This window comes from Miniopterus natalensis, chromosome 19 (assembly GCF_054644295.1).
Source record: "Miniopterus natalensis isolate mMinNat1 chromosome 19, mMinNat1.hap1, whole genome shotgun sequence".
Taxonomy (NCBI): Eukaryota; Metazoa; Chordata; class Mammalia; order Chiroptera; family Miniopteridae; genus Miniopterus; species Miniopterus natalensis.
The window spans coordinates 34044345-34116433 of record NC_142099.1 but is presented as its reverse complement, the minus strand read 5'-3'; the positions used below and the strand labels follow the sequence as shown (position 1 = coordinate 34116433).

Sequence of the window (72089 nt, the reverse complement as noted above, 5' to 3'; positions counted from 1 at the left end):
AGAAACTCTGTCCTCCAAAATTCAGTAGCCTTTACATAACGGACATTATTACTGCCTCACAAGGAGGAACCTGCCATTACTCAGAGTGTTGTGTGTTCATACTTGATGAGTTTGCTAATGTATCACATTTATTAAATCACATGAGGACACAAGTGAACACCCTGAGTGATCCGATGCCTGATTAAGGCCTAATGAACTTAAATCAGTGGTTCAGATTGTGAGGCTTTTGGTAGGAAAAAAAAATTACTTATTTGGGAATCATTGTCTTAATCTGCTTTTCCTTGCAGGCACCTATATTGTTCCTGTGGTATCTGCCTTTAGTGTAGCCAGATAGCAACCAAACCAGACACCTTCATGCACGTGAAATCTCTTGCTAATACCTCAAAGCTTGTTGTGGAAGAGGGGGGCATGTAAGATTGTAAGAGCCAGTCATAAGGGGTGGAGTATTGGAGGAGGTCATTGAGAGAACCCATGAGCCAAACCTGGGCAACTGGAGGCTACTCATTTCCTCTCCTGTCCTTGGGATGTGTGCTCTGCTTACCATTCCCACAACAGGAGCTGTTCCAAGGACACAGACATGAGAAGTAAGCTGTTGTTGAGACACTCTGGCCAGTAAAGATAACTGAACCCAGTTAAGACCTCTAAACTTTTAAAATTCTGGTGGGTGGTGTGGAGATCCACTTGTCTTGCAGCCACCCAAGACAAGCCTCACACGTAGGTTGCTTATTAAACCTGCCACCTACCAACCTGGAGTGGTCTGCCTCTTTCTTTGGTCTCTCCTTGCCCTCGGTGTCCAGAAGCCAGATAGTGAACCAGCTGGCCCCAGACCATTTGTCATTCTCTTAAACTAGAATGTTCCTGTCTAGTAACCAAGCCAACTCTCCTTTCTCTGGCCTCAGGAATCTCTGAGGCTTGAAAAATAATTTCTCCAAGTTTTCTACCACCCCTTCTTGTCTTCACTCCAATTGCCTCCTCCTTTAAAAAAAACACACCCTGTCTCTCGGTTTCTATAGGCTGCAAGATTTCACCCAGCTGGCCTCAGCACCTACCTGATGTAATGCCTCCCTCCTAGGTGAATGCTGAGAACTGAAAATATTCTCGAGGACTGCAGAGGTCCCACCAAGGGGTAGAAACTCACCACCTGGCTTCCTATCTTCGTCTTTCAAGCACAAACTCTTTTTATGAGCTATCAGGAGTCAGATTTAGATGACAAATATACATAAATATAAAGAAGAATGATTTTTACTCCTTAATCTCGTCTTTCACCTGCTGTGACTGCCCCATCTCCTATAACTTCCAGTTTCCTATTTTTACCTGAGGAAGCCTGTTAGACAAAGAACACGTTAGACAAAGAAACAGGCCGCATGCTTCATGAGGGTATAGCCTCTTTGACATTTACTCTCTGCGTTTCCAGGTCTTGGGACAATGCGAAAACATGAAGGACTGGCATCTCATCAGAAAACCGAAATCATGTGCTCTGCAGGTCAGCCACAGTTTTGAAATGGAAGCTGGGGGAGGGGGGTGAGGTCCTCCCTTTCTTGACCATGTTGGTTTAAAATAGAACCTGCAGTGGAAGTCAACTGAGCAGGTCTGATGCTTGGTGGAAATCAGAAGTGCCTGCTCATGACTCAACCACGCGGAGTTTATCACTGCAAAACAAGTCGGTGGTTTTAACCGTTATATCATTTTCCCCTTAGTCATACATTTTTTCATTTATAACTGCAAGTCATTGGTTAAAGTTTGGACCATAATGAACCTTCATGTTGAAATATAGCACGTTAATGAGGAGCGAAAAATCGATCACTCAGAATTCACCTGAAGATTATCTGGGACAGACTGAAGAATCTCAGAGGGAAGGTGGAGGGGGGGTGGGGAGGGATTAACCTAAGAACTTTTAAGCATTTCCCACGGACACACACAATAGTGTGGTGAAGGCCTGGGGGGTGGAGGAGGGGGTCATTGGGGGGGAAAAAGGGAGCATCTGTAATGCTTTCAACAATAAAGATAAATTTTAAATTGTGAAAATTTTAAATTTACAAACGAGTAGAGAAAAGTTATAAAACTATGTATCAGTTGCCATGCATTTACCATGCGGGTTTGTCCTAATTGTCTCGCATCTCTGTTTTTAAAATAGTAACATGTACGATACAGGCAGAAGCTCACACCCATGCTTTCCCTTTCCTCACTTTCTTCTTCCTCAGAGGTCAACACTCTGTGGACAACCTGTGCATTATTTCTTTACATGTTTACACATGAATACATGTGCCTGTATTTATGAATGTAGGGCATTATTTTGAATTTGCATGTTCTCTATGTTTAAATTTTATTGATATCGACTGCCCAAGAGATCCCAATCTCATAAATATTCTACAGCACGTCGAGATATCTTCAACACTTAATTAAACTCTGAAAAGTAAATTACTTGGAAACTAAGCATGAGTATTATCTATAAAACAGGTTTGTGGGGGGGTGGATAGGCTCTAAATATCAGAAACATATTCAAGTCATCAAATATATTTTTGTGTATTTCTGAGGTAACAAAATTTTTTAAATTTCAATGTTTATTTAAATGCATATATATTTAGCTCCAAGTGAAATGTGGTTTTTAAAATGCCATTTGAATCGGTCCCTAAATCATATTCTTTCATAGTTTTTTAAAATTCAATAATATGGAGCACTTACTAAATGTGGATAAGTCTTTTTTAGACATGTATTGTGTATATTCTTAGACTTTAATAAAATTAACTTACAGTGTAATCTTTAGCTATAGTGTATTAATCTAAGGTAAGATATTTTATGAAAAGTAACTTAATTATTTTATATTATGCAAAATACATTGTGAAAAATAATTTAAAATATTTCTTAGTAAAATTTTGATGTTATAAGTTACAATAAATAGAGTTTAAGATTGATTTAGACCAATTTAAAATTATACAAGCAAGACAAAGATCATAAAATGTTTTAATTCCCATCTCCCCATTTCTGACTCATATTATATTATTGTCCAAAAGCTAACTGACTTGCTGTTAATCACCCTCTGAAACAAAAAGAACCACTAAGCCCAAATCTCCAACCCACAGACTCATGAACTAAATAAGTGTTTACTGTTTTAAAGCTGAGTTTTGAGGTGGTTTATTGCATAGCATAGTTAAGTAGAAATAGACTACTACAACTAACTACAATGGCTTTTGTTGTTTGCAAGTGGGAGACTTAACTCACACAACTTTTTAAGTTCCTTTCATCAACCTGGAAAAACCCAGGTTAATTCATTCCATAAGTAGTTTTAGGGCTCATACTATAAATTAATCACAATGATAGATGCTGGAGAGAAAGCCGTGGTGGGGGCGGAATATGCATGAAGCCAATGTTCTTGAATTTTTTAAAGTCTTCTAATGTGTAATAAATAAAAATGGAAAAACTGATATAGCAACTTACAAAAAGTTTTTATTGGAGACAAAAAAACAAATACCAAAATAAAATGTTTATAAGTAGTCAAGTTTGTAAGTCATAAATTTAGCTGATAACAAAGCTAGCTTGTTCCCAGCATCCAAACACTTTTCCATGCCCTCTTGAGATGGGCTCAACTATCCATCTTCACAGACATTCGCTGAGTTCTTAATTTCCTAGCCAATGTCCTGTTTCCAGATGGAGGGCTTCATCTTAACCCAACATCCAGAAGCTCCTTTATAGACAACTTTGCAACTTTGTCCTCAAGATCACGAGAGCTAGATAGATCTCCATTTTGCCTTGAGCCACAGAGTCTTTGTCTCACACTATTTTGAAGTCCACAACCACCTGGATCAGTGCATATGCTTAGTGCACTGGAGATACCCCAACCCCTAACCATAAGGATAAATGGTTCCTCTAGCAGCCAGCTCTACAAAATGTGCTCATCTTACAGAACTAACAATCAACTGCCGCCGTTTGCTTATACACCAGGTAATAAATGGCCAAGGCATGGAAACAACTGAAGTGTCCTTTGGTAGAGCATTGGATAAAGAAGATGAAGTACATGTGATGAAATAATACTCGGCCATAAGAAAAGATAAAATATTTCCATTTGAGACAACATAGATAGACCTTGATAGTATCACGCTAAGCAAAATATCAGACAGAAAAAGCTAAGAACCATATCATTTCACAAACATGGCTACATTAAACTGAAAGCAACAAATGAGCAAACAAACAAAAAATAGTCACAGACGCGGACAGCAGTGTGGTGGTTACCAGAGAAAAGGGACGGGGTGGGAGGGTGGTAAAGGAAGAAGGGGGTCAAATATATGGTGACGGAAGATGGTTTGACTTTGGGTGGTGGGCACACAATGCAAAATTCAGATCATGTATCAGAGAAATGTGCACTTGAAACCTATATAATCTTATTAACCAATGTCACCCCAATAAATTTAATAAAAATAAATACATAAAAATAATTAAAAATTTTAAATGTCCTGTTTTGAGGACACAGAGCCCCTTTCCTTGGGGGTGGGGGACATGAACAGGACAGCTCAGCAAGAAATAGAGCAGTTAAAAGTGAAAGAAAAGACCCTACAACTGAAACAGTAGACCAAAAAGTAAACAAATTTGTTTCAAAACCATGTGATGGTTCAATTAATGTTTACCTTTTGTCTTCTGTTGCTGGAACAAAGGTTGTGCCCCTAAAAGCACAATGTAAGACACCAAACAGCAAGCATCTCTCTATTGCTATGACTGCAGCTATTCTACCCACTCCTCCTGGGAGTCAGAAATCAGGGAGGAGCTTAGCTGAACAATTCTGAGTCCAGGTCTCATTCAAAGGCTCAAGTCAGGGAAGATCTGCTTCTAAGCTCACTCACACAGTAATTGTCAGGATTCCATTCTTTGTAAGCTGTTGGGTTGAGGGCCTCAGTTTCCCAGGGGCTATTGGCCAGAAGCTCCCCTTAGATCTTTGCCATGTGGGCCTTTCTATAGAACAGGCCACAACCTGGCAGCCGGCTTCTACACCAGTGAGTGACCCAACATAGGGAGAGAAAGGGCCCAGCAGAAAAGTCCCATCTTTTCGTAATCTAATCTTAGAAACCACATACCTCAGTTCTGCTGCATTCGATTAACTAGAAGTGATTATCCCACAAGCAAGGAGAAAAGAATTATTTTTGGACATGTTTTTAAAAACCACCATAGAGCCCAGCCGGGCGTGGCTCAGCGGTTGAGTGTCGACCTAGGATCCAGGCGATCAGGGTTCGATTCCCGGTCAGGGCACGTGCCTGGTTGTGGGCTCGATCAATGACTCTCTCATCATTGATGTTTCTATCTCTCTCTCCCTCTCCTTTCCTCTCTCTGAAATCAATAAAAATATATTTAAAATAAAAAAATAAAAACCACCATAGATGTTGATGAGTAAGGAAATGCCTGGCTTAAGGAAGCCTTAGTGCTAGAGAAAGGGATCTGGTTTTGTGTACTACCTGAGAGTACCATCACCTTTCACCTGAGACAAAAAGAAGGGATGTGCAGCTTTTATTAGAAAAAGAGGTTATTACAGAGGCTGGCTGTTCACTCTCAGATCCTTTTCAATCTTTTAGTTTGGGTCCCATGGGGGGAAATATGAAACCCCAAAAGAATCTTGGGCTTTAAATCAGAGAACCAGTTTCTTCCAAACAAACTGAATTACCTTTGTGAAGTTGGTGAACTCTGATCCTCAGTTTCTTCATCTATGAAATGGGATACAAATTACATAAATCTTGCAAAAGTTGTTATGAAGATTGAGTGAGATTGGTTAAAGGCAACATATACTTTGTGATGTCTAAATGTTATAGAAAGTTAGTTTTTATTAGCAGTAAAATGTTCTAATATTCTGGCACCCTTTGTTTTTGTTCTTATTTTCATTATATCCACAAAGCACAACATCGTCCTCTTGAGTTTGTGACACTCACTTCTCCGTCATATTACAATCAGTAATAAGTTATTCAAAACACTACTCTCTGGACAGCCATGCTGTTTTACTCCAGGTTTGTATACTGACAAGGTCACAACTCACACACAGGGAAATAATTAGATCACAGGGTATAAAGTTATGTTTTACTTTCCCATTCTCCTAATACCTGTTGTACTGGCTGAAATTCTCTCTCTCAGGAAATAGGAATTTATGCTGTTGTTTTTTTTTGTTTCCTACTATAAAGCAAAACTAACTCAATTCAGGACTTCATGGTACTTCCAGGCTATATCGCCCCTGATTCAGTTAGTCATTATTCTCTGATTTATTTCCACATATTGATATTTGCTAAATTTACTTTCTAAATCAAGAAAAGCACAGTTGATTTTATAATGATTAAACCCTCTTCTCTTGTGGATCTCAAAAGGAAATAAATTAATGATAAGTAATTCCATGATTCTTATGTTGTAGCCGTTGGTCCTGACCTGGCACACAGAGCTGCACAAAGGGAGTGGGGACAAGTGAGGACACTGCAAAGGGCGACGTGGTTTGCACAATAGAATAGTGCCCTCTGAGCATTGGTCCAGGACAGCCAAGCCATGGTTTAAGAAGAGCCATTGTAATTATATCTAACCCCAGCCACAAGTGTCCCATGGGAGACATCTCAGAATATCATCAGTAGTGGGAGAATATGAGGCATTAAATGCTTTCTATATTATACTCAATGAGTCAGCTGTGTTTCATTTTATATTATTGGTGTTTGCTGTTCTATATGGATCAAATCTGCAAAGAAGATGAGGGTGGGGTTTGATACAGGACATATTCAATTCCTCTTTCTATCGCTAACACTTTTCTTATATACTCACTGAGATAAATGCACTTATACATAACCTGTAAGCTCCAGCATGCTGTGCATACTCTGTCAGGAGGCAGCCTATGGGTCCATAGCAAGAGCAAATCAAACAAGAGAATTGACAGAGTTTTTGTCACATTTTCTTCTCTCCATGGACTTGAGAATGGTGTTTCTCCCCCCCCCCCCCCCCTAAAGAATTAGCTACAGTCTTTGTGTTCCTGATCCCCAGGATGAAAAACCCTCTGAAGAACTTCATGCAATGCCTGAATGCCTTCACAGACCTCATCTGCCCTCACAGCCCCTTCCCTAGAGCACCAAGTCTAAAGACAATGAGCTGCTTTTCTTTGTCAACAAAGTATGAGAGTACACACTGAACATTGGTAATGCTATGGTCACTTTTGAGGCCTTTCCCCCACTCTCACTCTTTATGCCCCAATCCATGTCTATGTAAGCTGGCAGTCTGTTTCAGGATAGATGGAAGTCTCATGGAGAGGAAGGATGTGAGAAAGGGGTACTCTGTGGGGGTACAGGCAAAGATTATGCTGAGACAAAAGCAGGCTTCATGTGGGGGTCATTTTGATACAAAACTATCCCTTATTGGGGAGATATGGGATGTGTCCTTGTGGGGTCCGGTGCTCTCCCTAAAGCAGATGTGTGTGCCTCATGTTACAGTGGTGACCTCCTGGTAGGCTTTGACTTAGAAAGATAATGGCTCTGTGGAGACTAAGCCCAAGGTGTGTGCTTAAGCCTAATTCTCTTCAGGTAATCACTCACATCTCTTTGAAAGTAAATACATTATATAATTTTTTTTTCTGGTTCTGTTAAGATGGTGTAAACTATATGGAAAACAAAACAAGGGGATTCCAAGATGGTGACAGATTAAATGGAAGCCACACTGACATTCTACCAGGACCAAATTGGAATTAAAACTAAAATACAGAAAAATCATCCTGAATAAGCAACTAAAGAGTAGCTGGAGAGAACCCTTATAACCAGGGATGTAAAAAGGAGGCCACATTGAGATGGGTAGAAATTATGGAGGCATGAGATGGCTGGCCAGGCTCCCAAAGGCAGCAGCTGAAGTTATGGTGGGATATATCAGTTGGGGAGGGTGGGTTCCCACTAAGAAGTCTGGAGTTCAAACCCCAAGCTGGGCTCCTCAGCCCAGAGCACCAGAACTGGGAAAGGTGCCCAATAACATCTGATTGTGAAAAGCAGCAAGGTTTTTGTCCAACAGGACGAGAGGGCTGGAAATGCAGGCACCCTCATAAAGGGCCAATGCACAAATTTTCATGTGCAGCCACTCACCTTGGGCTCCAGAAGAGGGAGGGCAGAGTGGATTAGAGATACGTGAGGAGAATCCAGGGTTAATGGCTCTGAGGGTAGAGCTCAGAGGACAGCTGCCTGGATCCCTGTGCTGAGGCATTCTGCCATACTGCAGAGGACATCTTTCTCAGGCAGACTTTTACCATCCAGGCAGGGTGAGCCTGGGGGGGAAAACAATTGCTCCACCACTGAAACACCTTTTGCCCCATCCTTCGGAGTTTGCCGCCTTCTGTGGTCTACAGCCTGAGGCTCCTTAAGTGCCTGAAAATAACAATCAGCTTTTAGGCAGAGGCAAATCTCTAGGTGCTTTGAGTCTTTGCCTGATCTGCTTCTGGACCTGGTGCTAGGGAAAAAAGACCTTGGTACACATCTTGAGCCACAACCTGTGGATTGCTGGTAGCTCCAAAGAGGGTACTCAGGGCCACAACCAGTGTTTGACATTGGTCTGCACCAGAGACCCTTGGAAAACACTAGAAGTTGTAGCATATCTACCTATTATGTAAAAGCAAACCCAGATAGAAAACCAAAATGGGAAGACAAAGAAACAGGCCCCAAATTAAAGAACAGAGAAGTCTCCAGAAGAAGAGCAATATTAAATGAAGATAAGCAATTTAATCAGATATAAAATTCAGATAAATGATTGTAAGGATGCTCAACAGCATGAAAAAATATATAGAAACAGTGAAAAACAATGAGTCAGAAATGAAGAATGACACTGTAGAAATAAACACACACTGGAAGAAATAAACAGAAGATTGGAGGAAGCAAAGGGTAGAAATGGCGGATTAGAAGACAGGGTAGAAAAAAATCACTCTCTCAGAGAACCAAAAAGAAAAAAAATTAAAAAACAGGAGGACAGTTTAAGGGAGCTGTGGGACAACGTGAAATGTAACAATATACACATCATAGGATATACAGAAGGAGAAGAAAGTGAGCAAAGGATAAAGAACCTCTTTCAATAAATAATGGCAGAATACTTCCCTAACATGGTAAAGCGAAAAGTCACATAAGTTCAGGAAGCACAGAGAGTTCCAAGTAAGAAGAACCCAAAGAGGTCCATGCCCAGACACATCATAATTAAAATTCAAAAATTAAAGACAAAAAGAGAACCTACAAAAGACTACTGTAATAAGAAGGGACTATTGTAATAATAGAGAGAGAGAAAAATGTAGGCATAAAGAATTAAAATGGCAATAAATAAGTACCTATCAATAATAACCTTAAATGTAAAATGTTCCAATCAAAAGACATAAGGTAGCTAGATGGATAAGAAAACATGACCCATATATATGCTGCCTACAAGAGGCCTACCTAAGAACAAAAGACTCACACAAGATGAAAATGAAGGGATGGAAAAAAAAATTATGCAAATGGAAATGAAAAAAAAGCAGGGATAGCCATACTTACATCTGACAAAATGGACTTCAAAGCAAAGGCCATAGCAAGAGACAAAGAAGGTCACTAGATAATACTAAAAGGATCAATCCAACAAGAAGACATAACCCCGGTAAACATATGTCCACCCTCTATACGAGCACCTAAATATATTTAAAAAAACTTCTGGAGGACTTTTAGGGGGACATCAACAGCAATACAGTAATAGTAGGGAATTCAACACCCTACTGACTTCACTGAATAGATCTTCCATACAAAAAATCAACAAGGAAATATTGATCCTAAATGACATACCACATCAGATGTATTTAATTGACATTTACAGAACAATTTCACCCCAATGCTGCAGAATATACATTCCTCTCAAGTGCACATGAGTCATGCTCAAAGATAGACCACATGTTAGGAGACAAAACCAGTCTCTATAAGTTCAAGAAGATTGAAATTATATCAAGCATCTCAGATCACAAGGGCATGAAATTAGAAGTCAACTACAGTAAAAATACTCAAAAACATTCAAACACATGGAGGCTAAATAATATGTTATTAAACAATGAATGGGTTATCAATGACATCAAGGAAGAAATTAAAAACTTCCTGGAAACACACGAAAATGAACATACAACAACAAAGTCTTGAGGGGGAAGTCATAATACTACGGGCGTACCTCAAGAAACAAGAAAAATTTCTAATAAACTATCTAACCCTACAACTGAAAGAATTAGAAAGAAAATTCCAGAGAAAGTAGAAGGAGAGAAATAATTAAGATCAGAGTGGAAATAAATGACATAGAAACTAAAAAAAATAAATACAAAAAATCAATGAAATCAACAGCTGGTTCTGTGAAAAGATAAAAAAGATTGGTGAACATTTAGCCAGACTCCATCAAGAAACAAAGAGAGAGAAAACCCAAATAAGTAAAATCAGAAGCAAAAGAGGTGAAGTAACAATTGACACCACAGAAATACAGAGGAGTATAAGAAAATATTATGAACAACTACATGCCATGAAGCTGGACAATGTGGACAAAATGAGCAAATTCCTAGAAACATACAATCTGCAAAAACTCAATCAGAAAGAAGCAGAAACTCTGAACAGACAGATAACAACTGATGAAATTGAAGCAGTAATCAAAAAGCTCTCAGCAAACAAAAGTCCTGGACCAGAGCGCTTCATGGGAGAGTCTTATCAATCATTTATTGAAGAATTAACACCTATACTCCTCAAACTAATCCAAAAAATTCATGAGAAAGGGAGACTTCCAAGCTCTTCTTATGAGGCCAGCATTATCCTAATTCCAAAACCAGATAAGGACACTACAAAGAAAGAAAATCACAAGCCAATATTCTTGAGGCACATAGATGCCAAAATCCTCAACAAAATATTAGCAAATCAGATCCAGCAATATATTAAAAAAGATTATTCACCATGACCAAGTGGGTTTTTTTCCAGGGATACAATATTTGCAAATCAATAAATATGATGCATCACATAAAGAAAATGAAAGATAAAAATCATGTGATCATATCAATAGATGCAGAAAAAAATCATCCCACAAAATCCATTACCCATTTTAGATAAAAACTATCAGCAAAGTGGGAATAGAGGAATCTTACCTCAACATAATAAAGGCCACATATGATAAACCTACAGCCAACATAAAAACTAAAAGCATTTCCCTTAAGAACAGGAACAAGACAGGGTTGTCCACTTTCACCACTCTTATTCAACATAGTCCTGGAAGTCCTAGCCACAGCCATCAGACAAGAAGAAAAAATAAATGGCATCCAAATTGGAAAGGAGGAAGTAAAACTGTCATTATTTGCAGATGACATCATATGGTACATAGAAAGCCCTAAAGATGCCACCAAAAGATTACTAGATTTAATAAATGAATTCAGCAAAGTAGCAGGATACAAATTAACATTCAGAAATTGATGGCATTTTTATACACCAATAATGAACTCTCAGAAAGAGAAACTAAAAAAAAAAAAAATCCCATTTACCATTGCAACAACAGCAACAAAAATAAGATACTTTGGAATAAACCAAGGAGGTAAAAAACCTGTATTTGGAAAACTACAGGACACTGAAATAAGAAATAGAGGAAGATATAAATAAGTGGAAGAATATACCATGTTCATGGATTGGAAGAATTAATGTCATTAAAATGTCCATACTATCCAAAGCAATCTATAAATTCAATGCAATCCCTCTCAAAATATTAATGGCATTTTTTTATAGATATAGAACAAATACTCCAAAAATTTATATGGAACCAAAGAGACCCCAAGTAGCCACAACAATCTTGAAAAAGGACATAGTAGAAGGGGTCACAATACCAGATATCAAATTATACTACAAAGCCACTGTAATCAAAACAGCCTGGTACTGGCCCAAGAACAGGAATATAGATCAAGGAAACAAAACAGAGAACCCAGAAATTGACCCACGCCATTATGCTTAATTAATATTTGACAAAGGAGGCAAGAGCATACAGTGGAGTAAAAACAGCCTCTTCAATAAATGGTGCTGGAAAATTGGACAGGCATATGCAAAAAAAAAGAAACTAGACCACCAACGTACACCATACACAAGAATAAACTCAAAACGGGTAAAAAACTTAAATGTAAGTTGTGAAACCATAAAAATCCTATAAAAAATCATAGGCAGCATAATCTCAGACATCTCTCACAGCAATATGTTTGCCGACACATCTTCTAGGGCAAGAGGAACAAAGGAAAAAATAAACAAAAAGGACTACATAAAAATAAAAAGCTTCTGCACAGCAAAAGAGACTATCAACAAAATGAAAAGAGAGCCCACTGTATGGGAGAATATTAGCCAAGGGTACATCTGATAAGGGGTTAATATCCAAAATATATAAAGAACTCATACAACTTAACAAAAAGATAAATAATCCAATTTAAAAATGGGTAAAAGACCTGAATAGACACTTCTCCAAAAAGCAATACAGATGGCTGAGACATATAAAAAAAATGCTCAAAGTCATGAATCATCAGAGAGATGCAAATTAAAACCACAATGAGGTATCATCTCACACCTGCCAGAATAGCTGCCATCAACAAATCAACAAACTACAAGTGCTGGCGACGATGTAAAGAAAAGGCAACCCTACTACACTGCTGGTAGAAATGCAGTGTGGTGCAGCCACTATGGAAAACAGTGTGGAGTTTCCTCAAAAAATTAAAAATGGAACTGCCATTTGACCCAGTGATCCCACTTCTAGGAATATATCCTAAGAAAGCAGAAATATCAATCAGAAAGAACATATGCACCTCTTTGTTCATAGCAGTGCAATTTACAATACCTAAGATCTGGAAACAGCCCAAGTGCCCATCAGTAGATGAGGGGATAAAAAAGCTGTGGTATATTTACATAGTGGAATAGTATGCAGTTGTAAAAAAGAAGGATCTAATGATCACAATAAACTGATGAATAAAATAGAAACAGAAGAATGGAAACATGGAATAGACTGAAGAATCTCAAAGGATAGAGAGAGGTGGGGCGGGAAGAGATTAACCAAAGAGCTTATATGCATATATGCATAACCCATGGACAGATAATAGTTTGGTGAAAGCCTGGGAAGGGGACAAGAGCAGGGTGGAGGGGGTCATTAGAAAAAAAGGGGGGACATTTGAAACACTTTTAACAATAAAGATAAATTTAAACAAACAAAAAATAACTAGGTAGTTCTTTAATATTCATTCTGTATTGTTGCAAACATTACTTTGGGTGAATCACACCATACTTTTCTACAGCATCAAACTGTAGGAACTCAGGGGAACACACTGCTTTCTGTATGGGTGCCAATCTTATAAAGCCATGTACAGGGGTGGGAGGTAATATAGGGTTCTTCATGCAAAAATTCATCAATCTATAAAAATAACATGCCTGTTGGGAAAGGCTTTTAGGGGAAGGTTACTATAGTGAGTAGGCTACCCAAAGACAGAATCTCAAATGGGATTTTATCAAAAGTAGAGTTGTATGAGTGTTTGCCTTGATTCTATCAAGACAAGATTCAGAAATGTTCTCAGGGAACCCAGATAAAGACAAAGCTTCCTAAAGGTCCTCTGCACACTCGCTCTCAGGTTGCTTCCTTGGAGATAGCTGCTCTATGGAAGCAAATCTTTTCTTTCAAGGTAATGCTCTGTAAACATGAATATTTCCCTTATTGGTCTTTCTACCATCAGGGATTCCCAAGTCCTTTGTTTGACATGCACTTTCAATGCATCTTTTGACACAAGTTTGGACTGTCTTTAAGCAGGAAAAGGATGATTGGGGACAGATACAGATTATTAGTAGTATTTTTTTTAACATCAGCCGCTTTGAACTGGCAGTCATTTGGCAAGTTCTGCCTCATTTTACTCAAGGCCAAATAATCCTCAAATCTTAAACATTTTTCACAATCAGTATAATTTTCCCCTTTAGAAGGCAAAAACTATAGGAATTGGGAGATTCTCAGACTTATTAAGACAAGTGTTTTAAACTGTGAGTTTAAACTAGGCACCCAACTGTTCACAGAAAATGAGTTCCATTCGTGTAGAAAGAAAGAGCTGAAAGGCAAGACAAGGGGATCAGCTCAAGTTCCACACAGGAAAAACTGAAAATCATGGGCTAATTTTCAAATGTGAGACAGCCAGAGCTGGTTGTGAGGGGGAATTCATAAATTTAATCTCAAAAATATCTTCAGACATCTCTACACTTGTGAATGCAGAAGAGCATACACATTACTCCACAGAAAGCATATCTAACTGCAGCGAAATTCAGGGGCTGAATGTGACACATTACTTACTAACAGGTCAACTTGGAGACAAAACTCACCAAGGAAAAAGCTCTAATATGAGCTTCGACAAAATTGGTAATTTATGAGATTAATAGAAGATTTAGGAGAGTGATGATAAAAACAAAGTTCAAGTCAGGGAAACTTGATTCTTTAACACAGGCTTACAACCAAATTTTGCAACTCTCATATTGGTAGACGATCTATTAAAATTTTTTTTTTCTCAGTTACAGTTTACATTCAATATTATATTAGTTTTCGGTGTACAGCATAGTGGTTAGACATTTATATAACTCATGAAGTGATTCGCTCTGATAAGGTTAACACCCGCCTGACACCATACATAGTTATTACAATATTACTGACTATATTCTCTATACTATACTTTATATCCCAGTGATTATTTTGTAATTACCAATTTGTACTTTTAATCCCTTCACTTTTTCACCCAACTCTCCAACCCTCCTCCCATCTGGCAACCATTAGTTTCGTCTCTGTGTCTAAGAATTTCTCTTTTGTTTTTTGATCCCACATATAAGGTAAATCATATGGTATTTGTCTCTCTCTGTCTTATTTTACTTAGTATGATACCCTCTAGATCCATCCATGTTGTTGCAAATAGTAAGATTTAATTTTTTATGGCCAAGTAATATTCCATTTTATATATGTACCACTTCGTTATCCATTCCTCTATTGATGGGCACTTGGGTTGCTTCTACACTTTGGCTACTGTAAATAATGCCTCAATGAACATAGGCCTGCATACACCTTTTTGAAGTAGTGTTTTGGATTTCTTCAGATAAATACCCAGAAATGGAATTGCTGGGTTATAAGGTAGTTCTATTTTTCATTTTCAAGGAACCTCCAAACTGTTTTCCATGGTGGCTGCAACATTTGTGAACCCACCAAGAGTACACAAGGGTTCCCTTTCCGCACATCCTCACCAATACTTCTTTGTTGATTTATTGATGGTTGCCATTCTGACAGGTGTGAGGTGATGTCCCATTGTGGTTTTAATTTGCATCTCTCTGATGATTATTGATGTTGAGCATTTTGTCATATATTTATTGGCCATCTGTATGTTCTCTTTGGAGAAGTGTCTATTCAGGCCCTCTGCCCATTTTTAAATTGGATTGGTTTTTACTATTTATTTATTTATTTACTTATTTATTTATTTACTGTTGTTATGTCATATGAGTTCTTCATGTATTTTGGATATTAATCCCATCAGGTGTATCACTGGCAAATATTTTCTCCCATTCAGTAGGTTGTCTTCTCATTTTGTTGATGGTTTGTTTTGCCGTTCAAAAACTTTTTAGTTTGATGTAGCCTCATGTGTTTATTGTTTCTTTTGTTTCCCTTGCCTGAGGAGATATATACCCCCCAAAATATTACTGAGAGCTATGCCAGAAAGGTTACTGTTTTCTTCTAGGAGTTTTAAAGTTTGGGGTCATACATTTAAGACCTTAACCCATTTTGAGTTTATTCTTGTAATGGTGTAAGAAAATGGCCTAGCAGAATACAAAATTAATATTCAGTAATCACTTGCATTTTTATACACCAATAACAAACTATGAAAAAGAGAAATTAAGAAAAAAAATCCCTTTTCCAATTGCACCAAAAAATTACCTAGGAGTACATCTAAGCAAGAAAGCAAAAGACCTGTATTCAGAATATGATGAGACATTGAAAAAAAAAAAATCAAAGAAGATACTAGTGAATAGAAGCATATACCATGTCCATTTTAACATCATTAAGATGTCCATACAACCCAAAGCAATCTATAGATTCAATGCAATCTCTATCAAAATACCAATGGCATTTCTCACAGAACTAGAACAAATAATCCTAAAATTTATATGGAACCACAAAAGACCCTGACTAGCTACAGCAATCTTCAGAAAGAAGAACCAAGTTGGAGGTATGATGCTACCTGGTCTCAAATTACACACCAAGGCCACAGTAATCAAAACAGCATGGTACTGGCATAAAAACAGACACATCAATCAATGGAACAGAATAGAGAGCCCAGAAAAACACACATGCTTACATGGTCAATTAATGTATGATGAAGGTGGGAAGAATATACATTGGCGTAAAGACAGTCTCTTCAACAAATGGTGATGGGAAAATTGGACAGATACATGCAAAAAAATTTAAAAAGGTCAAATTTTTTTTCAGATTGCAAAAATCCCGAATATGTTAGGCTTTATGTCAAGCTGCCTAAGATGCTAGACAAGAGGTTTTTTGCTGATAGCACGGTGAAGGGCATCCTTGACCTCTTTGTTTCTCAGAGTATAAACCACAGGATTAAGGAGAGGAGTAAAAATTGTGTAGGTCACTGAGATCAGCTGATCCTGACCTTTGGTGCTGTCTGACTTGGGCTTGAGGTAGGCGATGGAGGCACAGCCATAGTGGACAATGACCACAGTGAGGTGAGAGGCGCAAGTTGCAAACGCCTTCCTTTGGCCCTTAGTCGAGGCAATCTTGAGGATGGTGGAGATGATAAGGATGTAAGAGATGAAGACCAAACCCATGGGCAGCACAATCACAAGTGAGCTGATGATAAAAGTAATTATATCATGTAGACTGGTGTCAGCACAGGAGAGCTTCATAACTGGGCGGATGTCACAGAAATAATGGGCCACCTCTTTATCGCAAAAGGGCAGCCTGAACACAGAGGAAATCTGAATTATGGCCACAAGCAGCCCAATGCTGCAGCCCCCCCCTGCCAGCTGGGCACACATCTTCTTGTTCATGATGACCGTGTACCTCAAGGGTTTGCAGATGGCGACGTAGCGGTCATACCCCATTGCCGTGAGTAGGAAGCAGTTGTTGATGGCCAAAGTGATAAAAAAGAACATCTGGGTGGCACAGCCAGCCAAGGAGATGGTCTGGCTTTGTCGCATGAGGCTGGAGAGCATTTGTGGTACAATGACCAATGTGTACATAGTTTCTGAAATTGAAAGCATACTGAGAAAGAAGTACATGGGGGTGTGAAGGTGACGATCAGTGCTGATAATTGTCACGATGATGACATTGCCAGCCAGGGTTAAAATGTACAAGGAAAGAAATATTACAAACAGAGTAAGCTTGTGTTCATGAAAGCTGGAGAAACCCTGGAAAAAAAATTCACTCACCACTGTCTGGTTCTCTTTCCTCATTGCTAAATTCCACATCTAAGGCTGGAGGCAGGCCAATCAGTCGGAATACGTCAGTGCTCAATGCTTTGACCAGGAGAATTCCAGGAGAAGGAGATGATAAGAATCTGCTCCTGATGGGTGCCAGGTAAATGGAGACTACTGTTTCCTTATAGGTAAAGATGGGAAAAAACAATCACGAAATAATTCCATGTGTGCAGATTTATGTAGAACAGTAAAGAATTATAACAGGGATGGGATAAGATAGAAGGAAGGATAACTGGGGCAAGTTTAGAAACTATTTCCTGATGAGTTAGAACACAGGTGTTAGGAAAAAACTGAGGCTAAAGAAATAGGAAATGCGTAGTGAAATTTTAAAAGAATTTTCTTCTGGACTACAGTTTCAGAGTTTTGTTTACCTAACACAAATTTGCCAATCTATTCTACTTTATTTAAAGCACAATTTCAATCTTAAACATCTTCCTTTCTAAGTTGCCAAGGACAAGTGTTTGCTTTCTCCCTGTTCCATTTGTCTGCGTCTTTCATAAACCATTTTCACAAATCATTCATTAGCTTCAAACATGACTGCCCTCTCCATTTTTAAAAAAGTTTTCACTGAATTTATTGGGGCAACATTGCTTAATAAAATTATATAGGTTTCAGGGGTACAATTCTATAGTATGTCTTCTGTATATGTGTTGTGTGCTCACCACCCCAGTCAGTCTCCTTCCATCTCCGTGTATCTGCCCTTTACCCCTTGACCTCCCTCCGACCCCCTTTTACTCTGGTAATTACCATGCTGTTGTCTGTGTCTATGAGGCTTTTGGTTTTTTGCTTAATCTCTTCCATTGTTTTTTCATGAATCATGTTTCTTTTCTTATTCAAAACTTAACTCAAGTGTCCTCTTGCTCAGAAAGTCTTCTCAAAACGAAATGCCACCTATCAGTCCAAGCCCTTTGCAAAGGCTAGTGCTGCTCTGTAGCCAGTTCGTGGAAAGTGTGTGTATTTCTCTGTGTTCGCCAGCTCGTGCCCGCATGTGAATTTTCACAGGTAGTCTGACTCACGATTCTACTCTGAACTCTCTTTTCAAATTTCTTCGGAATGATAAACTGGGTATCTTTGGGGACACCAGTTTGCACAATTCTCCGATTCTCTGTTTGAGGAGTAATTGGGGATCACAAAGTTCTCATTTTTAAAAATTAATAATAGTGGTAACAGCAACAAAAATAATAGTCCTTTATTGCACTTTTTAGTTTATAAAGAGTTTTTACACATGTTGTTTAACAGCATAACAATCCCATATATTGGGTAATTATTATCTTCATCTTGCAGATGGGAAGCCTAACACATCTAGGATTAGGTGACTTGTCCAAAATTAAAAAGTCATAGATCCAATTTTTTAAGTCTAAGGCCAGTGTGACTTGTAGCATCATGTTCACAAAACAGATAAGAAAAAAGGGTATTTTTTTGTTTGTTTGTTTTTACTAATAAGAAGTAATATTTTCCTTACTCTGGGAATGAGATTTCATTGGGGAAAAACTGGAAAAATTGAAAAACATTAGGAAAATTGAAAAATTTTTAGGACTATCTAGTTAAGTAGATAAAATATTAGAATATTAATTATAGCACATGCCCATTCTCCTTGGCTTAATATTTTCACTTCCAATTATTTATTTTAACAAAATAGAGATATATATCAGGTTGCATGTGTAAGAGGGCTTTATAATATTATTTATAATAATAAAGACCAAAAACAATGTAAATTTAAAAAGGAATGATTAAATAAATTATAGCATTTTCATTTGATGGGAACTCTGCGGCATACGCACATACATAGTCACATAGATACATAGGTAAATACAAGGATACATAGATAGACCATAATTTTGTTAAAATAAAACAGGGAACAGAAAAGAAGGAAGGAATAAATGAAGGCAATGCATTCGGTGGCACAGCCGCTAAAAAAGGACTGGAAAGAAATATACCAAAATGCTAAAAATAACTTTTTTCTGGGCACTAAATGGAGAATCTTAAATTATCTTTCTCTTTATGACCTCTGTATAATACAGATCTTCTTCTTAATTATTATCTTCTAACCACAAAGCCAAATCCTATAATTCTGCTGCAAAAGGGAGCTCTGCAATGAGCTTGCAGATATGACTGGGGAGAAAGAGTGAAAGTGGGGGGTTAATTTACTTTTGAGAGAGAAAGTTGACACAACAGGCATTTTATAGAAATTTGAGCACCGAAGGACCACATCCAGAAGAAATTAACTTGCATTTTTAAAGAAAGATTGTAGTTGGTAAAAAGAAAAACTTTCTGAACTGTGCTGGAAGTAGAGGGTGGCAAGGGAGGCGCTCATCTTGGGTGCAAATTTTAGAAGCACCAGAAACACTCAATAATCAAGGTGAATACAATTTTAATAAAACATTTTTTAAAAATCAATCAATGCAAAAATCCATGGTGAAAAAATATTAAAATTTTAAATAACCACAGGGCCAATGCTGAGCATTACTGCAGTGAGATGTAAGTAGTTGGATGATGACAGATTTTGAAATTTCCTTACTAAAGATTTTTAAGAACAACAAAACAAAATATTTCAAACTACAGAGAAAATATGTATATGTTAATTTTCCTCAGGGATGTGGGAACAAGCTAGTCCTTAAGCATTCCCGTTTTACTGTGATTCACGACCGATTCTGGAACAAAATAAAACTCAGAGCGGATGTAAGTGGAAAACCAATCCTACCCACACCAAGAGGAATGGAGAAACGACCCTGGGCTCGAGAGGAGAAACACCTGAATTGTGCTTGTGCGTTAGTTGCGTCTCCTGTCTCCTCGCCCCTCGGAAAACAACCGCTCATCAAGCGGCAAAGGCCTGATGCCATAACACCAGGCGCAGTGTGATCGCGACACTGGAACAGCGTTACAGCCGCCACCTGCACAGCCGCGTCTCCAGGGCAAGCAGCGCTCACACCACTTTCTGTTTCCCTGGGCCCTGGATCTTTAGCCTAAACTCTCTCTCCAGGCTCAAAAGGAAAGATTATTACCTTCTGGAGAAATCATTTTCTGCTTACACCTGACTACCGATCCTGGGCAAGGGGTTAATCTTATCCATTTCATTAGTCAAATCTTTCCAGTTGGAAACAAGTGGGAAAACTCACATGCTTCGTAGCTTTAACTTCTTTAAATATAACAGAATCATAGAAACTTAGTTAGAATGTAATTTAAAAAGCCCAGCATTCCTCACGGACAGTTCACCAAATTCTGCTTCACTGCTTTCAATGATTGGAAATTCATTATCTTACAAGTGAGCATCCCTTCTTTTTTTTTTTTTTTTTTTTTGTTTTTTAAGATGCTAAGTTTACTTAAAAAAATAAAACAAGGCTTTTTATGTTATAAAAATGCTTAAGGGGAAAAGCCATCTGTAGAGTATAAATAGAAAAGTTAGTTTTTTCCTGCTGCATTTTGCATTCTTTAGTCCAGAAGTAAACATAATTCATGTTTGTTTTTGAAATTTATTTATTTCTGTCCAGATATTTTCTATGTACAATTATGCATATTGTATGTCCATATCATTTCAATTTTACACAAATGAAATTACATGGAACATAAAAATTCACAAGTAGCTTCTCTCAGTTACTATTATTTCTTGAATACTTTCTATAACAGTACTATAAATCTCTCCCACACTTTATTTTCAATGGTACCTAATATTCCATTTATAGATCCATAAAGATATACCGCCATTAATTCTATTTTTGAATGGCCTTAATTCTCAGAAAATATTACTTTACATTGACTCAATATGTCTCCCTGCCACTTTGCACCTCCGCACAGTACCCTGCCTTCTATTTCCTTTTCAGCCAGACAGTATTTAAAATATTTGAAGATTATGATCATGTCTGCTAAATTCATGTCCTTGAATCCATTACCACAGCGAGATGAGCATGAAGAAATATAATATCAATGGGCATGAGAATCAATACAACTGAGCAGATACTGAAAACCATAGAGGGAAAATAATAAGATTTTGGAAAACCGACATGGCATCCCCTTTCAGTTAGTTCTGCCAAAGCAACTCACTGCTTCTGACCTTGGCAATAGGAAGGAGGAGTCACTTTCCAGACAGTGATCTTTAAAAGGAACTGAAGGGGCTGAATCTATTCAGAGGAAGCCCATGAAAACACTTTGTTGTGGGAGCAAAACCCAGACAGCAGGGAAAATTCAGCTCTTCTAGTATCGGAGGGAACTTCAAATTCTTGCTGCACGCCTGAGACGGGGGCACTGGTTCCTTTTTCTGGGGAAGCGGCCCAGGAAAAATGCAGTCTCTTAAACGCCAGAGTTCAGGAGCTCTGGAGATTTATTTTCCCCAAGAGGAGAAAATCCCTTTGCCTCCAGCCTTCTGGGAACACCCCTTTGAAAATCCCTCCAGGCTACTAAGAGGCAACCATGCAAGAACCCAGGGCTTGTCTCTAAGGTTTCATTAGGAACTTGGGGAGCAGGTGAGGGAGAGGCCGTCATGTGCTCTCTCTTGGGGATTATTGGGGCTTCAGAAACGAACACTGCACTGAGTTTGAATCAAGTAAAACTCTAGGAATACTTAATAAGCTTACTCAGAGAAAACCCCAACTTTTAGACTTTTTAGGACTGGAGAGAAACCACCTTCCTGAATCTTGCTCAAATCGGATGGGGGCGCCCTGGCTGGGGCTCAGTTGGCTGGAGCCTCCCTGAAGGGCTCCCGGCTCCCTTCCTGCTCAGGCCGCACACGGGAGGCAACTGATGGAGGTTTCCCTCCTCTCATCCACGCTTCTCTCTCTCAAATCAACAAACATACCTCCAGGCGAGCACTGAAAAAAGAGATGGGGGCAAGCAAAGGTGACAGGGCGAGAGCGTCTCCGGCCCAGCTTCAGCCTACAGCCAGTTTTCCTTAAGTCTGCGGGATGTGGGCGTCGGCCTAGCGCCCCCAGTTAGGGAGCCATGTCCATTCTTGGTGACAGCAGACGGTGCTGGCAGACCTGTGCCTCAGGCTCCCTTCGGCTCATTCACAGGCTGGCTGGAGGGACAATGGGACAGCAGGAGGGCGTCGGGCCATCGGGCTCAGCTCTGGCTCAGCACAGCTGGCAAGGCCTCTGCACCCAAGGGAGACGCTGGAGGAGCCACGCGGGCCATGCCCTGTGGAAGGAGGTGGCCACCGCGACCTTCACACCAAGGCCTCTCTAAATAATCCTCTTTTCCCTTTCATTCAAACGTACTATATGTTCAGTTTAGAAAACACAGGAAAGGAAAAATAAGACAACGTAAGTTACTTATGATCTCCAACTTAGAAATAGCGACACTATTAACATTTTGCTGAATCGTTTCAAGTCTCTGCTCCATGCCGTCCTTTGTGTATCTGTTTACACACACATGCACTTGGGCTCCTGGCGAAAGTAAGATGATAATTATTTTGTATCCTTTTGTCCTTTCCAACAATCTGAGATCATTCTATACAAACTTCTTTAGGCCCAGTTTCTTTTTTCCCCTAACAATGTATGCTGAACCTTTTTTATATCAATAAACAATTTTCTACTGTATTATTTTAAAATAGCTGCCTTGCCTTTTTGGTCATAGGATTCCTCTATATTACACTATGTTTAAAGATCCAAACAGGCACCGCTCATTGCATGTGGTTGTTAAATCTTTAAACCCTCTTTTAGCCTAGACCAGGTTTCTCAAAAGGGGCACTATTGACAATTTTTGTTGTTGTTAACTTTGTTATTTTTTATTTTTAAATTTATCTTTATTATTGGAACTATTACAGATGTCCCCTCCCCCCCCATTGACCTCTTCCCTCCCACTCCCACCCCTTGCCCAGACCTTCACAGCACTATTGCCCAAGTCCATGGTTCATGCATATATGCATAAAGTTCTTTGGTTAATCTCTCCCCGCACCCCGCCATTTCCCTCTAAGAATCATCAGTCTGTTCCATGCTTTCACATCTCTGGAGCTATTTTGTTGGTCAGTTTATTTTCTTCTTTAGATTCCACACATAAGTGCTATCATGTAATATTTGTCTTTCCCTGGCTGGCTTATTTCACTTAGTATAATAATCCCCAGGTCCTCCATGCTGTGTCAAAGAGTAAGACATCCTTCTTCACAGCTGCGTAGTATCCCAGGTGTGGATGTGCCACAGCTTTTGATCCACTCGTCTGCTGATGGGCACTGGGCTGCTTCCAGATTTTAGCTACTGTAAACAATGCTGCTATGAACATAGGCTGCATATATTCTTTCTGGTAGGTGTTTCTGGCTTCTTAGAATGTATTTCTAGAACCGGGATCACTGGCTCAAAAGGCAGGTCCATTTTTAACTTTTGAGGCGACTCCACACTGTTTTCCATAGTGGCCGCCCCAGTCTGCATGCCCACCAGCAGTGTGCTGGGTGCCCTGTCCCCTCACCCTCGCCAGCACTTAAATTCCTTCTTGTGCGTGTGGAGGCAGGGAGAGGGGTGAGAAAAGGAGGTCGTCCTGTGTGTTATAAGATGTTTGGTAGCATCTGTGGCTTCTATTCACTTGATGTCAGAAGCATCTTCCCCCTGCCCCCACTAAATTGGAGACAAGAAAAAATATCTTTAAAGATTGTCAAATATCCCCTGGGGGAAGAAGTCATCCTCGTTTGAGCATGGTTTTTCCACTACTACTCCCCTCCCTTTTTTTACATCGGGTTTAAAACCACATCAAAGTCTCACCTTCTGCATATCTATTTACTCATTGTATCATTTAATTTGTTCTTCATATGCTGTATTTAGTGTAGACTGGAAGTTAGTTCTAAAGGCTTAATTAGATGCAAGTTTGATTTATTAAATTTTGTTAACTATATTCAACTATATATTCTATAAGCTATATTGTACAATATTACTATATAAAATTTTGCAGGGTTGTCAGATTTAACAAATAAAATACAGAATACCCAGTTAAATTTGAATTTTAAAAAATCAGTAAATAATTTTTCAGGATAAGTATATCCCAACTATTGCATAGTACATATTTATACTAAAAATTATTGGTTATCTGAAATTCATTTTTAACTAGGCATTCTGTATTTTTTCTGGCAACACTCATCAAGAGGCACATATTGTTTGATTAGCCCACTCTAAGCAATGCTAAATTGATCAGTGTTTCATTTTGCTACAGCCTGATGCTCTATTCAAATACCGCATCAATCTTTTATTACTTCATCGTTTGATGACTTTTTCTGAATTATTTTTTATTAAGGGTTGCAAGCAGTGTTTTGCTAATCATGTCATTTCTTCTACATTTATTCGATGGGTTCTTCAATTTTTTTGTATAGAAGGTTTTTCATCAATTAGGGCAAGAGTGCAAGGTAGAATAAATAGAGTAGGGATTCAAACCTGGGTCCTCTATCTAGTACACACTTCATTACACTAGTACAGTGAGAAAAAACCTATTTACTTCTGACTTGTCAATGATACATGACTACAAATAGGCATAAGCCAGCAAGCCTGTGTTTTATAATTAGCAGAGATATAAGATGGTAGAAATATAGGTTTGGGTGGGAGTGATGCCTGAAAACTGAAGCGATTCTCTAAGCAGAAATAATAAAAGCTCTAGAAATAAGGGGTAAATGATGCTGTCCTGAGCAAAAAAGAGTGAAGCACAATTTTAAAAATCTGCAGGTTTTCCCCACTTTTATTCTGGCCACAAATTCTGAGTAACACATATCAAAATAATCCATGCAGCCAAGTACATAGCTCTGGATGTGCCATAGCGAAGCACAGTGCCTGTGGTTTCTGAAAAGACTAGAAGGTTTGTTCACAAAGAGACTGTGACAAGTACGCTAAAGGAGACTCTCTCTTCAGCCATGTGACTGCGGTGAAGGAGAGCTATAAACCAGAACTGGAAAGCACAAGGAATTTCATCTTCCTTTTCATTTGTTGTCTTTATTATATTTTATTTCCAGTTAATTAAATTCATAGTTAATATCCTGTAGTTAGAATAGTACAAAAAAGATCAGAAGACCATATCTTTTCCCTATTTTTCATATCTCAATAGAGCAGGTAGGCCATTAGTCATAAAAGAAAATAGTCTATGATGCTAATTACCGTAGGAATTAATTGAAGAGTATGTTTTTTGGTGATCATTTTCCTGAGTACAAATACAAAGACAAAATCAAAAGTTCTAATAATAAATGAACAGTAGAGATAGTTGTCTAGCATGTCTCCAGTGCTCTTCAAGAGATAATTTTTTTAAAAGAAAATTGTCTCTAAGGAAGGGAAGGATGATTTATTAGGTTGCTACATCATGAGTGAAAAATCAATGAGTTAATTGCTTATTTATATCCCTTAATTATTTATTAGAACTCTAAACATGTGCTGCATTGTGCTAAGCACCAGGTAAAGAGCAATGACTGAGACACACGTCTAGTATGTGACCAGGAAGAAGACAGGAAAAGATGCAATATTCATTTATCGTGATTTATGTTTCGATGGGGTAAGAAATGAGTAATATGTGAACAGTAAATAACCTCCTGACATGCATTTTAATATAGTACTAAATTATTTATATCCATCAGGAAGCAAAAACCACATGGAAAAGACTGGTCTGGTATGTTTATCATTAAAAAGGATGAGCATTTTGAGTTGTCTTATGAGTAATGCCTCAGAGACTGGTCCCTTTAGGGAGCTTACCACCAGGATGTCAGGGTTCCGTGGCTGATACAGACCCTGGAAGACGGGCACTACACCAAAATTTTTCTCATTACCAAATTCCTGAGGCTGTTCCGCGTTTTCTCCCACCTGGTAACTGATGTTGTTATTTGCCCTCTGTCCAGAAACTCCCTTCGGCCTCGATTCTGTGGCACCACTGCCTCCTGCTATTTCTCCTACAGAGAAGCTCCCCAGGGGCGGGCATTTAGCAAATAGTGTGCGACTGTCAATCTGTCCTGCAGAGACAGGCTGAGTATCGTTTAATCTGATCATTTAGTGAACTTGAGGTTGTTGAGAGATTCGACTGCACTGTTATCATTTTAATATGTGATTAACCTAAATATCTGAGTTAACCACCCTCTCACTTAATCACATCACTCTGATTTAATTCTCTGCCTCTTTACTACTTGATATGTTTTGTCTATTTACTTATTCATATTTTTACTGTATTTCTTCTCACATTGGATTATATGGTCCTTAAGAGCACTTGGTTTCTCAACCTTTTCTCAGTTTTAAATTTTCAGCCAAAACATAAAGCAAGCAAACAAAAGGAAACTTATAATTTACACCTGTACAGGCAGACCTCGGAGATATTTCAAGTTCGGTTCTGGACCACTGCAATAAAACAACTACAGCAATAAAGCAACATAAGGTTTTGGTTTCCCAGTGCATGTAAAAGTTATGTTTAAATTATACTGTAGTCTAATAGTGTGTAAAGAACTATGTATAAAAAGCAATGTACACGCTTTAATTAAAAAATACTTTATTGCTAAAAAATGCTCACTCCATCTGAGCTCTTCGGGAAAATGGTGCCAGTGGACGTGCTTGGTGCCCGCCCAAGTCAGTCTCCTTCCATCACTGCTTATCCCCCTCTGGCCTCTCCTACCTCCCCTCCCCTTCCCTCTGCTAATCACAGAGCTGTTCTCTGTCCGTGAGGTTTTTGTGGTGGGCCTCCTGCTGGTTCAGTCTTCTCTCCACTTTTCTCTATTTTTAACCCATGATTTTAGGTGCAACAAGACTTAATTTGATGGTCACTGGTTGCAGTTGTAAATTGTAAACAATACATGCTAATGTAGGCACTGAAATCAAGTGGCAATTTCTCGTTATGAAATGGTCATCTGAATGAGTTATAATATATTTACATTAATTTTGTAGATTACCACCAATAAAAATGTACATATTTTCTCATTAAAAACTGTGCACATCTCTGGTGATGAGGAACACTGGCCTATAGGAATGGCTACCAAAATGTCCTGAATTTCTGACACTGCATCTATTTCCAGTATTCAGTCCAATGTTTACAACACACATTTTAATTTTGATCAGACACTTAATATTCAGTTGTTTTCTTGAAACTCAGTGATAATCTGGCTTGTTTTCCAGGAAAAGAAAAATCCATTGGGAGCTTCCTATCTTTAAGGCCTCTGTTTAACCTTCTTCTGGACCTTTCCTCTTCTTTAAACTGTAAACCTGTGGTTTTCAACCCAATCAGGCTCCGTTTCTTGACATACATTTTGTAACATTTTCTTTGTGATCCTGATAAGAAATCCACAGATTATGTGACTAACGAAAGTTAAGCTTCAGGACACTTCACCCGTAGCCACCTCCAAAACCCTGGAAGAGGTCACGTTTTTGTAAAACTTACAAAACATTTGGACAAGACGACTTTCTTCCCCCTCGGCCTTCCCCGGCACACTTGTCCCTATTGGCAGCGTGCTAACAGCTGCAGGAGTCCTTTGGGGCCCAGCTAAGAGAACTTAAGCCCACGAAGCTTGGTTCTAGTTTAGTGTAACAGACGTATGTGGTTCCTTGTCACTTCCAGGTACCCCAAGCTATTCTGGGGTAGAAATGGCTTCCAGAAAAATCCTACCAAAGAGCCCACTTTCCTGGCTTCAGGAAGCAAAGGTGCAGGACCTGAGGTCGGGCCGCAGCGTGACCCTGAGCTCCAGCACTTGACACTGGAAATCTGCAGGCAGTAGAGGAAAACCAGGGTCGTAATATCTGGAGTCAGAAGGCAATTTTGTCAAAATTATTTTCCAAGCATGTGTGAAACTGTAAGCAGACAACGTGATTCTTTGGTGTCTAGTGAAAACTGAAGCTCCCTCCTATCGGGAATATATTCAGTTATGCAGAATACAAAATTATAAACACTCCATGATGCTTTTGCCTCTTTTGATCAGAAAGAGACAATATAAAATTTACGAGAATTCCCGTTTATAAGGCAAACCTCTAGTAATACTACAAACAGGGAGAATATCTTATAAGAATTGCATTTTTATTCATGTCAACTATTGATAATAGAAAATAAATGCTGATAACTGATGCTAGAGGGAAGAATGAATTCTATTCCTACTTTCTCTATAAAATTATTGTTACACTATCTGGTGGAGAGGAGGTAGCAAAGATGTGGAGAAGAAAATATGACAGCCAAGCGCCTAGCAGCACATGGTTGTTTTCCCAGTTTCTCTGGGTTTTATGATGTTTATGCTATTTTTCAGCTTTTGTATTTTATAATTTGTTGTGATTTATTTTCTTGTTCTAAATAAGTAGTCATTCTAACACCTAACACTGTATTCATAATTTTCTATTCAGTTTTTTTAAGGAAGGTCCCTAACGTTGTGGGAGTTTCAGGACCTGAAACCAGACACCTACACACATTTTAAATTTAAGTTTCAGGAACCCTCCTATCTACACACATTTTTAACTTTAAAATCAATATAATTCCCAATTTTAATATAAAGAAGAAATAAAATAAAATAACTTTAAAATAAGAACATATATTTGTGCTGGATATGGTGATTACAAATAGAGCCTGAGATGAGGGTGAGGCATTAGTGACACAAATCTGAACAGTGTAGCTGTTGGCAATCAAATTTTCTGAAATAGTGAACAACTTAATGACGTTTTTCCAGGAAAAGCAAAGAATAATCTTCCCTCAGTATACATGACAGTTTCTTTCCTGTAAAATCCAGTATATATGAAAAAGTAAAAAAAATAAAATACTTTGCATTTATTTGTCAACCAGTCAGGTTTAAGGCTTAAAGGCTCAAATAATTGTAAAAGAACCGGCTGAACATGTTTTAATGTGCAAGGCCATCCTGGGCATTGCATGACAGTCTGCTGCCTACTAAATGCTGAAAATGAATCCTGCATACCCGTGCCTGAGACAAGCAACAAGCACTACCCATCGCCACCCCAGCCCAGCCCAACACCCACACGCACTCACATTTCCTCCTGGTCCTCTGCAGGCAACCACACAGGGAGCATGATCTGAGAGGCTCAGACAGCCGCCTGCCAGCCCTCATTTCCCAGCCCCCACTCCTACCCGCCCTCACCTCCAAAAACACAGTGGTCACAGTGCCATCCAGCCAGGTCCTAAGGAATTAGGGCTTCAAAACTTACCTATTAAAATGCAAATGTCCTTGTCTGGGCTAAGACCTCTTCTTCCTACCAGCTAACAGCCTAAAGGAATGCCTTTAAGAGAAGGTTGTTTTCATTTTTTAACTGTGTAATTCTGTAAGAGAGCATAAAATAAACCCGGCCTGCAGTACATTTCCCTTGACTGCAAGACTGGGGTTTCTCTGTTCACAACCACCCCTGGGGATGATCCCGGACCCCCACAGAACAAAGTCTCCAAACGCTCTGCAGCCCTGCGTGTGTGAGGTAGGATGTGCCCACTGACACAGCTGCTCCTGGGTGATCCTGGCTGAGTCCTCTGGGGACAGTTCTGCCTTCTGGATCCACCAGTGGCCTTTCCTGTTTTGTTTTTTGTTTTGTTTTGTTTTTCCTGTGGATTGACCAGGAAGTTGGGGAAGTGGTCTCTTTCTTTTCTATTTTCAAACCCAAAGGCTCCTTGTAAAAGAATCGTAATAACAGTAATACCTAACATATAAAGCACTAACTATCTGTTCACGACAACAGAGAACACTGAGACAGGCCGGTAAGCCAGGACACGTGGAACAGGGACACTGAGGTAGACAGCGGAACACACTGGCAGAGCAACTGACAGCAGATACAGAAGGTCCCCTAGAGATAACATCTAGGCCTCAGCTGTATTTCAGCTCCAGGCCCAGAAAAGCAGCAAACCCAGGTGGGTGACACCAGGACCAGCTGCAATGACTGAGGACTCCCTGCCCTGACACTGAGCAATCAGTGGAGACCGTGACCCTGAAGGAGCACACCTAGGAAGCTGACGCATATTCTGCTGAAACCCTCCAGAGATAAAAGCTTCAGGACAAAGGGCCCCACCAGTGCTCTCCCTCTGGGGGGCACCCCCGCCAGTCCCCTCCCCTCTTCTCCTCCGTGTCTCCCCCACAGGCCGCATCTCCTCAATTCTAAGGGGCCAGTGAAACTTGCAACCAGGGAGCTCCTCCCAGGCTCACCCTTGAACCTGTCCCCAAGGCCCCTCTTATCTGCCCTCCCAGAGACCTAAGGCAGCCCGCCTAGTCCCCCTATTGCTGCTCCTGTGCTGCGCCCGTCCTTGTTTTAGTTTCCCCAGATTTAATAAGCATTCCCGCAGAGTCCCCTGCACCCGTGCTGTGAAATTTGTTCTTCAGGAAGTCAAGAACCCACACGCGACCAGCTGGCCCTAGGCGGACCCACCAAGGGCCAGGTCCCCGGCCCTGTTGCACTATCACTGTCGCCAGAGAGGAGGCTGAGGCACAGAGACTGAGTAACTTCCCGGGGGCCATGCAGCCAGTGAGTGGTCTGACCTGGGAATCACACTCCACAGCCTGTGCCGAGCTCGGGTTCTTTTCTATAATTTTTTATTGATTTTAGAGAGAGGGGAAGAGAGAGAGAGAGAGAAGATTGAACCGGCAAACTGGGTATGTGCCCTGACCAGGAATCAAACCTGCCACCTTCTGGTGTATGGTCCACGCTCCAACAACTGAGCCACACTGGCCAGGGCAGAGCCTGGACTCTTAATCGGTCTTTCACTTAATCTCTTTAAAATATGCATGGATAATAATTTATTTTTATTTATTTAATCTATTAAATTTAATACATAGTCTGGCATTTAAAGAAAACGGTTTTGACACCACCATGCACCCCGAGAATTCTGAAGGCAAGATCAGCTCACTTAACTGTCTGTTTGAAGGCAAGAAGGCAAGTCAAGGCCCTTTGGGTTTCTTGGATGGAACATAGTGTTTATAAGGTGAAGGTCATGGCCAATTCGCTTGAGCACACCTCTGGGTCAGACTGCTCCCTAACTACAAGAGGCCACAAAGCTGTCTCATCCGGAAAGTGAGGGGCTGGTTACACATCTTAAAGGCAGGCAACTTGACGTTCCAGATGCGCACAGTGTACACTACAAGACACCGTGGGTTAGGCTCAGCCAGTGCGCAAGCCCTAAAGAATTTTAGGAGATCTATTCAATAATTCTCTCTGTATTTTATGGTTTTAGGGACACCCAAGAATTATAACACTAGTTAGGAAGCTTTTCCCCACCTATAGCATTTTTTTGTGCACTCAGAATATGACCAGGACTTGACCCAGGACCTTTGACCTCTGGACTTCCACTGGCGTCCTTTAACTGGATATCTGGCAGCACTTGCCTATAAACAGCCTGCAGGATATTAGCTCTAGCTACCTCAATTTGTAAAACCCAAAGGTGACAGCCTTTGAATTTGAGGAATAGCCTATTTTTCAAAAATGCAGCTACTCTCCATTAAATTGTTCTTTCTGTGAAAAATTTCACTGATTTTCTCTTCCATGTTAGAAAGAAGTTAGTCTCTAAGAATGAAAGGAAAGGAGTCATCCTTGGGACTGTTTCCTGAAGTCTCATTTTACTTTTCCTGGATGAAGAATCTCTGCCCACACCCGAGGTTGTAGTTTGCACAACCTCTGTCTCCGTTGGCGTTGCATTTGCTTTGGGAGCCTCTGGAGCTTTCATGTATTTCTTTTAGATCCACCCAAAGCAGGTAACCATTCAGGTCAAGACAAGAAATAACAAATTGTTAAAGCCACTGACTTTATTGTGAAAATTCACCAGATAATGAGAATGCTCTTTCCTGAGCAGACCCTGTTCAAGGTGGTGGAAGGAGCTGATGTCCTCCTGGACCTAAGAATCTAGAGTGAAATGACAAGAATGTCTCTCTCTTCTCTTTTATTTTTAGGCACATCTGTGAAATTTATATAACTAATATGCCAGTAGTGCCAACAGCGCTCCATGGCTGTGGATTGAAAAGTCACCTCCTAAAATACAGAAAAAAGAATTGTAGAGCAGAAGATTGAACTGGATCGACGATTTTCTACTTGTGGGTTATGGATCCCTGGGAATCCAAGGAATTTTTGTCTGGGGACTATGAACACACGTGAACTCAAGCGCAATGCGTAGATTGTATGAATATGGGAATCTGTGGTGGGCAAAAGGAGGTTTACAGCATTTGTATGGAAAGACATGCAGGTTATGATTATTACAATAGCTTTACTGACACAAAAGAACGTCACTCGCAGCCATAAGCCCGCCACTCTTGCCCACCCCTGTGCATCATGCAGACATGGTCCTGAGCCAGACTGCCCAGGTCAGATACTAACTTTCACTCAGCAGCTGCGTGTCCTTGGACAAGTCACTTAACCTCTTTGCACTTTAGCTTTGTCATTCTTTAACCACATAAAGTCGGTGGGAGGAGCCAAGTAGATAAGAAACGTTGCCTGGTTCCCAGTCCTCAGGGAGAGATGGGTATTTATGAGGCACCCATACTCCATGAGTATACAGCTGTTCTGCTCTTTCATTCTTTTACGTCCAATTTCAATTTGGATTTTTAATGAGCATTGCCTAATTGAAGTACATCAAGGAGGGAAAGCCAGGAGACTGGCCCTTCTTTCTGCTTCTCAATTTTGGAGAAGGGCACACAGGCCCCAGATACCCTTTGAACTGATCCTTCCTCTGCCAGCCTGTCCCAAATCACAAAAGTTCCTGTCAAAAGCCTTTTGCTCTGGACACCTCACAGTTGATAGTCCCCACAGTCTATACATGGTCAGTTGTGTTTCATTTCCACATTGCTACAAAGTGAAATATAGATCAAGGTTTCTGAGAACCAATAAGAGGTCAGAATTTGAGGATAGAAATGTTAATGGTTGTTTACATAAATTATGCTGGCATAAGATACTGCTTATCAAATAAAACATCCTATGTAGGTTGCCAATTGCCTCAACACTGTTGAAATAAATGCATATTTATCTTAAGAGTCTTTAATAAATAGTTTGTGGGTTTTTTAATTTGTTAAAAAGTTTTTTAACTTTTTAAAATATTCAGCTGAGGATGTTTTTACTGCTTTTTAGAGAGAAAGGGGGAGAGAGGAACATTGATGTGAGAGAGAAATATTGATCCATTGCCTCCTGTATGTGCCCCAACAGGGGGCAGGTGGAACCTGGAGCCTAAGCATGTGCCCTGACTGGAGTCAAACCTGAAACCTTTTGGTTCACCAGACGATGCTCCAACCAACTGAGCCACGTGGCCAGTACTAATAAATAACAGTTTTAATAAAGGAGGGGAAAATATATTTATTTAACATCTTTCACATACTAGATGCCATGTGATTCCTGATCAGGGCCCATGCCCGGGTTTCAGGCTCCATGCCCAGCAGGGGACATGCAGAAAGCAGCTGATCAATGACTCTCATCACTGATGTTTCTCTCTCTCTCTCTCTCTCTCCCTTCCTCTCTCTGAAATCAATAAATATATATTAAAAATAAGATAAAATAAAATGAGAGCTTGCTTACTTCATATTGCCCCTGCCTACTTCAGAGTCTGGGCAATAATCAAATATAATACCTCACATAAAAATACTTTTTAAAGGGCAAACCACTATGTATTTATGGACTTATCATCTCCAGTATCATCATCAATATCAAACCCTGGAAGAAGGTAGCCAATTCTGACCTACATCTAAAAGAACAGAAGAATTTGTCAAAGAGGTTCTGTAGGGAGGAAAACTGATGTGGATTTAAAGGAGAAGGGATAATCATGTTGGAAGATCAGAACATAAATATGGACACAAGCTGGGGAAAAAATAAAGTAAGTTATATGACCTAGATTCCTACAAATTATCATTTAACATCTGCTTTCCTGTGTTGTGAGCCCCATCAAGACCCAGTAGTGCAAAAGAATTGTTTGAAAATATCTCCAATTTGGCTGATCGGATAGTGGATCGTTAAGGAATCAAATAAAAATTTGTGGATTTGTGGACCATTGGATGAGCTGAAATTAGGTAACAAGAGGGTTGGTACTGTTACTGGAGGAAATCAGTTTTTCTATGAGTTGCAGGAAATGAATTTCAGGGACAGGCGCATAGGGGGCGGTAAGATTTATTAGAGCGCCCTTGCCCTTGAAAAGGCTGCGGCTCTTGAGGAGGCTCTTCCCCCGCATTCGGCTGGTAGATCGCGTCCATGCCCCCAGGTATGCCAGGCCCAGTGTCTCACCCACAGCCAGGTGGTTCCGCTCCGTCTCACCGCAGAAGTCCAGCCTACCAGGCCCAGGATGGTCAACAGGGCCCAGAGCTGCACCACCCCAGCCCCCAAGGCTGACCTCGGGCAAGTTACTTAACTTCCCTGTGCCTCATTCCCTGTCTGCACTTCTGTCACCAAGGCTCAGTGGCACCTGGGCCGTGATTGGCACTGCCCACGCAGCTGCCACCCTGAGATGGGCCTTTGTTCAGCTTTAGTTATATTTCCTTGAGCCTGAAAGAGGCAGGCCTTCTTTCGGACGATTCAGTCTCTTTCCTGGCTTTGCCCGGGCTTGCGTCCTATCCTACCTGATCTTTCCCCCAGTTTTCCCTAGGTTTCTGTCCTGCCCCTTATTGTCACCATTAGGCTTCACTGTGCTTGTGCTTCATGAAAGGACATCCTCTGTGCCACCCTGTGTGGGGCCAACCCCTTGGGGTGACTGTGAAGCGACTCTCCTGCCCACTCAGATGCCTGGAGCGGCTGTGAGGCTGTCCTTTCCTAGTCAGTCCGCTGGTCCCTTTTGCTCCCTTCCTGTTTATTAATATCTAACTAACTGTCCACTATACTGGTGGCTCTGGAGAGCCACAGGAGAAAGTCAGCAATTGCTGGCCATTCTCGTAAACATGCATAAACAGTATATTGTCATGATTAAGAGCTTCACTCTAAAGTCAGGTTTTTAAATATTTGAATCCCAAATTAGCCATTTAGTACCCGAAGACAAGTTGCTTAAGCCCCTTGAGCCCCAGTTTTCCTACCTAGGACATGGGGATAATGGAGGCACCTGCGCCATAGGATTATCGTGAGAAGTGAATGGAACATCGCCTGTACCCCACTCTTGTCAGTTGCATTGATTTCCAGTTTAAGAACGTCCTGTGACTGTGTGCCTGGCCCTATGACTCTCTTTCACCAGATCCCAGTGTGTCTATGGAGGCAGGATGGGAGGAAGGACATACATATAAAATTGCCCAGTTTGGCACCACTCCAAACTTTGTCTCCAGAGTAGGCGGCAAACCCAGGCTCAGCTGATCCATTAACCAGATATGATGCAGAAAACATTTCCTTCTCCTTTTTGGTTTTATGTCTATTTTAAGGCCCTACACTTCAGCTCAGCCTGCATTTGGAGTCCACAGAGGTGATGTCTACTTCCATGGGAGGCCCTGTCCTGCTGTGGGTAGCTTTGCTGCTCTTTTGTAAGTAGAGGTTCAGCCCTCTTGGAGGGGCCAAAATGGATCCAGGGAGCAGCTGGGGAGGGGTTGACAGTTTTAGTGCTGACTTTTCCCAGGCCATGTGCAAACCCTGAGGCATTTCCCAGGGATTCTGTAGTGGAGACAAACTGGAGAGCAGAGGAAACAGGGCCAAACAAGACTGAGAGCCTGGTTTCTTGCAATGGTCTGGCATGTCCCAGAGTACAAGGGAGGGATGATAGAAGGAAAAGAGAATCTCCTTATCTCCCTGGAACAAATCCCCAAGAAGATGGTTGGCCCTTAAAACTCCATGAATGTAGACCTCATCACCACACCAGATTCCAGTCCGCAGGAGACTCAGAAGGCTGGGAATAGACACTAATCTATCCTCTCTGAAATTTTGCAGCTCCAGATGGTGTGCCAGCAGGTGAGTCCTCTGCCCTTGTTCTCTCAGTGTTTTCAATGTGTCTGGGCATTGCCTCCCTGCACTGTTTCCCTTCATTCCAGCATCTTTATTTTCTAATAATTATTCTTTGTTTTCTAATGATTATGAACCTGCAACTTCCTGTCCAACCAAATCCCCATTTCCACCTTGCCTTGTCTATCTTCTTTTCTTTCACTCTAAAGCGTGCCACATACCAGTTCATTCTGTCGACTCACCGCCTCCTCTTTTTATGTCAACAACCATATCTTTTGAACATTCAAATGTCTCAGCTTCTCTTCCAGGCACTATTACATAATCTCATTCAATTCTTACATCATCATTCTTAACGTTGCTATTTTATAATTAAGGATGCTAAAACCCAGGTTTGGTGATTTTCTGGAGGTTCCACAGCTAACAAAGGTCTGGATTCTAACACAAGTCCCTCGGATCCAAGTCTGGTTCTTTGTTGAGAGCTTCGCCCTTCCTTCATCACCCCCTGCTACTTCCTTACCTGCGGTTCAAATTTGTACCACATCTCTTTGTTCTTGGAAGCCTTTTAAGAGGATCCTCTTGGTGTTTCTCATTGCCTTCCAGAATTGACATATATTGTTTGCTGCACATACACTCACAACACAGCTATGCATCCATCATTCACTCATTCACTCACCCCATGTACCAGCCATCGAGTCAAACTATGGTTGAACGTGACAGACATTGTCTCTGCCTGAAAAGAGAGTGCGGTCCTCATTTACAAATTCTGAAATGGAAATCAAGAGAATTAAAGTGAGTTATCCTATACCACATATTAAGTTTTTCGTTTGTCTGTTTTTTTAATATCCTGCATTTTTTGTTCTTTCTCCCTCAGTTGGGAGCTCCCTGGTGCCTCACCAGCGCTTCCTCCTTTTTAAATCCTAGACATCACGTAGGGTCTTATCAACAGCAGTAAAGGGTAGACTGACCATTGATTAACTATTGGAATGTCTGTACTTTGAAGCCTAGACAATTCATTTTCTATGATTTTCCCCCGTCTATATCTTTTTTTTCCACAATTTGATCTTCTCAAAGCCACCTGGAGATCTACGGTGTCCTTGAATCCACCGTGGGAAAGAATATTTAAAGGAGAGAATGTGACGCTTACATGTGATGGGAATAATTCCCTTGAAGTTAACACCACGAAGTGGACCCACAACAACACCGTGTTAGCAGTGAAAACTTCAAGTTTGGACATTGTAAATGCCAGAATCCAGGACAGTGGGGAATACAGATGTCAGAATGAAAACCTTATCCCAAGTCAACCTGTGTATCTAGAAGTCATCAGTGGTAAGTTCCAAGTCTATGGAAATGTAGATTTTCCCATGTGAGAAAATGCCTATCTGATGATGGGGAGAAAGCAAGTTATTCCAAAGCTTAGGGTACCAGGGTGGGGCTCAGGGTCCCCCACTCAAGACCTGTCCATCTCTCTTCTTCCATCTCTACTCCTTCTGCCTGCCTGAACTTCTGGCCATCTTCCAATGTTATTTGTCCATTTTATTTCACCTCTGATTATCTCTCATTTGAATGACTAGGTTAATTGTTATATTTTACTTCATATTTTTAAATATAAATATATTTTAAAGTATAAATAGGCTTTGTATTTTTCTCTTGAATGAAAGATGTTTTAATCTCCATATGCAAATCCCAAATACAAAGTAAAGGAGTGTAGAATTGCTTCTTTATTTCCTTAGAGTGGATTCTGGAAAAGTCCTCAAGGACCGCTCTTAAATAAAATATGTTTGCATATTTCCATTTACAATTTTTCTTTGGTGACTGCTTTTCAATTCTTTTTTTGTTGTTAATCCTCACCTGAGGATATTTTTTCCACTGATATTTGAGAGAGACAGAGAGAGAGAGAGAGAAAGATCAATGTGAGAGAGATACATCTATTGGTTGCTTCCTACACAAACCCCAACCGATGGGCTGGGGATCAAACCCATAACCCTAAAGTGCGTGGACTGATGCTCTAAACCACTGACCAACACTGGCAGGGCTGCTTTTCAGTTCTTAAAATGACATTAGCCATAGAACCTGACTCATTTTTCACTGACTCATTATTGAAAAATATTTGTTGAGTACTTACCACCTCCTAGGTATTGTGTTAGGCTCTAGGGATATAATGTAAGGAACAGACATGACCCCAAACCTCTTGAAGTATAGAGCCAAATGAGGACGAGGGCATTAAATAAATAATTATACAAATACTTAATAAAAATTGTTATATATGTTTTGAGGAAACGTTTGGATCAACTATGACTAATAAAACTAGAAGTCCCTATGAGGTAAGAGAAGACAAAACAGACACTGTCCTAGGCTAAGATACCCCACGCAGAATAGTTTTACTTCCCCCTTAGTGACTAGAACTAACAAGAGTGGAGCTAAAGGGAATACTGGGTTTCAGACCTTCCGTGGATGGGCTCAGCAGAAATGTCAGATCAATTTTATGGCCCCAGACTTATTTTTCAGGAGAGATTTATCAATATAGAAGTCCAGCTCTAAGCATTATTTTGTTCCTTTTTATTGACTTTATGAGCCAAGAAATATATCAGTGATAAACAATGGTTTCTGACAGACTCAATGCAGGACCTCAATGCATGATTCTGCTATTTTATCTAGCTGTTATTTATCTATCTACAATCTATCTGTATCATCTATTTGTTCATTGTTAAATAAGTAACATAAATGCTCTTCAGATTGGCTGCTCATTCAGTCCTCTACTAAGGTGATATTGGAGGGTGAGCCCTTCATCATCAGGTGCCTTGGTTGGAAGAATAGAAAAGTCTACAAGATGATTTACTACAAGAATGGCAAAGCACTGAAGTTCTGGTATGAGAACCACAACATCTCCATTGCCAATGCCACAACAGAAGATAGCGGCACCTATTACTGCACCGGTACACTTTCGCAGAATAACTATACCTCTAGTTCCCTCAAGATCACTGTAATAAAAGGTGAGTTAGTAAAGGAAATGGAAGGAACTTGTAGCAGGGGAAGGGAGAGGAGACATCTCAACTTGAAATAATAACAGTTTGTAAAATGGTGGCAGTGAGATACCTAAGAAAATCTACTACACTTCCAATAGGGAGACCTGGGGTGGAGTATATCTCTTCATCTCTGTCTGAGATTTTTAAAAATTTGTTTAATGGCAATAGTAATTCCTGCTCACATTATGGAATTTTTATGAAGATTAAATGTGGTAATATTTGTGAAATGGATTTGTAATTTGTTAAGCAATACCCAAGCATAACACATTGCAATTAGTTTTGATCTCAAAGTCATCTGCTGCTCCTGGTGCAACAGTTATATTTACTAAATTGAAAGGAAGTGTCAGAGTTGAAGGAACAAAGGCTGTGAAGAACTTGGAGAGTCTATTCCAGGCTAGAAGGGCTAGGAAAGGAAACCAACAAGTCAATAGGTTGTGTGCCTGTATATTGGGGGAAGAGAAGGAAGGTTTAATGAGGTAAAAACAGGCAGGTAGGTTGCCTCTGTAACCAATGAAAGGGACTGCTCTTTCCCAACTTCATATAAAAGAGAGAGCCTTTGAAATGTTTGCCTTACAAGGAGGAAATGTGGCCTTTTGCCTTTCAGGCTTGGCTCATACTAATGTCTACAAAAGCATGAGACCAGCATTGGAATTAAGCTCTAATGGCAGTTCTCTGTTAACTAATTTGAGACCTAAGTACTATTTAGTTTTCAGTATCTTTATAAAATAAAGGGTTTGATCTAGACTTCATTAGAATCACTTGGGGAAATTAAAAATACATATATGTTGATGTCCATATCTCATCCTTAGAAATTCTGACTTAATTGGTTTGATAAGGCCTACACCTCAGAATGATGATTGATTGACTGATTGATTGATTGATTGAGAAATAAGACACTGGTGACCCCCTACCCCTAAATAATATGTGGATGTTGGCCTTGTTAGCTCCAAGAAAGGGACCATTTTTCCTATTACCTTCCCCCTTAGGCATATTAGCTAGAGAAACTGTTAGACAAGGACCGTGGGGAGATATTCAGGACTCCCTAGGGCTCCAGGGAGTACAGTCTAAAGAACCAAACTCAGAAGTGTTTTCTGTCTACACCTGAATGCCATATCATGCTAGAATATGGAAGACCATGTTGGGCCCTTCTTTCAGGGAAGAGGAAGCCCTGGACCTTATTGTTCAATTTTTAATATGAGTTATGTTTCTTGTTGCATCTAGATTCCACCACACTTCACCTAAGCAACTGCTACTGGCTACGATTTCTTATCCCATTTTTGGTAGTGATTCTGTTTGCTGTGGACACGGGGCTGTTTATCTCAACCAAGCAGCAGTTTAAATTTATCTTGACTATTAAGAAGACCAGAAAAGGCAACAAATTTATGGGCCCACATCCTAAGCCAAACCCCCCAAAGAACTGATATCATTGCTCAAGAAACATTTGCAATAGCAATTTCCTTCCGGCATCAGCAATTGCTTTTCAATTGTCCAACACAACTCACGATATACATAGAAAGATCTGTATTTAACTGAACTATTCACTAAACCAACTGAAACTGGTTACATGGCATGTAATAGTAAGTACTCAATAAACATCAGTTAAATAAGTAAAAGAATGCATATTCATTTATACATCTATTTGTACATTTATTTATATATTTGTGAAAGTGAAGTACAATTTGAACAAAAGAAATATGGAACCATATGATGCTTCCAAGTATTTGAGGCTTGCCAGTTTCTTTCTTTGCTTCTGAAGGCAAAGACATGTTGTCTCTCCACCACAGTAGGTATAGGCTAGGAATGAGAAGACAAGGTAGGATGCTAGTGAGGCTGATAGTTTTTGTGTTCTCTCTTCAACTTACTATCCATGAGCTTCTAACTCTTGGCAGAATCTGGGGCAGTCTTGAGCCATAGAACTTTGGGGATGAGGCTCAGACTAAGGTTCCTTTGTGATGTGATTGTTTCACCCTCTAAAATCTCCCAAACTTATATGTTGAATACCCTCTTACAGCACCTGAACTAAGCATCATGGGAAAATTCCAGTGAATAATAATCATCAGAACTCTCTGCTCTGAAAACAGTTCAGAGTGGAATAAATCTCAAGCAAAGGATTTAGACATTTTGGGTTTGTTGATTTCTCTTTTCATTTTATGTCTTTACAACATTCATTGGAGGCCCAGGAATCTCTCATGGAATAAATGGGGCTAAGTTTCAGCCTCTTATAAGTCAATCCATTAGAAAGAAACTAAACTAAACATGAAAAGAATGGTTCTAGCAATAAAATTGAAATTGTTCATAAATTTTTTAAGACAAAGGGATGATTTTTTTGTGGACTCTGAGAAAAATTCACATCTTAATTTTTAACCAGTTTCCAAGAAAATAATACTAAACTGCTGCCAACTGAATTGAGCCATAGTAAATATAGTTCAATTGATAGGATAAAAATTTTTTTAATTAAAATAGGAGTCACAGGCCTTCTGCCTTAGTCAGAATATGTCTAGGCTGAAAATTTGGGTTCCCCACTTGCCAACTGCTGTTCTAGACATGGGATCCTAAAATGCTGTAAACTGAGATTTCCAGGAAGCAGCCTCCAAAACAGAGCTTTGAATGTGATGAGTTTATTAGGGAGTGCTCCCAGCATCAGCACCTGCATGAGAGTGAAGGAAGCAGAATGGGCAAAAGAAATAGTTGAAATGTGACACAGCCACAGCAAAAACTTCAACCCCTGGGCAGAGGGTGTGACATGGAGGAGACAGGTCTTTAGCAAGGACAATTCCTGAAGAAGGACTCAGCTGAGAACTGTCCACCCATGACACTCCCAGCAGTTGGAGTATTCGAATAGAAGAAAGTGCGACACCGGCCATCAGGCCTTTACCTAACGTTTTTATCTAGATCAAGCAGAACTACTAAGAAAAAAAGTTTTTATAATTGTTTTATGATTATCCTCACAGAAATGAACTGGCTCTATCATTTCTAGAAATCTGGACATAAAGGCAAAGATATCTTTTATCTCTTAGGCTTCACATGCCAGTGTTTTTTGCAAAGTGAGACATGGTAACCTTACTTAGAGGATTTGTTAATTTCCACTGGCCTGTCCCAACCTCAGTACCCAGCAAACTTCATGACACTCTCACAAGCTTTTGCAGGGTTGTCACTTGGTATAAACTGGATATTGGGGACTGTAAGAGCTGTGTTTGAAACTCAGGTTGTGCTTGGTCCTCAGACTAGAAGGGCAGAGTGGAGTGGAAGGATGAGGGAGGGAGGATTTTTCCCTGAACCAGAGCATATGCTTTCACCTTCTGAGATGTTCACACATGAAATACTTTTTTCCACTGTGGTTTTAAGTTGGAGCATCTAGGGAGAAATTTCTGAAGATTAACCTCTGCAGGCTTAGGAACTTACTGGATTTTTTTTTTAAGTCATGCTTCAGACTTCTGCTGGTTAATAAATATTTTCAGAAGTTTTCGTTAAAGTGCATACATTTATAATACTATTTCAAAGAGTTTAGCTTTATCTTGCAAAAGAAACTATATGTTTGCTTGGCCCTTTCTGAACTCCATTCTCTTCTAGTCCCATATTGGGAGTGTGAAAGGCATTGGACTTTTCAGCATGTTCTGCTTTACCATTGGAGTTTTCTCGCCTAGGCATCTCTGGACTATGAACAACCCACCTTTGGGCTCTCAGTAGTTAATGGCTTTTTGCTTTCCCACATTTACACTCCTCATGCCCAGGAGTGGTCAGTTAGGGCAGTTCTGGCCACTGGGAAAATGTGCATGACATCTTTTGTTGATTCTTCAGGCCGTGATAGGATATTAGCAGGTGGCAAAAACAGATTGCAATAAAGCCTTCAGTGTCCACTGATAAGAATATGCATGCATGTCTCCTCACTTAATTGTTAAAATATTTGCAAACATTACTCCTACACCCATACTAACACACACAAAAAGTCTAAGATGGTTTCTAAATCCTTTGTTTATTAACTCTTAAGAGCCTTGCTGTACTCTGTGTCTTAATGGAGTTGTATAACAACATATTCTCAGGACGTGCATAGCTATGTGCATGTGCCGGCGAGAGAACATGGATATTGGTGGATCGGGCATGTAACCCTTTCTCCTGCATTCTGAGCTGTGTGTGAAGTCATCGCTTATCTTCCCTGAGGGAGGGCACGGAGAGCCCTGACTGCCTCAAGTGGAAGCCTCCAATTAAATTCAGTCTATTCTTCTTGATCCCGTATTTAAAGACATTATTGAAACAGCATTAAAATTAATGCATATTTACAGAATCAAATAAAAGGCCTTCACAACCTCTTCTCATTAAGGGGAGCGGGGCTCTCGCCCCGTGGCTCTGCACAGAGCATCTCTGACCTCCTTGTTCCTCAGGCTGTACACGATGGGGTTCAGCAGGGGAGTGATGACAGTGTAGGTCACTGAGATGAGTCTGTCCTGCCCTAGGGAGCTCTGGGACTTAGGCTTGAGATAGATGATGGAGGCACAGCCGTAGTGGATGATGACCACTGTGAGGTGGGAGGCGCAGGTAGCAAAGGCCTTCTTCCGACCCTCAGCTGAAGCAATCTTAAGAATGGTGGAGACGATGAGGACATAGGAGATAAAGACCAGGCTCATGGGTAGAACAAGGACACAGACACTGACGACAAAGTTGATGACTTCATTGACCGTGGTGTCTGTGCAGGCCAGCTTCAGCAGGGGTCTCACGTCACAGAAGAAGTGAGAGATGACAAAGGCATCACAGAAGGGAAGGCAAAACACAGATGTCACCTGAACAATGGCCATGCCCAGACCGATTCCCAGTGACCCAGATACAAACTGTACACAAGCCTCTTTACCCATGATGACTGAGTACCGTAGGGGATTGCAGATGGCCACATAGCGATCATATCCCATGGCTGTGAGCAGAAAGCAGTTGTTGATACCAAAGGTGAGATAGAAGAAGAGCTGAGTGGCACAGCCTTGGATAGCAATGAGCTGATGAGGACTCAGCAGGCCAGAAAGCATGCGGGGAATGATGGCCACAGTATAGCAGGTCTCAGAGATGGACAGCATGCTCAGGAAAAAGTACATGGGAGTATGGAGGTGACGGTCCAGGCGAATAATGGTAACAATAATGACATTGCCAGAGAGAGTCAGCAGATACAAAGTTAGAAAGACAATAAAGAAGACAAGCCTGTGCTGCCACCCAAAGCTGGAGAAACCTTCAAAGAGGAACTCAGTCACAGCAGTGGAGTTTGGTTTTGGCATTGAGGAAGGCCTGAGTCTGAAAGGGCTGGACAAAGAAAAGAAAGGTGTGATGAGTCAACTATGAAAGAGAGAAGGCTGGGACAGGGCCTTCAGTCAAGGGCTGCCTATTTCCTGAGCAACACTCCAGACCTCAAGGGCCATCACTGTCCAGCTGTTGGCTATTTGCTCAGAGCCATCGCCTTTGTCCATATTCTTATTTTGTAATACAGACATGCACCTTAGGACCCTAGGATTGAGGTCAGAGATAGGTCTGAGAGGGAACATACAGAAAAATTAAGAGACAGATTTTATAGAAATAATTACCCAGCAATTGAAGTGAGTCCAGGTCAAGGAAGAAGCCCCAGCTCTACAGGCCTCCTCAAACACATGTGAATTAATCGCCTAAAGATTCAGTGAGGATCAGTGACCTAGGTGAAAGATAAAAGATATCTGAGGCTGATATCAACACTGTCAGAATGCACTACCAACACCAAAGGCTCGATGAGGGCGCCATCTCAGAACCCTAGGTCCTAGGCTTCACTTCCCTATGCCCTGAACCTACATTCCACTGTGATCATGAAAGATTAGAAAGGCAGAGCAAAGGAAACCATCAACAAAATGAAAAGGGAGCCCACTGTATGGGAAAACATATTTGCCAATGATACATCTGATAAGGGGTTAACTTTCAAAATGCTTTAAAGAACTCATACAACTTAACAAAAGGAAGACAGATGATCTGATTAAAAAATGGGCAAAGGACCTGAATAGACATTTCTTCAAAGAGGACATACAGATGGCCAAGAGACATATGAAAAGATGCTCAAAGTCAGTAATCATCAGAAAAATGCAAACTAAAACTACAATGAGGTTTTACTTCACACCTGTGAGAATGGTTACCATCAATAAATCAACAAACAGCAAGTGCTGGTGAGGATGTGGGGAAAAGGACACCCTAGGGCACTGCTGATGGGGATGCAGACTGGTGCAGCCGCTGTGGAAAACAGTGTGGAGGTTCCTCAAAAATTAAAAATGGAGCTGCCATTTGACCCAGTGATCCCACTTCTAGGAATATATCTTAAGAAGCCAGAAACACCTACCAGAAAGAATATATGCACCCTATGTTCATAGCAGTATTATTTACAATAGCTAAGATCTGGAAACAGCCCAAGTGCCCACCATCAGTAGATGAGTGAATAAAACAGCTGTGGTACATTAACACAATGGAATACTATGCAGCTATAAAAAGGATTCCTTACCCTTTGAGACAGCATGGTGGGACCTGGAGAGTATTATGCTAAGCAAAATAAGCCAGGCAGAGAAAGACAAGTATCACATGATATCACTTATATGTGGAATCTAATGAGCAAAATAAACTGATGTATAAAATAGAACCAGAGGCATGGAAACATGGAACAGACTGATGAAGAAATCTCAGATGAAAGGGGCAGCAGGGGACGGGAAGAGATTAACCAAAAAACTTCTATACATCTATGCATTGCCCATGGACACAGACAATACTACAATACGGGGGTGAAGGCCTGGGGTGGGTGGGAACCGGGTGGAGGGGGCAATGGGGGGGATGGGGAGGACATCTATAATACTTTCAACAATAAAGATTTTAAAAAGTTCAATAAAGCCTACCCCTGATCTATTCATGATGAATGCACTATTTACATTTTTCCCCCCGACAAGAGAACTTATCTCAATGTTCCTTGATTATTTTTAGTCCCCTCTAAATAATAAAATTTTGCTTCACATCTAAGCAAAACAAACCGTTTCTTTTGTAGTTCAATGTGTTGAGCAGTCACAAAGTATAACTACTGTGCTAGTACTAGAAAAACAAAGATGACCATGACTTGATTCCTCTCCTCAAGGGGCTTATATTTTTGAGTGGCCTTCTATAGTAAAGACCCTTGAAGTCATATGCCCCTCTTCTTTACATCAGTTTACACACTCATATTTCCAAAATCATAGAAATCACAATATGTATTTATTATGAGAGGTCTTTTCCCCCTTCGAGAGATTTCACTGGCTGTGTGATAACTGAATATGTTATATAAACATTCCTCATTGTCTCATATAAGAGAGTGAAACTCACCAGGTAGCCTGTTTCTCTGGTCCTCTAGAGAGCCGTATTCATGCTTGAGAGTCACACCCCCACTCTGGAAATCCGACTGCCTGCAATAATAGGTTTGGATTTTTACTGATAGCTGTGAAATGTTTCCAAGACCTTCGTCAATGCCTTTCCTGAAGTTATTTAAAACCCATCAGTTATTTGAGTTTAGATCACGTTGGAAAAATATAGCTATTTTATCAAATAGTTTACAAATTTATCTCAGGGTCACTAAGATATTATGGTTTAATAAAAATCCCCCCCACAGACTGGCAATCTTTAGATATTACCCAGAATGTGATATCTAACAGAACTAGAGAGGAAGAAAATAATGCATAGCCCAGTCTTCCAGTGCCCAAGACTAGAAGTGAAGGACAGAAAAAGTCACATTAATTTCCTTTAGATTCTTACAGTCCTTCCTGTTGGAAGGTCTTCTTTGTGTCACAAAGCAGTGACTCTGGTTTAAGGTTTCTTAATAAGGTGTAAATTGTCTGTCCCAGTCTTCCGGGCCTCTTTCCCCAAAACAGCACTGACTCCCAAGCGATCAACAGCATAAGACACAATCCAAACATCAGAGTGTCTGGAGACCTCATTACTTAGGCAGCTCATTTTCTAACCCTGAGATTAACATTGTGGAGGGTAGAGTTGCCTTGACTATTAGGAGAAATGTCTGGGGTGAAAAGGCTGATTTTGAACTTTGGTAGAGTCGGCCATGATCCTGTAAGATACATGTCAGACTTTCTCTGGCACCAAAGCGGGGTGGCTTAAGACCTTATGGGCTTGTTATTCACAAACGAAAGAGAGAAGCAAGAATTTCCAAGTAGGGGTAAGCATGGACCCCTGCTACCAGGTATGCAGAGGCTGACATTTAGATTCTCTGCTGCCTGAAGCCAGCTTTAAGACTCAGGGTAGCATCATCAATTCTGTCCCTGAATTCTGTTGTAAGAACTTATATGCTTTCAACTAACCTCTCTCATCTCTGTTATGCTCACACACACCCTACATCATTTTGGATCCCCTAGCTCAGTTCCATGTGAGGCATCACCCTTGTCAGGTCATCTTTCATGTTTTGCAGCATCTTATCATCTAGAGCCCACATAGATGCTAATGAATGTCAATAGCCGTAAGATATGTAAAAGTTGGCACTGAATTGCCACAATTTCTAACTCTTTAATCATTTTCTTTGCATTGATCTTATATTCCAAGCTCCATTGTAAGCATATTTAGATAGAGAACTCACACTCATCTTTTGTTCTCAGTGTACTCATAGCTGCTACTATCAATAAAAATAATTGACAACACTTATTATATCTGTTTATTATATACTAGGTACCAAATTATGCAATGCACAAATATTGACTCATTTAATTCTAAGAGAAAAAAAAAGTAGCATTATATTCATTTTCAGAAGAGAAAATAGGCATAGAAACATTATGTAACTTTCTCTAGGACATTGAGCTGAAAAATGGAAAACCAGATCTTAAACCCAGGAAATCCAGCTTCAGAAGTCATACTAGCACAATTCTGGACACAAATTCATTCTCAATAAATATTGGTTATATTGACTTTATTAAAATTATGTTCAATGATGGTATTGCTAATCATAGCAATTTAAGAAGGCACCTTGGTTATGGTGCAAAAAGCATTAGACTATTGATTCTGTTTACTTAGGTTTTAGTTTACATGTCTACCACTAACTTGATTAGTGCTTGGATAGACATTTACCTTATCTGGGCCTCAACTTATTCATCTATGAGTGATGATATGATAATGTGATGGTGATGATGATGATGATGACAGTGATATCTAATCAGATTTTTCTTCTCACTGTGCATCTTTCACATCGTTTGATGTAATCTCCCAATAATATGATAAAGTATATATCTTTTGAATACTATTATCCCCATTTTACAAATAAAAAAACTAGGGCTAAGAGACCAGGAATATGTGACCCTTTCAAGGGTTCTTTTTACCATGCTACTCTTGATATCCCGATAAAGTTGAAAGGTAGAATTAGTTCTACTTCATCTTTAATATAATGTTATAATAACTCTTAGATGTGGATATAGCTTCTAAGTCAATGAATAGCTGAGAGGCCAGGATTCCAGAAAGAAAAGATACTTAGAAATGTCAGCCTGACACCCATTTCTTTGCAGTTTCCTCGAGGAACTGTAATTTTTGTTTGTAGTCTTTGATCAAAAGACTAAAAAAATGAGCAGAGCCTGGCTGGGCATGGCTCAGCAGTTGAGCATCAACCTAGGATACAGGAGATTGCGGTTGGATTCCAGGTCAGGGCACATGCCCAGGTTGCTGGCTCTATCCCCGGTAGGGGGTGTGCAGGAGGCAGTTGATCAATGACTCTCTCATCATTGATGTTTCTCTTTCTCTCTCCCTCTCCCTTCCTCTCTCTGAAATCAATAAAAAATAAAATGAGCAGAGCATCTGGCAGTCTGCATCCACTTGAGGGCTACACCTTAGGTAAAAGGGTAAAGTAGAAATAAATTAACCTTCACATAGACTGAAACCAGCTTTGATTTAGCTTAATTCCTACTTGTATCAATATGACCTTGGCCCTAGTCTAACTACCCACCAGGAGGCAAAATAAAATCTTCTCTGGAGGAAGATTATATCATGTAGAACCTCAAGTAATCTTTACAATTTTTTCATATAGAACAGGAGCAGGCAAACTACAGTCTGCTGGCCATGAGTCCACCACCAGTTTTTGCATAACCTGCAAGCTGTATAATGGTGTTTATATTTTGAATGGTTGAAAAAGCCAAAAAAAAAAATAAAAAAAGAGACTTTTTGTGACAAAAGTTATATGAATTCAGATTTCAGTGACCATAAATACTTTTTTTTAAACCACAACTCATTCAATTACATACTAGAGACATATGATTCCTAAATCCTAAATTATTCTATTCAGTCTCTTCAGGAAAAGTTTGAGAACTCTTTAAATATAGTGTCCAAGATGCAATAAAAATTTACAAAATAGACCAAAAGAAATACCAAGGGGCTAAAAATCAAGAAGAGGAAAAAAAAGAACTCAATAGAAACAGACCTATACAAAAATTGTTATATTAAAGTTATAAGATACAATGTTAAGATAAATAGATTGTGGCAGATGCACCCAAAGGTGACTCTCAAAGTCACATCCATGTAGAATCCTCTCCTCTTGAGTGTGGGCAGAACTGTGACTTGCCTCTACTCACTAAAATGCAGTAAAGGTAATGGGATGTCACTCCCATGCTTAAATACATTATACAAAAAAAAAAAAAAAAGCCATCTTAGCAAACAGTATCAAAAGAAATCATCCCTTGCTGGCTTTAAAAATGGAAGCTGACATGTTTTGAGAGGACTTGTAAGAGGGCTATGTGGCAAGGATTGTGCTCTAGTTCTAGTAACTGAAAGTAATTTCAATTGACATCCAGTAAGAAAAGACAACCTCAGTCCTATAACCACAAGGAACTAAATCTGCCAACAACCACATGAGTTTGGAAGAGGACTTGAAACTCCAGAAAGGAATACAACTCAGCTGATACTTTGATTTCAGGTTTGTAGGACTCTGAGCAGAAGACCCATTTAAGCCATGCCCAGAACACCTGACCCATGGTAACTGTAATATAATAAATGTGTGTTGTTTTAAGCTTTTCAGTTTGTGGTGACCTACTTTACATAAGAAAATGACTGAAAGTATGCTATGTATTTTATAATTTTGGTGACTTGTTATGAAGCAATAGAAGACTATTATAATTTTTATTGTTGAAGAAAATAGATGACAAATTATAGAATCATGGCTGAGAACTGGAAAATATATATTTTTAAATACAGTAAAAAGATCAGAAATCAAAAATATAATAACTGAAATTAAGAACTTAAAATGTTTTAACAGCACATAGAAACAACTAAAGCTAAAGGTGGGGGATGGGGGAGGGTCAGGTAGAACCTGGGAAAAGGAGAAGGTGGGGGAAATCTGTAATAGTGTCAACAGTAAAAAAAATCAGTGAATTAAAAGCATGTCAGTAGAAATATCCAAACTGAAGTACAAAGAGGAAAAAAATGAAGAGTATATAAAAGAGCATACTAGGCATATTGACCCAGTGAAAAAGTCTAGCATATGTGCAACTGGAGTTGCAGATGGATAGAATAAATAGAAAGCATCAGAAACAATATATGAAGAAATAATAGCCACAAGTTTTCCAAACCTGAGGAAAACCAAGACACGGATTCAAGAATCACTCTGAATTACAAGCAGGATGCATAGACATACACTCCACACAAAATGCATATAGGTATATAATATAAAATGGCTAAGAAATAAAGATATTTTATATATCTTAAAAGTACTTAGAGGAAAAAAGATGCATTATTTTCGAGGAACAGAAAATAACACTTTTAACTGACATCTTAATGGAAAAAATGGGAAACAAAAATCAATGGAATGACATCTTCAAAGTGCTGAAAGAAAATAATTGCCAAACTAGAATTTTATACTCAGGGAAAATATCCCTTACTGAGAAAAGCAAAACAAAAACAGTTTCAGACATGGGAAAAAATGAAAGAATTCATTGCCTTCATTACCAGCAGACCATTAAAGAAACATGAAATGGAGTCCTCCAGGTAGAAGGAAAATTCATCTTAAATGAAAACAAAAATAAAAAAAAATAAAAATGAATTAAAAAAGAAAAAATAAATACACAAGCAAGTATAAATTAATATACTTAATTAATATTATTCAATAATAAATTAAGATATTGTGATTTTTTAATATTTATAGAATTAAAATAACCAATAATAACATTAAAATAAGATAAATTAAGTTTTTATTAAGTCTTTGCATGTTTCTTGAAGTGTAACTCTAAAATAACCATTAAAATGATGTATGAGTAACAAATGGAGTAAAAAATAAAAATAGTTGATTACTTTAAAAATAAGACAAAACAATGAAAGAAAAGGAACACACACATAAAATAAGAGAAATAGAAGACAAACCCTAACATGGTATATTGAACCCCAAGTATGCCAGTAATTCCATTAAATTTAAAATGTACATTTTATTAAATGTACAATAATAATCCAATTAGTAGACAGAGATTGTCAGAATGGACAAGAAAACAAGGTGTTTATGAGACATTTTAATTATCAGCAAATAGAAAGATGGAAAAGAGTGAAAAATATATCATGCAAACGCTAACCAAAAGAAATTGATTGTTTTATGTTAATAAGATTTCAGTTTTTAAGAATTTAGTCCATTTTGTGACCTACTATATGTTCTAGCCTGAAAAATGTTCCATATATACTTGAAAAGATTATATATTCTGCTTTTTGTGTGTGTTTTCCATAAATGTCAGATCAAGTTGGTTGATAATGTATTTCAAGTATTCTATATCCTTACAGATTCTCTCTCTAGTTGTTTTGTATATTACTGAAATATATTTATTGAACTCCAGCTATAAGATGAATTGTCAATTTCTCCTTTCAATTCTGTCATTTTTGATTCATGGATCTTGGGGCTTCATTGTAAGGACAACATACATTCATAATTTTATATCTTCCTAACATATTGGCTCTTTTACCATAAGTAAATATATTACCCTGTCCCTTGTAATATCCCTTGTCTGAAAGTCTATTTTGTAAATATTAACAAAGCCACTTCAGATCTCTTATGGCTGCAGTTTGCATGGTATATCTATTTATAAACTTTTACTTTCAAGTATCTGTGTTTTTGATTTTAAAGTATATGTCCTGTAGACAGCATATAGTTTGGCCTTGCTTTTTAAAAGTCAGTCTTAGATTTTTCTCTTTTGATCAAAAGATTCAATGCATTCACTTTTAATGTAATTAATGATATGATTGGATTAATGTCTTCCATTTTGCTCTTTGTTTTCTGTTTAATGTCTCATTTCATTGTTTCTTTTTTACTGCCTTCTTTTCTGTTAAAAGATACTTTTATTGTACCATATTCATCTTTCTCTTGATTTTATAGATAAAATTTTTAGCAGTTGTTGTATGTATATTTAAATGATCACAATGTAGTTCAGGTTTATACTGATTTGACTTCAATAAAATATAACAACTTTACTCCAATATGATAGCATTTCCTCCTCTCTCTCCTTTGTGCTAGAGTTATCATATGTATTACATCTTCATTTTCTATAAATACAGTGTCATAATTATATAACTGCTTTAAGCAATGTTATGTTTTGTTAAAATAAATTAAGGAAAGAAGATATACACACTCCTTTACAATCGCCTACATATGTTACATAGGTAGCATTTTTGGCTTTTTTCATTCTTTCCTGTGGATATGACTTCTGTCGATTGTAATTTCCTTTCAGCCTGAAAATCTTTGTCTTGTATTTCTTGCATGTTAGGTCAGCTAGTAACAAATTCTCTCAGTCTTTGTTTATCTGAATGCACCTTTATTTGCCTTCATTTTTGAAGGATATTGTTGCTGGCTATTGAACTTTTTGTTAAAACATTTTATTTTTATCTTGGTAATTTAAACGTTGTTGTTTTCACTGTATTCTGGCCTCAGTTTTTTTCTGTTAAGAAGTCAGCTGTTAATCATATTGTTTTCTCTGTACATGATAAGCCGATTTTCTCTAGTTGTTTCCAAGATTTTGCCTTTTTATTTGGCTTTCAGTAGTTTGACTAATGTGTCTTTGCATTTGTCCTACTCAAAATGCATTGAGCTTGTTGAATCTATTAAGTTAATGTTTTTCATTGAAGTTGGAAAGTTTTCAGCTGTTATTCTTTTTTTTTTTTTCCTGGTCCCTTTTTTTCTGTTTTCCTGGGAATCCCATTATACTTATGTTGAAATGTTTACTTTGTCCTACAGGCCTCTGAGCATCTTCATTTTTCATTATTCTTTTGTTTTTCTGTTCTTCAGACTGGACAATTTCTATTGATTGATTTTCAAGCTCACTGATTCTTCTGTCTCAAATCTTCTGTTGATATCACCATAGCTTTCAACTCTAGAATCTGCATTTTCTTCTTTTTCTTAGTTTCTCTTTCTCTCTTCAGATTCTCTATGTGCAGGACCAGTGCCATCATATTTTCCTTTTAATTTTTTGACCATAGTTTCCTTGAATTCTTTCAATATATTTATAAAATCTGCTCTCATGACTCTGTTTATTAAATCCAATATTCAGCCCATTCAGAACCTACTTCTATTAACTGCTTTTTTCCCCTGAGATTGGGTCACACTTTTACATTTCTTTACATGACTTTTAATATTTGGTCAATAACTGAATATATTGTAGTGACTCTGGAAAATTTATATTTTCAAATGTCATCATAGTTCTTGAACTTTTTAAATTGCTTTTTTGAACTTAAATACAGAAACTGCTGTGTGTGGATGTTGATGTCTGCTCAGTTTCTCAATTGTTTTTATTTTTTAGCCTGGCTTCCCAGGAGTTTCCCTACATAGCTTAATGGTTAGCCAATGATTTGTGCAGAGATTGTATATAAACATCTAGAGCCCATAGGCTCAACCCTATGCTGATCAACCTTTGTGCAGGCTGTGGGATGCACACAAAGTTCCAGCCAGTTCTCAGATCTCACTTAACTTTCAGTTTTCACCAGGTTTTCTCAGGTCTCCCTTGTGCATTCATTGTTTCTATGCAGCCAGAAATATGTGGGGAACTTAGCCTTTTTACGGCTCTTTTATTTTCAGGATGTCCCAGTTAAACTCGTGGCTTATTTGCTACTTGGCCAGAACCAAGACAACATCAGAGAGGCAGAGCTGTGGCATTTTTCTATCCATTCCAAACTGACTCTGCCACATAGAGCCAGCAGAGCTACAGGTTTTTGCCCAACCTCCACTGCAAATATAGACTGACCCATCTGACACAACAGCTGTTCGGTTTTACCGCCAACCCTGAGCAGATAAAACTAATGTTTCTACCCACTGAACTGTGGGTGGGAGAGGAGTGAAAGAACTATGATGGCAGCATCCCAAGATGAAAGGCCACAGACTCTTACTATTTACCTGATGCTCTAGCAATTTTTTGAACATAAATTTTTCTTAATTTGTTATCTGTCTTCAATTTCCAGTACCCTGAAATTGTTGTATAATAAATATATTCTTCTGTTCTCTACTTTGGGGGGCGGAGGGGAAGAAGGGAGTTGTTGGCCTCCATTTGCCACCAGAAGACCCCTAATTCATAACATCAGGAACCTAGAAAATGTGTGTGGGAATTTATTCTAAATTTGTTAGAGAAGGAAGAAATATATTGTTAAGATACGCAACACATATTGATGTGTGCACTTAACCAGAGATTCTGGACTTCAGTGTATATGTTCAAGGACATGAGAGTAGCTCTTATAGTCTGCTCAGGTGGTTAAAAAAAAATATATGGACTCAACAGTTAAGAGGATCTGCTCCCTGTAGCCTCTGGTTGAAGATGTAAGATGGTACCATTTAATTGACTCCTTGACTTCAACAGGGGGTGAAATGGGTAACAGTAGTGATCAGAATTGCTTGCTCTCAGAGCTCTTCAGTGCACCTAATTGAACACAGCACTGGTAAGGCTGAAATAGGATGGAAACTGAATCTGTATAATAGTAATGATACATTTCTTAAAATATCTGGGACTAGTGAACATAATCTTGATTTGAGTGACCACAACAGAGAATCATGGTCCCTCACCCAATTCACAGGCTAGAGTCAGTTCACATTCCCAGAACCCCTTAAATGCCCATATTCTATTGAGGATTTATCCTATGGCTTTGCCACAAATACGTATTATAAATTTTCTTTGTAGGCTTCCTTAAAGGAACCTTCATTTATTTGATGGACACTACCTCTGAACTGACATTCATCCTCTGGATAGAAAATAACATAGATACAATGTACTCAATGAGAGTCCTTTTTTAATAGAGATTGAGAATTATAATATGAATATGTGGCGATGTCAATGGGTTTGTCCTCAAGGAGACATGGCCACCCCTTTATTTAAGGCTCTAGTCAGAGCACTGATGATTCTCCATGATGGTAAATCAAGTCAGAACTCTGTCACAACCCCACAGGAGGGTCCCAGTGCAGAACCCTCATATTTCTGTAAAAAACAAAACAAAAACTTTCTTTCTCTAGATAAGAATTCTTTGAGAAATGACTTCTAAATTACTTCTGAGTTGTGGTAACAGCAGGTCACTTGACCATGTGTCCTAGATGCCTATCGTGAATTGGTCTTATATGCACCAACAAGCCAAAGTTATCTCCATGTCCACCACCATAGTTCCAGCTCCTATCAGGCTTCCCCTGGAGAACTGAAGTAGCCTTTTAATTGACCTTTCTGCTTCCAAACTTGCTCTTCTCCAATTCATTTTCTGGATTTCAATCCAACATTTTGCAAAGCACATCTGAGTGTGCCATTCACCACCTTAAAAGTATTGCTTGCTCTACATCAGCCTTATGACAAGTTTAAAGTGGTACAACACAGTCTCATCCCCTATTACCTTCTCATTTCATCTCTTCCTTGGATTCTCAATGTGAAGTTTGTCTTTCTTTCCTTTCTCGGTTATTATGATTAATTATCAAGTCCTTCATTCATGTTTTTCTCTCTGCCTTAAATTCTCTTCCCAAACTTCATGTAGTTGACTTATATTTATCTTAAAGATCCCAGCTCAAATCTCATTCCTCAGAAAAATATTTAGATTTCTCAGACTAGTAATACTTGCCCCCTTTTATTATATGCACTCACAAGAGTTTTATCCTTGTAGTATTTGTTTTTGTTTGTAATAATGTATTTATTTGTGAAATTATCTGTTTGAAAACTGCATGGTGTGCTGACTGTGTAATGCACAAGGATACCCAATCAAGAGGAGTAAGGGATGAAATCCAGCCCACAGACCGCTTGACAGGTCATACATTGTGGTATAGAGCTCTATTTATCCATATGAAGAGATGCCCTTTTACTAATTGCAAAAATATATTGTATACTCACCAAATGGTATGCACATGGGCTGCATCTACCTAGAGGAGGCTCCTTTTTTCTAATTTGCACAAAGATACCCAATGGATTCACCATAGCTCTGTATCCTCCTTCCTTGACAAGCCCTAAGAGAAAAAAACAGCATGCTGTTTTTGTCATGCTTGTACCTCCGATACTCAGCATAGTGCCTGGAACCTAAGTAGATATTCCTTAATATTTGTTGCTTTAATAAATGAAGGGATGATCCTCAGATGTAGAGTACTAGACATGTATTTGATTTTGCATGTTTCTCCTGGGCTCACTGGTTTTTTAACAAGAAAATTTTAGTTTCTACCATGCAAGCTGCTCTTGTGAGTCATTAACCAAAGGCAAAGTTTTGTTCTACTAATTGCCCAAGTTCCTAATCAGGCCCCTGGGATAGAGCCTCCAGTCATTTCTCTTCTGCTTGTTGTGCCCTGGAATGATTCTCAAGAAGTCCCTAGAGTCCTCTATCCAGTGGATCTGGTTCTCTTTTGGAAGTAAACAGAGTTCCTGGATTGGGAGTTTCAAGAGGCTTCAGCTCTGAAGGAAGGTCCTCTCAGAGCAGAACAGTCAATGATCTGAACCTTGGGTTGGCCACCACACCCTGAGCTCCCTTCTGGCACTCGATATGCTAAACTGCTAGCTTGGGGTTTTCAGCTTCTCCCTTCTAGGTTTCTTTGAAAGAGTCCTATCTCTGTTCTCTCTCTCTCTCTCTCTCTTTTTTTTTTTAAGTTTAGATGCACCAGCAATTTAGATAATTTCTTTCAGCTCCATTTTCAACTTTGCAATAAGTAAATGGTTGTTAATGGGGGGGGGGGGGGGGAGATGATTTTAAATTTTTTAAGTTTCTTCCTTTTCCCATTCTGGTTTTTTTAATAACTTTCTTGAACATTAGAGTTGCATACTTCCCCTGTATTTTGCATGATAGCTGATTGAGACCAGGTACCTATCAAGTAAAATACAGTATTCTAATAATTTTCATTTTTAAATAATGGAAGAATCTGTTTAAAATCATGGAAGATAGATAGTAAATAAAACAACCTTTATAATCCTAGAGTTGTCACCCACCACTGATGTCCCTGGTATCTTTTGAGTGTATAAGGCTGAGGGTCAGACATTTTCATATAGCTGTTGTCTCCTTTCCCTCTAGCTTGAACCTCATGCCTGAATATTCATTCCGTAGGGTTTTGATTCGATGGAAGTATGTGTTTCACACCTGGTCTTGTCAATTACTAGATTTTTGAGTCTGCCAACTAGCTTATCCTTCTGAGACTCATAGTTTTCACCTCTAGAGTGGGAATATTTTATTTCTTTATAGGGTAATTACTAAACTTTAAAACACGTAGCTTGTCTTAATAGGCTAGCATATAGTATATTTTAACCAAATGTTAATTTCTGCAGTTTGGTTTCTAACTACCTCAGAAACTCAGAATGTAAGACACACCTTCATTATTCCAGCAGCTTTTGAGGTCCATATGCTGCTTCAATTTCCTCTGCTTATGATACTCTACCCAGGGTTAGGTCATCTGCCTTGAACCTATTCAGCAATGTAACACGGGGCATGCAGGTCATTACTGCCAGAAAAATATGTTTTTCATAATCCGGTGCACGTGTGTCTGTGTGTATGGGTGCATGCATGTGTGTGTGAGATGTGGATGTGAATTGGGCTGGAGCTGGGGATTCTAGACAGACAGGAGCTAGACTTGCAGAAGAAGAAAACAAATAACGGGAACACCATTTTCTTCTGAGCCTTGCCCTCTCGCCAGACATTAGTAGCTGTCAGGAACTAAAAGGAAATTGGGTAATACTTTTCAAACCCGTGTTCCTGATTCTTCACAGAGGCATCACCCTCCCCAGAACACGATACATTGATTTCCTCTTTTTTAAAAATATCTTCCTAAACAAGGCTTATCAATTCCTGTGTACCAGGGTTACATGTATCAGCATCGCAGTTGAGATGGAATGTTTTCATCCAGTATTGAGATATTTCGAGAGCAAGTAGAGAGGCTGGGTTCCCGAGCTAGCTCTGCCATGAACTAAATGTGTGAGATTAGGCGACTCCTTTATCCGTTTTGGAATTAAGTTTCATCACTCTTCTAGAACATATTTTTGAGTGGTAGATGTATTAAGACTATAAAGAATAAAGGAAACTATGAAATGCAAAAAAATATACAGAATTTCTACCATCTTTTTAATTTATTATTTTCCACTGAATTACAAAATTTTCATGTGTATCATTTAAAAGCTGCATAACAGATACTTTAAAAATAATAATGTATTAGTTTCTGTTTACAAATGTCACATATATTGATTTATATATCCTTAGTCTTTTTCTATACATACATATTCACATATATAAAGAAACATATCTTTGCTTTCTTTACAATATTGGGATCATATGACCTTTACTGTTTTGTAATGTTTCTTCCAATTAACAATATTATAAACACTTTTCTTTATGTATAATGTTAAATTTTTTAACAGAGCATCCCTAAACAATATATTTTTATGACTTATTTTGAAAAATATAAGTTAATTTTTGTGTAATAAAATCTGTAATTTTTTGTTTTATGTTTTCTCTCTTTTACTACCCCAAGGGCTAAAAATATTTTCATATGTTATTTTCTAACCATCTCATAGGGCGTTTTGTTTGTTTCTTCTTAGGTTTTTAACACCTTAGATTTTTTATGGTGTAAACTACTCTAATATCATTTTTTTCCCATAAGGATAACCGACTATTCCAGGACCATTAATTGACTACTCTGTGCTTCCCACAAATGTGCAATATCAGCTCCACTGTGAAGAGTGTCCGTATTTTAGAACTCCATTTTCTTCCATTGGTGTGATTTTTTTAACTTTGTGCCAACACCACACCTTTTTAATTATTGTAATCTTATAGTAAGTAATAATATTTAAATGACAAATCCATTCTTCTTGTTTTCCTTCTTCTAGGGTGTTCTGGTTTCTTTTTGTACTTCCATATACATTTTAGAATCAGTTACCAACCCAAAATAATCCATTTGGGATTCTGATTGAATCCCACTGAGTTAACAGATCATAGATTTTGGATTAATTGGAATCTTAATATTAGATCTTACTTACAATTCATAAGCCTGGTATATTGCTCCATTTATTTCAGCCCGTTTTCTTTATTAAGGTTTTGTAATTTTCTTGATAAAGTTCTTTATTTCTAAGTACTTTGTATTTTTAAGCTATTATAAATTATAGCCCCTTTAATTTTTTAAAATATATTTTTATTGATTTCAGAGACAGGAAGAGAGAGAGAAACATCAATGATGAGAGTCACTGATTGGCTGCCTCCTGCATGCCCCCTGCTGGGAATCGAGCCTGCAACCTGGACATGTGCCCTGACCGGGAATCGAACCTTCATCTCCTGGATCACAGGTACATGCTCAACCACTGAGCCACACTGGCCGGGCAGCCCCTTTCATTTTAATTTGCTATCATTGTGTTGAAGTACAGAAATGTGATGGATTTTCATATATAAATTTTGAACTAAAAAGCTTGCTAAACTCTTTTAATAATTCTAATAACTTATCAGCAGTTTCTTTTGGATTTCCTATGTGCACAATCACACCATCTGTAAAGAATTTCTTCCTTCCCAATACTTATATCTTTAATTTGTTTTTCTTGCCTTACTGGGCTGGCTAATGTATTGAATACAATGTTGGAGAGAAATGGATACAGCAGTCACCCTTAACTTGTTTATAATCTTAAAGAGATTCCCTGAGTATTTCACCACTAAGTATATGTTGGCTGTAGAAGAGCTGTATATATGCTTGATTAGCTTAAAGAAAATCTTTTATTCTCAGCTTACTAAGGGGTCTTCACATAACTAGACTTTGAATTTTAATACTGCTTTTGGGGGCAGCTATTGAAATAGTCACAATATCTCTTTCCTTTTACCAGTTTATTTTAGGAAGTATATGATTGGATTGTTTTAATGTTAAACAAACGTTGCATTCTGAAATACCCCAACTTAGTCATGTGCCCATTTTATACATTGCTGAATTTAATTTGTTGATATTTTGATGAGGAATTTTACAAAAAAAAAAAAAAAAGCCTGGCCAGGCATGGCTCAGCAGTTGAGCATCATCGACCTAGGATCCAGGAGATAGGGGTTTGATTCCCAGTCAGGGCACATGCCTGGGTTGCGGGCTAGGCAGCCAATCAATGACTCTCTCATCATTGATGTTTCTATCTCTCTCTCTCCCCCCACTTTCCTCTCTCTGAAATCAATAAAGATATGTTTAAAAACAAATTTTTTTACATCTACATCTGTTAGTAATATTGGACTGTTAAATTTGGTGTCAATGTAACCAAGCCCAAGCTCTTTTGCCTGCCACAATGAAAGCCAAACTCGTGATACAGGCGCTGATGAAAAAGAAAGAGGTTTATTCAAGTGCCATCTACTTGAGAGAATGGGGGACTCTCGTCCCAAAGCCCATCTCAACATCTCATTGCAGGCATAAGTTTTGTTTTTTAGGAGGAAGGGAAAGCAAAACAAAGAGGTCGAGTGGTGGGGGGCAGCTATAGACCTGTAGGCAGTGTCTTTGCTGGTCCCGATATAGATTTTCCTGGTCAGTATTCTTGAGTAGACCATCTGGTTTTTGTCAGCTGAATTCGTGTGTCTGGATGGTTGGCATCAGCCAGGGCCTTGAGCTGCTCCTTAGGTTCACACAATAACTGAAACTGTAGAACTGTAAAGTATACTAAAAAATAAAAAGAAGAAAATTAAAAATAAAAAAACTTAAAATGCAAGCTTTAGTTTTGAGAGATAAATTAGGCTAGAGTAACAAGCTGGGTTTAACATTTACTAAGATTTATATGTGTAGCTTTACGTAAGTATATAGTGTATTCATTTCTCATTACCTCAAGATAATGTCAGTGTCATAAAATGAGGTGAGGAGTATTCTCTGTTTTTATATCAACTAAAATTGTTTGTATAAGATTAAAATTAACTTATCCTTGAATGTTTTATAGTACTGATTGGTAAATTTTTCTTGGCCTGGAGGTTTATGTGTAGGTTTTTCACTACTGTTTTTATTTCTTAAAATATTTTGCAGGTTTTCTACTTCCTGGTTTAATATTGGTAATTTTTATTTTTTATATATTTTATTATTTATTTATTTATTGTTAATGCTCACCTGAGGATATTTTTTCCAATGATTTTTTTAGAGAGACTGGAAGGAAGGGAGGGAGGGAGGGAGGAATGGAGGGAGGGGTAGAGAAAGAGAGAAAGAGAGAGAAACATTGATGTGAGAAAGACACATTGATTGGTTGCCTCCCACACACACCCCAACCAAGGTTGGGGATTGAACCTGCAACCCAGGTATGTGCCCTTGACCAGGAATTGAACCCATGACCCTTTGGTGCATTGGCTGACACTCTAACCACTGAACCACACCAGCCAGGGTGGGTATGTATTTTTTAATAGAAATGTATCCATTTCATAGAAGTTTAAAAATGTATTGAGATAGTTGTTCATAATATTTTGAATAATTGAAACTTCTGAAATTATGTACCTTCATTGATTTATAATAGAGTTTATTTATGTTTTCACTTATTTTTCTTGGTCAATATTACTAACATTTTACCTGAAGTTTATAAAATTTTACATTTGTGATCTTTTCTATCTTTGTCTCTCCTTTACATATCATTAACATATGTTTCATCATTATTCATTATTGCTTTTTCCTTTCTACTTTCTTTTTTATCTTGTTTTGATAACTTCTTAGGATGGATGCTCAACTTATTACTTTTTAGCCTCTTTTTTAAATAACAAAAAAGCACTTTAAATTATAAACTTCCTTCTAATAATGTTCAAAATGCACTGTGCATTTTTTACTACTGTGAATCTTTTATTACGGTTTAATTCTAAATATTTCACAACTTCCATTATAAGTTCCTCATTGAACTATCAGTTAGATTATCAAACATTTGCAATTTTTCAAGTTATCATTTTTTATGACGATTTCTAACTTAATCACACTGTGGCCTGAGAATGTGGTCTACATTTTAAGAAAATCTAGTTTTAAGAAATTTTTGAGACCAACTTCATAAACCATACATAGGTGGTCATGTTTCTTTTAATGACCCAGGCATATTTAAAAATAATGATTTACATCAAACTTTTAAATAATATTGCTCAAACTTTCTGTATCTTTACTTCAAGTTCTAGGACCTAGTCCTCCACATCCCTTGAAAAGGCAGTTGATTCATGAAGTTTTGAACTGGGTCTTTGTGGTATGGAATCTTTGCTCTGGGCAGTGTGCTCATCATAGGTCAGGGCAGTCTCTGGTGCCAAGAGGTGGTGTTGATCTTTTTATGTTTCAGCCCTGAGATCCTCAATGAAGACAGTCAACCGTACAGAAGTAAGAGTGTTTGTTTTCCAAGGTTTCTCCAACTTCCAAGAACACCAACTTCTTGTGATGTTTCTTGCCCTGTACATCTTAACTCTGGTTGGCAATGTCATTATTGTGACTACTACTTGTGTTGACCATCACCTCCAACTTCCATGCACTTCTTCCTAAGTGTCCTCTCCACATCAGAGACTTTCCACTCCCTGGTCATTATTCCACACGTGTTTTCCAGTCTCATAGGCCTGAACCAATCCATCTCCCTGGAGGACTATGGGGCTCAGCTTTTTTTTATCCTTGGTTTTGCTATCACTGATTGCCTCCTGCTAGCAGTAATGGGGTATAATCGTTACGTGGCCATCTGCAACACACTTCGTTACTCAGTCATCATGAATTGGAGGGTCTATGCCATGATGGTGTCCTCAGTCTGTGCCGCAGGGTTGCTGCTCTCATTGGTTCAGGCTGTGGCCATTTTCAGACTGTCCTTTTGCAATACATTGATTGAGAATTTCTTCTGTGGTGCCTGAACTGTGCTGGATTTGGCCTGTGCTACCCCAATCATCATTGATATCCTGACCTTGACTATCAGCCTGTTGGCCATCACAGTTGCTGCCACCTTCCACTTTATCCCCCATGCCCTCATTATTTCCACCATTTTCAAGATTGCCTCAGAGGGAAACCGGAAGACCTTTGCTACCTGCATGTCACACCTCACTATTGCTGTGCCTCCATTGCCTACATGGAGCCCAAGTCTGAGAATACCCAAGATCAGGATCAGTTAACCTCCGTGACCTATACTGTCACAACACCTTTTCTGACCCCTGTGGTGTATAGTCTGAGAAACAAAGAAGTGCAGGATGCTCTGTAAAGAGTGGTGGAGAGGAAATCCCTTTCCTTAGATGAAATTCCTGCCCAAATAGGCATTCATGTCTTCCAGATGAAAGCTTTAAGTAAAGTTACAAAGCCAGGTTTTCAAGTGATTAGTGAAATCTCATACATCATAATCAGGGCCAGGGCAAAAGTAAAGCTGGGGTAGCCTCCAATAATTAATTCTCACTTCCTCAACTTCTTTGTTAACAAAATACAGATCTGAAAACAAACACTATAGACCCTATTCCAGGAGATGATTACAAGGTCAGAGTGTCATCTTGTGCTTATCTGAAATTTAAATTTAAAGTGACTGGTCCACTTTGCTGAAATACAAGTCACATTAAATTTGCAACCTCACTGAATCTTCTTTTATCATAAATCAGATGTTTGAACAAGTGGTTACTAGAAAGGATATTGTGCAGAAATCTAATTGCCTTGTGTTTTAATAAGATTAGCAAAGCAAAAATATAGATATGTTTTAGGAAATGGGTTTGGAATGAACTAAAAACCTTCTAGAGAGAATATTTTCAAGCAACCCACTGCAAGAATCCTGTCACATGTGAATTCCAAAGGAAAGGGAATTAGGGGATGGGAGTGGGGAGAAGGGGAGTTAGTGGAGAGGACTCCTAACCACCTATGAGAGCCATGAAGCTCTGGCTGTGTGAATACAGCTCCCATGACTTGGTCTGCATCTTGGCTTCTGCTGGCTAAAGATAAGCCATGTGACAAAGGCCTTGTGGGACTAAAAGAAACGTCTCCCTCATGGACAGAATAAACAACAGGCTCAGAGGAAGAGGAGACAAGTGGCCCAAGGAGCAGACTGCTGGAAGAATACTATGAAATTGGCCAAGAAAAAAAATTAGAAGCAGTTCCAAACTGGTGCTTCCAGTGATAGGAGAGTAGGAAAAGGCAGAAGGAAAGGGAAGAGTCAGGAGAAGCCAAAAATCATTTTTAAAAGTTTCCTCAGATTGGGTCCTCCCGTGTCCTTTGGAAGCCAAGTAACAAAGGTAAGAAAAGAGAATTAAATGAAACTATGAAAAAGAGTCAGCATAATACCCTTCTGATAAATTAAGTAATTTCATTACTCTTGAAAGCCCCAAAAAATCAATAGTAAAGAATTTGAACACGAAAACTTCCATAAAATAAAATCAACTGAGTTAGAAATGAGATAACAAAATATTATTTACTGTCCCTCACTTCAAAAATATAAAAAATAGAATCAGGGTGAACTTTAGACTCAATTTGTGAAACAAAATAGATGTTGGATAAAACTCTAATGATTAAAAGTTGTAATAATTGAGAAAATCAAAGTTATTATACCGAGCTATTTGTAAAAATATAGAAATACTTGAGTATACTGTATTCTCATTGTAAATTTTTTTGAAATACAGAAATGTCAAATAAAATGTCTAAAGTGATTACAAATTGTATAGGCTATGTATGAAGGCACATAAAAACCTGCATTTTAAAAAATTCTGCATTTCAATCTACTTTGTAATTCTGAATTCCCAGTCTGCCTGATGCAGAAAAAGTCATCCAGTCTGTTTCATGTAAATTCATGCACTTTAGTGGTTAATTCATTTTATTCATAAACACAATGAAACTGAAGATCCTGCTCCTTCCTGTTACCTCCCATTATCCTGGGGGTGAATCAAGTTCTGGTCAAGGCTCTAGTGTTTTTAGCATGAAGGAAGAGGAACCTGATCCTTGGTCACTCCCTCCTGCCCATGTTGAACCTGTGGAGATACATGACCCCTGTGGCCATCTTTGTTAGCATCCACTGAGATTACTCTGGTCTTGTCAGGTTATTTAATGAATGGGGTCTCTGCACTGCATCTTCCATGTGACTACTCTAAGTGCACTCGCCCTCTTTCAGCTCCTTCCTGAGGTCACCTGTACATTCAGCTGCACCGGTGACTCTGCACTGGAGAGAATGCAGGTGGCTCAGCGACCGTGACCCACCCAGCCAGCCACCCAGATGCCTCGCTTACCTATTTTTGCTCCACCAGGACTTAGGCCTTTTATGAGGCTCCTCTGGGGACTGAGAGACATACCCCTCCTGCTTTTACCAGATTCCTCCCTCCTTTCTTACAGCAGTAGCTGGCTGGGAGGCCTTCTGCATCCAACTATCTGTACTGTTGTTTCTCCACAACACTCATGCCTTTATTTATGTATTTATTTATTTTGGCAGAAAAACCTAAACTCTTCAAACTCTATATTTTACATTATATTGTACATGTAATTATGCAAAACACTTTCGTATTAGGCTTTTGATATTTAAAGTCATTCTTTACAAACTAAAAGAAACTTTCCTCTGTAGAAAAATTTACTAAAGTTAAAAAATATTTCAGCTTTTAGGGCAAATGTTTTCGTTATGAGTTTAAAAAATATTGTAAAAATTCAATTGACTGCTTTTTATTCTGGATTCTTTAGGCTTTACCCTTCCCTGGAACTAATGAAAGTCCTCTAAAATAATGTGGAAACTAGAAATTTTACTTTGTTGCATTTATATATTTATTCCATGTGTCAACAACATTAATAGTCCTGGTGTGGTGTTTTTTTTAAACAGTTTATTGTCTAATAGAGCTAGTTAACTGCCATTACTTTCTTTCATATTTTGGGGGGTATTTTGCTTGTTTGAATTTTTCATATAAATTTTAGAAGCAGCTTATTTAATTTACACCCCCCTCTCAACATACACATGCTCAATACAATTATACATGTAAATGTTGACATAAGTGGAGCCATTTTAAAATTGAGTTGGAGTCACTATACCAGAGAAACTGCCTTGTATGTCTTGCACCCTGACACATGGAATGTTTGCACTGGACAAAACAAATTTTGGATTAGGCCAAACCAACACTGTTTTCTAAACAACTGTTTGTAAAGCCAGTAGAACAACAGACACCCTGACCACAAGGATTGATGGTTATGGACTCAATCTGAACATAGAATTAGCAACCGATAATGTAGAGCTAAATAGTAACTCATCTTTAAAATAACAATAGAAATTCTTTTTTATTTTTATGTAATTATTTTTCTCATAAAAATTCCTTGCCTTAACCCTGTCATTTGAACACTATTTGGGTTTATGCCTGAATCTGTGCTGCTAAAATTGCAATTTCTTTGATCTCAAATAAATGCTTATTTCTCATTTTGACTTTTTATTTTTAGGTTAACACACACAGAGAGAAGCAAACCAAACTATGATATTATTTTATTGGAATCTTATTGCATGAATAAATTAATTTACAGAAAACTATATCTTAATGATCTTGAGTCTCCCTGTTCAAAAACAGTGTCATTTTCAATTGGTTCAAGTCTGCTTTATCAGAAACTTTTACATTTTTCTATATTTTTTATTCTAAATGTTTTATAGTTTTATGTTTTACACTGAAGTCCATGATCTATTTTTAGTTAGTTTTGTATAAGGTATGGTTTAGGTAAAGGTTTGATTTTTGCTTATAGATATCCAATTGCTCCAGACCAATCTGTACAAAAGCCTCATTGATGCATTTGCACATTTATCAAAAGTCAGTTGAACATATTTTTGTGGTTCAATTTCTGGGTTTTATATTCTGTTCCAATGATCTATCTGTCTATTGCTCCACCAATACTATGCTGTCCTGATTAATGTAGCTATATAATAAACCTTAATATTGGGTAGAGTGTTCCCTCTCTCTTTATTCTTCTTTGTCAAGATTATATTAGTTATTTTAAGGCCTGTTTATTTCTATATCAATTTTAGAATAAGTTTGTCCTTGTCGACAAAAAATCTTGCTGGAATTTTATAGGAACTGCATTAAACCTATAGATCAATTTAAGGAGAATTGATATCTTAACTATGTTGAGTCTTCCAATCCATAAACACAATGTCTTTCAATTTCTTTAAGTCTTTTTTTCATTTATTTCGTTAACATTCTGTAATTTCAGCATACAAATCTTATACATGTTTTGTTAAGTGTGTACCTAAGTATTTCATTTTCTTTGGAGAAATTATAAATGATACTGTGTCCTTAATCTTTGTTACCTCAGGTTCACTCTTAGTATATAGAAATGTGATTGATTTTTATGTGTTGATATAGCATGTTGTGGCCATGCTTAATTTACTTACAAGTTTTAGGAGGATTTCTTTATTGTAGATATCTTAAGTCTTTCTACAAAAACAATTATGTCATCCACATAAATAGGGACAATTTTCTTTCTTCCGTTATAATCTACATGTATTTTCTTTTCTTTTCTTTTCTTTTCTTTTCTTTTCTTGTCTTGTCTTGTCTTGTCTTGTCTTGTCTTGTCTTGTCTTGTCTTGTCTTGTCTTGTCTTGTCTTGTCTTGTCTTGTCTTGTCTTGTCTTGTCTTGTCTTGTCTTGTCTTGTCTTGTCTTGTCTTATTGCAGCGGCTAGAACTTTCATTGCCCTGTTAAATAGGGGTGGAGAGAGCAGACATCCTTGCTTTGTTCCTTTTCTTAAGGGGTAAGCATTCAGTCTTTTACCACTAAGGATGAAACTACCTATAGGTCTTTGGTATAAGCTCTTTATCAAATTGAGATAATTCCCCTCGATTCTTAACTTGATAAGAGTTTTTGTCAAAAACGGGTGTTGGATGTGGTCAAAATTCCTCTATGTCAGTTGATATAATTATATCATCTTTCTTTTTTAACCTGTTAATATGGTAGATACCATTGCTTGATTTGTGACTGTTGATCCATGAAAAGATGACAAACAGGGTAAGACCTGACCCCCAACCTAAAGTGTTCACCTCTAGAGGATGCCCCAAACTAGGCCCAAATCAGTGTGCCTATTGCAAACAGGAAGGACATTGGAAAAAGAATTGCCTAATTCTGAGTCAGGGTCCAGGACACTCAAAATTCAACCAAAATGCGCTACAAATACTCCAGATTGCAGACAGTGTCCAGGAATGATAAGATCCAGGGGATCCGTCATAAATTAATGACTCTTTCAACATCAACCACATGGAATTCCAGGTCACCCTAGAAGTGGAAAACCAATTTATTAACTTCTTAGTCAACACAGGAGCCACTTACTCTGTATTAAATACAAGATTAATAAAACTATCACAGGAAAGGATGCTAATAATGGGGGTATCAGAGAAGCCCCAACAAAAGCTGTTCCTCCAGCCTTTGGACTTCAAAATGGGGAAAACTTACCTAAAACATAGCTTCTTATATGTGCCCAGGGGGTCCCATTCTGCTCCTGGGATGAGATTTACTGACCAAATTGAATGGAAGGATATTTTTGCCCTTGGCTGAATAGACATTACATTTTTTCCAGAAAAAGCCTATGCCTTACAGGTGGCCTATTAAGCTCTGGGAACAAGACCATCCTTAAGAAAATCTCAGATGTTATCTTGAGGGCAATAACTTTGAAGGTTTGGGCCCAAGGCAGGCCAAGATAAGTCAAGACAGCTGTCCCAATGCACATCCATCTAAAGGAAAAGGTCATTATCTCTCATTTGAATCAATATCTAAAAGAATAAGTGAAGAAAGGAATTTAGCCCTTAGTAATGGCATATCTAGAATATCAGCTTATTCGTCTCTGCCACTCTCCATGCAGTACTCCCATTTTCCTGGAACAGAAACCAGATACCAGTGAGTATTAATTTGTTCAGGACTTGCAAGTTATAAGCCAAATAGTAGAGGACATACATCTGGTGAGTAACCAATTATCACTAGAGTGACCCAAGAAGTTTCTTAGCTCTTAGGAGTAAAATAGAAACTTTATGTCTTGGGGAGACCCCAATCCACCAGAAAAACAGAAAAAATAAATCATACTCTGAAAAGGACAATTGCCAAGATCTGCCAAGAAACTAACTTAAGATGGGCAAAATATAACTTATTGCCCTGCTTAGGATTAGAGTAGCCCCTAGAAGCTGGATTCAATTAAGACCTTATGAAATGTCTTAACAAAAATCTTAAATCTAACAATGACCTAGAAGTTAAAGCATTAGACACTACAAGGTATGTATAATCTCGGGGTCTGACACTGACTACTTCATAACTTTGCTTCCAACAGAATGAAATGCCCCACAGATGTTTTGCTACACCAAACTCTGGTGACTGGGTACTCTTAAAAACGTGAAAAAACAAACATTCTGAAGATCAAACTTCAACCTAGTCAGGGAGGCTTTTATCAGATTTATCTAACCACTAATTTCTTGGTCAAACTAGAAGTAATCAAGCATTGGATTAATTATTTTCCCATGAAGCCTGCCCCAGGCTCTGCTCCTATGACCATAAAGATTGCTTCTCCACCATCCCCTTGTCGCTGTGAGCCCATTTCAAACTGCAGGCTACCCTTCGGAAGGAACAAGACACCAACTGAACTCCATCAGAGTGAAAGACTCACCTAACTGGAAATCTCCATAATTGCTTACCTTTTAATTTTTAATTCTCTTTTTCCAAACCCCATTTGTTACAGGTAACACCTTCCTGTCCTGGGCTGCTAATTGTGCTCAAAGAAATACCAATCAAACTGCTTGGTCTGCAGATTGCTCCCCTACCCCGAGCAGTAGGAATGTCCTGGGTCATATACCCTTTCAGCCTGGGAACACTGGGTTGGCCAAGACGCTACAGCTAAGTTGGGATATCTTGCTCCCTCCTGATTCTGAAGTGCACCCTTTTGACTATAAAAAGACCAAGGAACGTATTTTTTACCTAACCCAGAAACAAACCAATGCCTCCATCATTCTTCTCAGCTATCACATCTGGGCCTGGGGTGGCTCTGAGCAGAACATGAGCTTTTAAACATTATGGCCCCTTTCTGCATAGAACAAACTAATCTGACCTTGGTCCTCAATAAGCAGAACGGATCTCTCTGAATACTTGTCAGTATATACATTAAGTCCTACACACTGAGTGGACCTGGAGAGAAAATAGATCTTTCTTTTCTGGAGCATACACAGCACCAAAAAAGGGAATACGGATTTGTGGATCTAACCTATGGCTTTATCTCCCTTATGGATGGACTGGCCATTGTACATTAGGATTTCCATCTCTCCCTGGGAAAATCTATAAGACTCTTCCAGAGAAACCCCATAACTTACCAGCTCTCAGATCTACATGGCCCAGGAGCATGGCCTGGTGGAAATGGACAGTCTCTATTCTCTTTCCCCAATATGCCGGGATCTCTGCCAAATGAGAATTCTAAGCCTTAGCAAAATTTACTGCTACTACACCCAGTGACTCCAGACAAAACATATTTATCTTTAATCAGGACACAGCACAGATGTGGAAGGTGGTTCCCCAAAATCACATGGTCCTTGACATTTTAACAGATGCCCAAGAGAAAATTTGTGCCTTTGTAACCACCTAGGAATTTTGTTTGTTTGTTTTTTTGTTAATCTTCACCCGAGGATACTTTTAGCATTGGTTTTCTAGAGAAAGTGGAAGGGAGGGGGAGAGACAGAGAGAGAGAAACATCCATGTGAGAGAGACACATCGATTGGTTGCCTCCTGCATGTGCCCCAACCGAGCATCAAGCCTGCAACTGAGATACACGCCATTGACTGGAATTGAACCCAGAACCCTTCAGTGCGTGGGCCGACACTCTGACCACTGAACCAAACCAGCTGGGGCTTATTTGCTTTTTAAATATGACCTTTTCTTTTTCTTTTTTTCTTCCTTTTGATTTAAACTGGTCTCCCAGAACACTGATTCATTCACCTGTGTTCTTTTCCCTTGGATGTCCTCTCTACTAATCATTAAGCCCTCAAGACAATGAGGTTCTGATTAGCTTCAACTAATCTTAGAAACAAAGCTTCAGGTCAGCTGGCCATGGAGACAGAGTTGTGTTTCAGCTCCAGGCCCAGAAAAGTGGTGAAACGAGATGAAGCAACTCTATGGCTCACATCAGTACCATATGCAATGATCAACTATCTCACTATCTCGTACCCTAGAGATGACCAATCAGTAGAGACCATGATCAGGAACACCACTCTAACTCACTCAGTCACCATGATTAATGAATTTTCCTTTATATAACCCAATCTTTGGAAGACAGTGGCAGTCAGGTCTTTGAGCATCAGCTCCCTTGTGTCTTAGAGCATGGGCCATTTCCTAAAAATAAACCCTTACTTTCTTGGCTCCAAAATCCTGTTTTGTGTCATACTGAACTTCAATGCATGCAGGTAAATGGACCGTTTAGTTTGATAACACATTAATTAATAAGAATGCTGTACTTGTATCTCAGATAACAATGCTAATATCTCAAATCTGTTAGATCTTAAGAACAGTGCCGTACAGAAGGTAAATAACACATTTTACTTGGATGTATTTACCCAATGGCTATCTTTGCTTCCTAGTCATTAGGTAACAA

General features: G+C 38.8%; 3 protein-coding genes across 5 annotated transcripts; 1 reads left to right on the top strand and 2 right to left on the bottom strand.

Annotated features, from left to right (window-relative positions):
- Positions 1-16460: 16460 nt before the first annotated feature.
- On the bottom strand, positions 16461-17447 carry LOC107541571 (olfactory receptor 10J1-like). The gene is given in 1 exon segment (XM_016218686.2): positions 16461-17447. A coding segment is annotated over 1 exon segment (987 nt).
- An 18264-nt stretch (positions 17448-35711) lies between these two features.
- Positions 35712-40622, top strand: FCER1A (Fc epsilon receptor Ia). 3 transcript variants are annotated; one of them, XM_087827811.1, is made up of 5 exons: positions 35712-35766; positions 36167-36187; positions 37349-37504; positions 38911-39172; positions 40445-40622. In XM_087827811.1, exons 1-5 carry the CDS (start codon positions 35712-35714, stop codon positions 40620-40622), a joined length of 672 nt encoding a protein of 223 aa, XP_087683937.1. The 3 variants fall into 3 exon arrangements, with proteins under 3 accessions (XP_087683937.1, XP_016078731.1, XP_087683938.1); XM_016223245.1 differs by having other exon boundaries at positions 37250-37504; positions 38911-39168; positions 40423-40622; XM_087827812.1 differs by lacking the exon at positions 37349-37504.
- A 2892-nt stretch (positions 40623-43514) lies between these two features.
- LOC107545178 (olfactory receptor 10J3) lies at positions 43515-44456 on the bottom strand. Its single transcript, XM_016223247.2, has one exon. The coding sequence runs from the start codon at positions 44454-44456 to the stop codon at positions 43515-43517; it is 942 nt and encodes a 313-aa protein (XP_016078733.2).
- Between the last annotated feature and the right edge of the window lie 27633 nt (positions 44457-72089).

What these genes read in the sequence shown, in the direction of transcription:
- FCER1A (XM_016223245.1), top strand. Translation starts at nt 35,712, where the DNA reads ATGTCTACTTCCATGGGAGGCCCTGTCCTGCTGTGGGTAGCTTTGCTG. An exon ending in TCCAGATGGTGTGCCAGCAG is followed by an intron (nt 36,188 to 37,249) that starts GTGAGTCCTCTG and finishes ATCTTCTCAAAG; the next exon opens with CCACCTGGAGATCTACGGTG. An exon ending in CAAGATCACTGTAATAAAAG is followed by an intron (nt 39,169 to 40,422) that starts GTGAGTTAGTAA and finishes TGTTGCATCTAG; the next exon opens with ATTCCACCACACTTCACCTA.
- LOC107545178 (XM_016223247.2), bottom strand. Translation starts at nt 44,456, where the DNA reads ATGCCAAAACCAAACTCCACTGCTGTGACTGAGTTCCTCTTTGAAGGT.